Source organism: Salvelinus fontinalis, chromosome 33, assembly GCF_029448725.1.
Source record: "Salvelinus fontinalis isolate EN_2023a chromosome 33, ASM2944872v1, whole genome shotgun sequence".
Lineage (NCBI taxonomy): Eukaryota > Metazoa > Chordata > Actinopteri > Salmoniformes > Salmonidae > Salvelinus > Salvelinus fontinalis.
Genome location: NC_074697.1, coordinates 35,865,984 through 35,938,072, shown reverse-complemented (window position 1 = coordinate 35,938,072; position 72,089 = coordinate 35,865,984). Strand labels below are relative to the sequence as shown.

The 72,089-nt window shown below is 42.3% G+C and overlaps 6 protein-coding genes and 2 pseudogenes across 6 annotated transcripts; all 8 read right to left on the bottom strand.

Moving 5' to 3' along the window:
- Positions 1 to 6,418: 6,418 nt before the first annotated feature.
- Positions 6,419 to 10,389, bottom strand: LOC129831588 (olfactory receptor 52K1-like; annotated as a pseudogene).
- An 86-nt stretch (positions 10,390 to 10,475) lies between these two features.
- Positions 10,476 to 11,426, bottom strand: LOC129831542 (olfactory receptor 11A1-like). The gene is given in 1 exon segment (XM_055894905.1): positions 10,476 to 11,426. A coding segment is annotated over 1 exon segment (951 nt).
- Positions 11,427 to 27,661: 16,235 nt separating this feature from the next.
- On the bottom strand, positions 27,662 to 28,600 carry LOC129831587 (olfactory receptor 1D2-like). Its single transcript, XM_055894939.1, has one exon. The coding sequence runs from the start codon at positions 28,598 to 28,600 to the stop codon at positions 27,662 to 27,664; it is 939 nt and encodes a 312-aa protein (XP_055750914.1).
- A 6,071-nt stretch (positions 28,601 to 34,671) lies between these two features.
- Positions 34,672 to 35,604, bottom strand: LOC129831586 (olfactory receptor 52K2-like). The gene has a single exon (XM_055894938.1). The coding sequence runs from the start codon at positions 35,602 to 35,604 to the stop codon at positions 34,672 to 34,674; it is 933 nt and encodes a 310-aa protein (XP_055750913.1).
- A 13,947-nt stretch (positions 35,605 to 49,551) lies between these two features.
- Positions 49,552 to 50,472, bottom strand: LOC129831585 (olfactory receptor 11A1-like). The gene has a single exon (XM_055894936.1). The coding sequence runs from the start codon at positions 50,470 to 50,472 to the stop codon at positions 49,552 to 49,554; it is 921 nt and encodes a 306-aa protein (XP_055750911.1).
- A 7,660-nt stretch (positions 50,473 to 58,132) lies between these two features.
- LOC129831584 (olfactory receptor 52K1-like) lies at positions 58,133 to 58,697 on the bottom strand (annotated as a pseudogene).
- A 404-nt stretch (positions 58,698 to 59,101) lies between these two features.
- LOC129831541 (olfactory receptor 11A1-like) lies at positions 59,102 to 60,034 on the bottom strand. Its single transcript, XM_055894904.1, has one exon. The coding sequence runs from the start codon at positions 60,032 to 60,034 to the stop codon at positions 59,102 to 59,104; it is 933 nt and encodes a 310-aa protein (XP_055750879.1).
- Positions 60,035 to 69,808: 9,774 nt separating this feature from the next.
- On the bottom strand, positions 69,809 to 71,317 carry LOC129831540 (olfactory receptor 4E1-like). Its single transcript, XM_055894903.1, has one exon. It carries the CDS (start codon positions 70,818 to 70,820, stop codon positions 69,879 to 69,881), a length of 942 nt encoding a protein of 313 aa, XP_055750878.1. The 5' UTR covers positions 70,821 to 71,317; the 3' UTR covers positions 69,809 to 69,878.
- Between the last annotated feature and the right edge of the window lie 772 nt (positions 71,318 to 72,089).

Genomic DNA, 72,089 nt, shown 5'->3' with positions numbered 1-72,089 from the left:
CAAGTAACAGACACATTTCAACATCAACTGTTCAGAGGAGACTGCGAGAATCAGGCCTTCATGGTTGAGTTGCTGCAAAGAAACACTACTAAAGGACACCAATAAGAAGAAGAGACGCCAGAGAAGAAGATCAGGGGAGAGGATGGCTGACATTTTAAGTGCTCCTAACCAACTGTGATATTTTGTTCGTTTTACGTTTGTTTTGTATTTAGTTGGTTTTTAGTGTTCATTTTAAAGAAAAGTAAGATGTTCGCCTACCACGCTGCACCTTGCTCTCATTCCAACAACGGACGTAACAGCGCAAGATTCTTTGGGGTAGGGGGCAGTATTTACACGTCCGGATGAAAAGCGTGCCCAGAGTAAACCGCCTGCTACTCAGGCCCAGATGCTAGGATATGCATATTATTAGTAGATTTGGATAGAAATGGCAGTCAAAAACCTGAGAAAATACCCAACCAGGAAGTGGGAAATCTGAGGTCTGTAGTTTTTCAACTCTTTGCTTATCCAAGATACAGCGGAAATGGGGTCATATTGCACTTCCTAAGGCTTCCACTAGATGTCAACAGTCTTTAGAACCTTGTTTGATGCTTCTACTGTGAAGTGGGGGCGAATGAGAGGGGATTGATTAAGGTCTCTCCCAGAGTGCAACGAGCTGAAAATGCGCGTTCATGTGATAGTTAGTTTGCGTTCCGTTGCATTTCTACAGACAAAGGAATTCTCTGGTTGGAACATTATTGAAGATTTATGTTAAAAACATCCTAAAAATTGATTCTATACTTCATTTGACAAGTTTCTACGGACTGTAACGGAACTTTTGGACTTTGTCTGGATCTTGTGCTCGCGCCTCATGAATTTGGAACACTGGGCTAAACGCGCTAACAAAAAGGAGCTATTTGGATATAAATGATGAACTTTATCGAACAAATCAAACATTTATTGTTGAACTGGGATTCCTGGGAGTGAATTCTGATGAAGATCATCAAAGGTAATTTAATATTTATAATGCTATTTCTGACTTCTGTTGACTCCAACATGGCAGATAGAGAGGATAAACTACCAACAGGACATTAAAAACTGTAATATTTTATGTTTCACCGAGTCGTGGCTGAATGATGACATGAAAAACATACAGCTGGCGGGTTTTACACTGTATCGGCAGGATAGAACAGCAGCCTCTAGTAAGACAAGGGGTGGCGGTCTATGTATATTTGTAAACAACAGCTGGTGCACAATATCTAAGGAAGCATCAATATTTTGTTTGCCTGAGGTAGAATATCTCATGATAAGCTGTAGACCACACTATCTACCTAGAGAGTTTTCATTTGTATTTTTCGTAGCTGTCTACATACCACCACAGACCGATGCTGCCACTTCTAGTGGCCGGGGACTTTAATGCAGGGAAACTTAAATCCGTTTTACCAAATCTCTACCAGCATTTTAAGTGTGCAAACACAGGGGAAAAAACTCTAGACCACCTTTACTCCACACACAGAGACGCATATAAAGCTCTCTCTTGCCCTCCATTTGGAAAATCTGACCATAATTATATCCTCCTGATTCCTGCTTACAAGCTAAAATTGAAAAACAATGGTCAGATGAAGCAGATGCTAAGTTACAGGACTATTTTGCTAGCAGAGACTATATGTTTCGGGATTCTTTCAATGGCCCTCCGAACCATCAAACAGGCAAAGCGTCAATACAGGAATCGTACTACGCTGGCTCAGACGTTCGTCGGATGTGGCAGGGCTTGCAAACTATCACAGACTACAAAGGGAAGCGCAGCCGAGAGCTGCCCAGTGACACGAGCCTACCAGACCAGCTAAATTACTTCTATGCTCGCTTTGAGGCAAGTAACACTGAAACATGCATGAGAGCAACAGCTGTTCCGGACGACTGTGTGATCATGCTCTCCACAGCTGATGTGATTAAGACCTTTAAACAGGTCCACATTCACAGGGCCGTAGGGCCAGACGAATTACCAGGACGTGTACTCTGAGCATCAATCAATCAATCAAGTTTGTTTTATATAGCCCTTCGTACATCAGCTAATATCTCGAAGTGCTGTACAGAAACCCAGCCTAAAACCCCAAACAGCTAGTAATGCAGGTGTAGAAGCACGGTGGCTAGGAAAAACTCCCTAGAAAGGCCAAAACCTAGGAAGAAACCTAGAGAGGAACCAGGCTATGAGGGGTGGCCAGTCCTCTTCTGGCTGTGCCGGGTGGAGATTATAACAGAACTATGCCAAGATGTTCAAAAATGTTCATAAGTGACAAGCATGGTCAAATAATAATCATGAATAATTTTCAGTTGGCTTTTCATAGCTGATCATTAAGAGTTGAAAAACAACAGGTCTGGGACAGGTGGCGGTTCCATAACCGCAGGCAGAACAGCTGAAACTGGAATAGCAGCAAGGCCAGGCGGACTGGGGACAGCAAGGAGTCATCATGCCCGGTAGTCCTGACGTATGGTCCTAGGGCTCAGGTTCTCAGAGAGAGAGAAAGAAAGAGAGAACAAGAGAATTAGAGAAACCATACTTAAATTCACACCGGACACTGGATAAGACAGGATAAGAACTCCAGGTATAACCAACTGACCCTAGCCCCCCGACACAAACTACTGCAGCATAAATACTGGAGGCTGAGACAGGAGCGGTCAGGAGACACTGTGGCCCCATCCGAAGATACCCCCGGACAGGGCCAAATAGGAAGGATATAACCCCACCCACTTTGCCAAAGCACAGCCCCCGCACCACTAGAGGGAAAACTTCAACCACCAACTTATAATCCTGAGACAAGGCCGAGTATAGCCAACAAAGATCTCCACCACAACACAAACCAAGGGGGGGCGCCAACCCAGGCAGGAAGATCACGTCAGTAACTCAACCCACTCAAGTGACGCACCCCTCCCAGGGACGGCATGAAAGAGCACCAGTAAGCCAGTGACTCAGCCCCTTTAATAGGGTAGCATGCTCTGACCAACTGGCAAGTGTCTTCACTGACATTTTCAACCTCTCCCTGTCTGAGTCTGTAATACCAACATGTCTCAAGCAGACCACCATAAACCCTGTGCCCAAGAACACGAAGCTAACCTGCCTAAATGACTACCAACCCGTAGCACACATGTCTGTAGCCATGAAATGCTTTGAAAATGCTGGTCATGGCTCACATCAACACCATCAACACCATTATCCCAGAAACCCTAGACCCACTCCAGTTTTTATACCACCCTAACAGATACACAGATGATGTAATTTATATTGCACTCCACACTGCTCTTTCCCATCTGGACAAAAGGAACACCTATGTGAGAATGCTGTTCATTGACTACAGCTCAACGTTCTACACCATAGTGCCCTCAAAGCCCATCACTAAGCTAAGGACCCTGGGAGTAAACACCTCCCTCTGCAACTGGATCTTCCTGACGGGCCGCCCCCAGGTGGTAAGGGTAGGTAACAACACATCCGCCACACTGATCCTCAACACGGGGGCCCCTCAGGGGTGCTTGCTCAGTCCGTTCCTGTACTCCCTGTTCACTCATGACTGCACGGTCAGGCACGACTCCAACACCGTCATCAAGTCTGCCGATGACGGTAGTAGGCCTGATCACCGACAACGATGAGGCAGCCTATAGGGAGCAGATCAGAGACCTGACCGTGTGGTGCCAGGACAACAACCTCTCACTCAACGTGATCAAGACAAAGGAGATGATTGTGGACTACAAGAAAAGGAGGAGTGAGCATGCCCCCAGTTGAGAGCTTCAAGTACCTCGGTGTCCACATCACCAACAAGTAACATGGTCCTAGCACACGAAGACACTCGTGAAGAGGGCACGACAAAACCTATTCCCCCTCAGGAGACTGAAAAGATTTGGCATGTGTCCTGTCCTCAGATCCTCAAAAGGTTCTACAGCTGCACCATCGAGAGCATCCTGACTGGTTGCATCACTGCCTGGTATGGCAAATGCTTGGCCTCCGACCGCAAGGCACTACAAAGGGTAGTGCGTACGGCCCAGTACATCACTTGGGCCAAGCTTCCTGCCAACCAGGACCTCTGTACCAGGCGGTGTCAGAGGAAGGCCCTAAAAATTGTCAAAGACTCCAGCCACCCTAGTCATAGACTGTTCTATCTGCTACCGCACAGCAAGTGGTATCGGAGCGCCAAGTCTAGGTCCAAAAGGCTTCTTCACTGCTTCTACCCCCAGGCCATAAGACTCCTGAACAGCTTATCATAGGGCTACCCAGCTTATCATAGGGCTACCCCTCTTTTACGCTGCTGCTACTCTCTGTTTTTTATCTATGCAATGAACTTATCTTCTGCAGTAGCGGTAACTCTTGGTCTTCCTTTCCAGTGGCGGTCCTCATGAGAGCCAGTTTCATTATAGAGCTTGATGGTTTTTGCCACAGCACTTGAATAAACTTTCAAAGTTCTTGAAATGTTTCGGATTGACTGACCTTCATATCTTAAACCAATGATGGACTGCCACTTCTCTTCGCTTATTTCAGCTGATCTTGCCATAATATGGACTTGGTCTTTTACCAAATAGAGCAATCTTCTGTATACCACCCCTACCTTGTCACAACACAACACATTAAGATGGAAAGAAATTTCACAAATTAACTTTTAACAAGGCACACCTGTTAATTGAAATGCATTCCAGGTGACTACCTCATGAATCTGGTTGAGAGAATGCCAAGTGTGTGCAAAACTGTCATCAAAGCAAAGGGTGGCTACTTTGAAGAATCTCAAACATAAAATATATTCTGATTTGTTTAACACTTCTTTGGATACTACATGATTCCATATGTATTATTTCATAGTTTTGATGTCTTCACAATTATTCTACAATGTAGAAAATAGTAAAAATGAAGAAAACCCTGGAATGAGTAGGTGTGTCCAAACTTTTGACTGGAACTGTATTTTTAAGAATTAAGCTTTATCAGACCGGCCCAGTAATTAGGGCAAACGCCAGATGGGTCATTCATTTAGCTCAGTGGCCTGTCTAAAAAGTTTGCAAGCGTAGAGATAGATAGAGGACTCGCGTGGCCAAAAGTCACTAGAGTAGTAACTGGGTGGGACTTCATATGGGTTAAGGAAGGATCACATAATTCCATAAAGGTCACAATGAGGGATCAGCCAATTAATTATACTTGTGAGCAAACATTCCATAACTGTTGGTGTCAGTAAATCGCCAACATTGGCTTCATACCTGTTCAAACAACACTCTCCAGGTGGCAGTATGCACCCTTCCAGTATGTTTGAAAACTCATAGAAGTAGTAGAAGAAAATGGACTACTTCAAAATGTAGATGGCCTCAATGGAGCTTCCAGTGATCTTACAGAGTCCTTATAGAGGCTCACAGTGGAGGTGTCATAATACCCATAAAACCTAGCCATCAAACAGAGAAATGGTTCCAATTGTTTAAAAAATCCCCTATGGAACCATTTCCCTATTTGACTGCTAGGTTTCATGGGTATTATGTGGTACTCTATTGGGACAGACTGAGGTGTCTTTAGATTAAATGTAGTTGAGTGGGGAATTGGACTGATCTTCCTCATTGTGCATGAAGCTATTTCAAAAATGCATTGGAATTATTTTCATTGGCAAGAAAAAATGCAACTGCTTGATCAAGAAAATGGATTCATCCTTTTTATTTTACAGGAAATTATTTGTGTTTTTCACTTGCTAATTCAAATTTCTTCAGAATATCTGCTAGATCCGTCATGTCTAGAAGAATACTTTATTGCTCATTTGTGGAAACAGAACTTATTGTATCCTTATATCCTTTTACTCTGTCCCCAACCCCCCTGAAACACACGTACATGTGTTGTTCTTCTAGCAGCATCCCTGATTTGACTTTACTACAGTAAAATACATTTAAAGGAAATGCAGAAGAATTCACAGAAATAGAATGCAATACAAAGGAGAAACAAGCGATTAGTTTCATGATCAAAACAAATGTATAAGCATTCAGTTCTGGCAGATGATCCTGTCAGACCTGGGATTCAAACCGGCAACCCTCCCCTGCTGCTGTAATATCTAAAGTCATAATTGGTACCAGTTTAGGTTCAGATTTTTGATGAGAAAAATCAAGAGAGTTCGTAAAGATTCTTCTTATAATTTTTGTAATACATGTCTGTAACGATTCCAATGGTGATGAAGGAGTCAGGCGCAGAGAGCAGGGTAGTTCCGAGCAAGTGGATTTTAATATTCCAACAAGAATATAAATGAGACGGCTACGCCACACAACAAAAGGGCACGTCAGGTATAGTACAAAAATAACTAGGACAAAATCCACACTATAACAAACACCACAAAACAGAAAAACAAGCCCGCACAAAAGTCGGCGGGCCAACTGGGTTTAAATAGCTCACTAACCCTAAACACAAAACAGGTGCAACCAATTAGACAAAACTAAATGAAAACAGAAAAGGGGATCGGTGGCAGCTAGTAGGCCGGAGACGACGACCGCCGAGCGCCGCCCGAACGGGAAGAGGCACCATCCTCGGCGGGATTCGTAACAATGTCCTGATCTTCTTGGTCCTAATACCATATAAGATAGGGTGTACCAGTGGTGGGAAAAGAATGAGCTGTACTGATATTAATAGATTAACCTCTGCCTGTTGTAAACAACAGAAAAAAGGATGGCTTGCAGAGAAGTTGATGAAATATGATAAAGTGGGGAGCACACACATTAAAAGCCTTCGTTTGTGACTCCTTTGAGGCTTTCAAGCAAATAATATCTTTACATATGAAAGCACAACTAATACCAAAGGTAAAACCACTAGACTTGATATGATACATATATCATACAGGTTACTCAGCGCACTTTCAACACGAGAGAGTTTAACTGCTTAGTCATCACAAAAAAGCTGTTGTACTTGCACAAAGGGAGCCTTGAAGTGATAAACGTTTGAAAAGAGTTATGGGAATAAAATATACCAAGGCTAACAACATATTCACTTTAGAATGAGTCATAATGCTATGATATTGAAATGGCTTAAAAATGGAGACATACCTGTCATAAACTCATTACTGCTAGAATAACGTAAGCAAACGTTACATATATATTGCAGAAATATTTTTGTATGGTGGGCCAAGAGACCAGAGCCAAGAGACCAGAGCCAAGAGACCAGAGCCAAGAGACCAGAGCCAAGAGACCAGAGCCAAGAGACCAGGGCCAAGAGAACAGAAGAGGCAGAACGGGTTAGGGTGTAGGGTCATCCCAAGGATCCCACTTAGCATCTATTTGAGCACAGCTTGAAGGTAGGGAGGGCCACTCCCCTTGATGCTCTGTAGTTATGCAGTTAATTAGCTAATATGACACAAAACATTCAGTTACAATACATTATAAACTTTACAATAATATTTGGGCTACGGAGAAATTATTCCAAAATGACACGTATCTGTACCGTCAATAATAGCAATTATAAGTAATAAAACACATAATTAAATGTTACAAAACAATTACAACCAGGTTATGTTTTAGGGTAACGGCCTAGTACCTTTTTACAAGCCTGCCTGATATTAACCATCCTAACGCCATACATAATAGGATTGAAAAGTGGTGGACATTTCAGAAAATTAACAAATAAAATAGTGTGAAGTATAGGTGGAAGATCTGCAGTTTCATATCTGCCTTGTAGAATCACAAATAACCAGCCAAAGAAGAAGTTCAGCAAAGAGGTTCTATGTGGTGTACAGGTGTTAAATGCTTTCTGTAAAATACTTAACATATTTAGAGAAAATAGCCAAAGAAAGCACAGTTACAAGACCCCATATTATATTTTTGTGTAATATTTGAACAGGCAAGTAGTTTTCACAATACACTCTGTCTATAACATTACCACAAAATTGCAGTCGCAAACTCAGGGAGATAATGATGGCATTGATGAAAAAAAATACACCAAGGACAGGCCGTTTCGGTTGTCGATGTGTTCAGATAGTCGCTGGTTAAAGCCCAGGTTGGGGCAAGGTGAGGGACGGAAGCAACACTGTTACACATGGCCACAGTGACATTCCTAAATAAAAATAGTAGTTTGGAAGGATAGTAAAGCACATCAGAAGAATACACATCCTTAATGTTATGAACAGGCTGTGTTAGTTGTCTAAGATCCTGTTAAAACAATGTATGTGTGGGGACCCTCTAGTCTGGTACTTTACAATGTAGAAGAAGTATGTAACATCACCAATGGGCTGGGCAAGCAATGCTATCAGCTCTCTCATTATCTGTTAAGCAGGTGTTTGGGTGCTATGTATTGTGCACCATGTACAGTAAAGAAAAAGTTAATTGAAACCAATTCTTCTTGTTCCCAACCACTGTCAGGTATATTGGTATTGTTGAGGGACTACCTAGTTAACCTAGTTAGCTTCAGTCTGAATGAGGGAGGGAACACAACAGTCTGAGGAGATGTCATCGTTGGTAGCCTGGCCCCAGATCTATCTGTGCTATCATTCCAACTCCTTGTCATGTAAGGAATGACAAGGGGTGGAATGATAGCACAAACAGACCTGTACCCAGGCTATATGCGTATTAGAGCACTATAGTTTTTCCTGACCATATGATCTAACCAGGGAAAACAGGGAATAACTCAGGACCCTGAGTCCTAGCTATAGTCTAAAACCTAGGCCCAGAGCCTTTCCTGCTCAGGTAAAAATTAGGACTGTTATTGACACTCTGGGCTTCCCTAGGCCCACAGTACAGTTTCAGAGCCTATCAACCCAGAGGCGATGACAGAAGTTGTGTGTCCCAAATGGCACTCTATTCCCTATATAGTGCACTACCTTTGACCAGAGGCCTCTGATCAATATAGGGAATAGGGAATATATATAGGGAATGGAGTACAATTTGGGATGCAATCAAGACCAGCCGTGCCTCTCCTGGAGCCCCTCGGGTCTCTACAGGTTAATAGCTGCATTAATTGGTTCCTAGGGAACGAGGTGATAGAGTGGACTAATGACCTGGTACCTAATGACTCGATAAACATGTTTATTATGCTCTTGATATTGGCTTCTGCTGTCCCCATGGCAAAGTATGGATGGAGTAAAACAAATTACTGGTGTTTCGCACATAATTGTCATTGACAGAACTCCAAAACTTTTGACAGCTTTTTACAGGATGGATAGAGTACATGACAAATGTGTTTTATACATGCACTCCATCATCATTACTCTTGCTGTATTCTTTTATTCTGTGGGTCAAACATATCTCACAGTGACCCTGGAAAAACAAGATGGGTATGTGGTTGTCCCACCTAGCTATCTTAAGGTGAATGCACTAACTGTAAGTCGCTATGGACAAGAGCGTCTGCTAAATGACATAAATGTAAATCTGGTCCTCCGATTTATAAATAAAACCAAAACAGTATATGCAGTATATTTGTTATTATCAATGAATTATCTGGATTTTGTGAGGACAGAATAAGCTATTCAAATTAGGCAACATGTTACTCTTGTGTCCCAGGTAGTTTTCTTTCTGGTACTACTCAACATTTCTGAGGAATACCAAAGGTAGTCATCTGTCAGATAGCTGGCACACAGATATCATGTTACATTGAACAGTTGGCCCTCAGAAAACATGACATGCATCCAGATCTCAGACAGAATGTAGTTTGTTTTCATGCTACAGTATTTCCCTAAATTTCTCTCTCAAAATGTCAAACAATCCCCAAGCTTGTCTGTACTGTACAGGCCTATTTTCCATTAGGGATGGATGTAATGGTGACGTGTGGGCTATAAGGTGGGTTTACCTTATCCACATTTACTGTACATCAGTTTAACCGCTGTTACATACTTAGATACAGCTGTCAATTTAAGAAGAATTCAGTAAGAATTCAGTAAGAAGAATTCAGTAAGAATTCAGTAAGAATTCAAAGTAATGAACTTCCGTTTTTTTGTTCATGTAATAATAATAATATATTACATTTTTTAGGTGCTTTTCATTATACAAGAATAATCTCAAAGTGCATAAAATAAAAGATAAACAAAAAAAGCGTACAATATATATATATATAACCAAACCATGAAAGCAACCGTCAAAATCTAGAAGGAAGGGAAGGCTCATAGAAATGAGTCTTAAGGCCTATTTGAAGGCCCTAACAGTCTGAGCAGCCCTGAGAATGTCAGGAAGGGAGTCCCAAAGGCACAGTGCTTGGGAGCAAAAGAAACGGCCCTCATTGTGTGTATCCAGGTCCTGGTGGCATGGAGCTGTTTGGCATGGCTTTAACTTAATGGAGGTTCATAAGGGGACAGTAGGCCTGACAGGCAGACGAGCCTATCCGAGTCCATTTATTTATACCACCCTAACAGTGGTGAATTAAAGGTAAATTACAATATTTCACAAATTAGCAAATGTTTTACATGTCTGATTGTCACCATCCTCACCCCCATTCATTATGGTAACTATAAGTAACAAAACACACAAGTCAACATCACCTAAATGTAACAATCAGGACAGAAAAGGTCACACTAATGTTTAGCTTATGTTTTAGGGTACAGACCTACAGGTAGTATGTTTTTACAAGCCTGTCTGATTTTAGTCATCCTAACTCCATACACAACAGGATTAAAAAGTGGCTGGCACATCAGAAAGTACACTGATAAAATAGTGTGAAGTACAGTTGGAACATTTCTCATAGGCCTATCAAATCTACTCTGGAGCAGATTTAAGAAACAGCTGAAAGAGAAGTTGAGCAGCGAGGCCAGGTGAGGAGTACAGGTGCTGAAAGCTTTCTGTCTGGTCTCAATGGAAGATTTCAAACAAATAGTCAGAATCTTAATATAAGAAAACAAAATAGTAATTAAAGGGACGGCGACAGACAAAACAACACCGTAGAGTCCATAGATGTTATTAACTGTTGTGTCTGAAGTTGAACAAGCAAGTTTCACTACCAGGTAGTTGTCACAGTACACTTTGTCTATAACGTTCCCACACAATTTCAAACGAATAGTTAAAGACAGTGTTATGATGAATTTTACTAAAGAGTACAACCATATTATACAAACTAAAATACACACCCTGCTGGGTGTCATGAGGACATTATACTGTAGTGGATAACATATAGCAAGGTACCTGTCATAGGACATGGCTGATAAATTGCTGAATTCAATAGATCCATATGTGTATATACAAAACATCTGTAGGTAACAGTTCACAGTGGAAACTGAATGGGCATCTGAAACCAAATGAGTCATAAGAGCAGGAAACAAAGCAGTGCTCCCATACAACTAATTCACAAACAAACTGCACAGAAACAGATACATGGGTTCATGAAGGCTTCTCTCCATACATATAACCACAATAAGCACTGTGTTCGTAAAAACTATGGAGACGTATAACACAGTTATTATAAGGAAATAGAAGTACTTTAAGTGTCCACTGTCACTATATCCAGCTAGTATAAATGACGTGAATCGTGTTGAGTTCTCCATTTTCCTAATAGTACTTATATAAATATTTGTGGATATATTTGGTTCACAAGACAAGGATAACAGTGTCTATCACATGAAACTATCAATCTCTTATTGATGTCTCATAAATCCTTCATTCTTAGATTTGCCATCGATTACCAGGACTCTTTGCATTATTGCCACGTTATTACTCTTCAAAGTGTTTAATCCCATAGGCATCCCCATGGAAAAACATTGTTACCTGTGGCTGCAATGGACATTGAGTAGTCTATACAGCAAACTTCATTCATCCCTAGTGTAGTTCAATAATATGAATATATTGAATAACAAATACAATTGACGCAATGTCTCAGCTACCAGTCTTTACTTCTCTGCTACACGTACAAACACTCCCATCATAGTGTGTGAATCAAACAGGAGGCTAGTCGTGCAGACCCATACGGTGGTAGAACTCCCAGGGATAAGTCATATATACATCTCCCCACCAGACCATGGATCAACCCCTGTGTCCACCCATCTCACTCTTTCTCCCACTTGCCTGTCTCCCCCTCTGATGTCCTTACTGTCTGAATATAAAAAGTACAAAAAACACCTAAAGCAACAAAAACAGGATTTCAGTCTAAAAAAGGATGTAAGTCCAGATCACCTGGTATCTTTCTCCAGACTGCCGTGGTGTAGACATAGGCATATTGTATGTTCTGTGTCAGTGGGGTATTCCACATAAACTACTGTCACATCACTGACCTTTTATACCTTAAAAAAACAGATACATTATGCAGCAGTTTGTTTACTCAAACTCTAATGACACCCAGAATAAAATTGTCATTGTGTGGCTCAGCCTCCTGTGGGTGGTTAGGTTAGTGCTCAGGCAATAAGTGCATAAGTGGCTGCTAAATGTTCTCTCTGCCGACATGACAATTTTTTTTCAAGAATTGCAGAAAATGTTCTTTAAAACTGCAATATTTTCTCTCGGCCCCAAAATGTGTAGAATTACGAAATATTACATTTAAAGCTGAGCATTTTTCTCTCCAACACCAAATCCCCCCAAAAAGGCTAGAGCCTGCCCTGGATTGGTGTCACCAACAATGCACTCATGGTCGATCCCCATTTTCATTAGATCTGTTCATGTTCAAGTTTGTTCATTATATACACATGATGTATGTGGAATACTCAGTGCAAGGAAATGCTTACTTGCATGTTTACCTCTCGACAATGCAACAACAATAGGAAAGTAGTTATTAACTGAATAAAAGAGTACAATTTTTTTTCTTCTCAATGTTAAAAAAACAGGATACAAATTTTGCTAAAATATCTACAAAAAGACACTCAATTTATTTAAAGTAGGATATTTACACATGTGTAGGGGACATTGTGCAGTATTATAAATACAGTAGGAGTACAGTAGCAGCATTCATGGAGTGTGTGTGTGTGCGTGTGTGCATGTGTTTGAGCCTTTGTGTGAGTGAGTGCACGTGTGTTAAGGTACAGGGAGTCAGTGCAAAAAACTGTTGTTGTGCCGGGGATCAGTCCCAGTTCAAGAGTTCAGTAGTCTGATGGCTTGCGGGGAAAAACTGTCTATGAGCCTGGAGGTCCGGGACCCGATGCTCCGGTACCTGCAGAAGGGCTTTGAGGTCGTAAACGGAGCAATTTCCGTAACAGGCCGTGATGCATTGGGTCAGGACGCTCTCGATGGTGCTGTGATAGAATTTGAAGAGGACCCGAGGGGGAATGCCTAAATTCTTCAGCCACCTGAGAAAGTATAGGCGCTGTTGCACCTTCTGGACCAGGGCGATGGTGTTGTTGGTCCATGTTAGGTTCTCGGTGATGTGGATGCTGAGGAACCTGAAGCTGCTGACTTTTTACACTTCAGTCCTGTCGATGTGGATCGGGGTGTGTCCTCCTCCCTAAAGTCGACAATCAAATCAATTAGTTTTGCTGACGTTGAAGGAGAGGTTGTTGTTTTTGTACCACACGGCCAGAACTCTGACATCCTCCCTCTAGGCTGACTCGTCATTGTTAGTGATCGGGCCTTCTACTTAGGCTGGTCACTAGAAACAGATTTTGGTTTTGGACATTTGAAAAGGTCCTGAGGACGTCAATATATGCCTTCCTCGGGGCTCACCAACAAAAACAATGGCACAACACTGGGCTTGAACTCACAAAGCCCAAAACCAGAGCATTCTGGTAAGACCACTATGCCACAGCAGTTCACAATTCCCTAGCAAGCAGGAAGATTACTTGATTGTAACGGATTTCCTCTTCGTCTGAAGAGGAGTAGCAAGGATCGGACCAATGTGCAGCGTGGTAAGTGTCCATAATGAGATATTTAATCAATCAACAGAACACTGAACAAAATAACTAAAAAAACAAACAAACAACCCAAACAGTCCCGTATGGTACTAACACAGGAAACAACCACCCACAAAACGCAATAGAAAACAGGCTACCTAAATATGGCTCCCAATCAGAGACAACAACTGACACCTGCCTCTGATTGAGAACCATACTAGGCCAAACACATAGAAATATAACAACAGAACAAATCATAGAAAAACAACATAGAATGCCCACCCCAACTCACGCCCTGACCAACTAAAATAAAGACATAAAAAAGGAACTAAGGTCAGAACGTGACATTGATGACTAAATGGAAATGTCCATTTATATTTAATGCTTTCCCCAAACCATAGCTTTGACCTTAACCACTGTGAATGAATACCTAAACTAACCCTTTGAGTTGTTTCTGTTTTAAACATGTAACCACACAGAATTAACCCTGTAACCACGTGGAATTAATGAGTAAAAAAATAGACATTCATCCAATTACTGCATATCCCGAAGTGAAACTATGAGATATGGTTGTACAGGGTTGGCGTCAGCAAACTTGATGATGGAGCTGGTGTTGTGCTTTGCCATGCATTCATGGGCGAACAAGGAGTACAGCAGTGGGCTGAGGACACATCCCTGGAGGTCCCGTGTAGAGAGTCAGAGTGAACGAGGTGTTGTTGCCAATCCTCACAAACTGTGGCCTGACAGTAAGGAAGTCCAGTATCCAGTTGCAGAGGGTGGTTTCGAGACCCAGGGCCCTAAGCTTTGTGACAAGCTTGGAGGGAACAATGGTGTTGAATGCTGAACGAGCATCTGCTAAATGATTAAAATGTAATCTAATGTATTATAGTCAATGAACAGCATTCTTACATAGGTGTTCCACTTGTCCAGGGGTGATAAGGCTGTGTGAATAGCAATGGAGATGGCATCTTCCTTGGATCTGTTGTCATGGCAGGTAAATTGGAATGGGTCCAGTGTGTCTGGCTACTGGCCTTGATGTGGACCATGACCAGCTTCTGAGAACGTGGCCAGGGATGTCATCTGAGTCGGAGACTTTGTGAGTATTCACTCACAAAGCGTTTTCCTCAGGTCAGCCTCGGAGTGCAGAAGCACCTGGTTGTCCGGAGTAGAGAGAGACCTCTTGGATTGCTCGGTGTTGGTGGCCTCAAAGCGACCATAGAATGTGTTGAGCTTGTCTGGTAGGGAGGACTCAGTGGGCATCTCACAGCTGGATTTGCCTTTGTAGTCCGGGATGGCCTGTTGTCCTTGCCGCATGCGTTGTGTGTCTGAGCTGTCATATTTTGATTCCAATGAGTCTATATTGTCTTTTTGCATCCTTAATGGATTTCCAGAGCTCATACATGCTCGCCTTGTACACATCATGCGCAGCAGTGTCATCAGACTTTGCTTTGCTGAAGTTGAATGCTGCAGTACTGGCTCTCAGCATTGCACGGGTTCCTCTGTTCATCCAGGGTTTTTGTTTGGGGTATGTCTGGATTTTTTTCTGTGGGTACAACATCATCAACACATTTTTTTATGAAACTTGTGACTGATGATGTGTATTGATATTATTTTAAATATTTTGTTATATTTAACTTTTATTTAACTAGGCAAGTCAGTTAAGTCTTATTTACAATGACGGCCTACACCGGCCAAACCCTGATGACGCTGGGCCCGTTGTGCGCCACCCTATGGGACTCCCAATCTCGGCCTGTTGTGATAAAGCCTGGATTTAACATGTATTGATGTGTAAGATGGTCAGGTTTGGCTTAGTTGGTAGAGAATGACACTTGCAATGTGTTGTGGGTTGTGGGTTTGTTCCCATGGGGGACCAGTACGAAAATGTATGTGCGCACTACTTACTGTAAGTTGCTCTGGATATGAGTGTCTGTAAAATGTCAAATGTATTCCACAATGTTAGCGGATGATTCATGTGTAGACTAGTCCTTGAACGTGTCATGACTGTCCTGATCAGGTCAGGTTACAGGAGACCACAACCCCACAGATTATCTCTCAACCCCAACAGATGAGAAGAGATCTGGGGTCTGAAGATGTGGGGGTTTTATGACCCCTCACACCCATGGTAATTCTGAGTCCACAGGAAACATTCCCTCCCACTATGGAGAACCAGCCTCAGAACTGTAAACATGCAATAAAGGGACTTTGGAACAATGGTTTCCGTCAACTACAATGGTGGTCATGACGATAGATGGAATATGAAAATGTATGTCATTTTTGTTTTGTTATTAAAGGTTAATAGATTACGTTATTATGAAAACATTGTAACGTTAAGAGTTTTCCTCGTATATGCTTGATGTTTATACATTGTACGTTGTCTGGGAAATGTCCAAATCAAAGAGAATGTTTCGGTAGAGATGAAATGTGAAGTTAGTTGTCTAAAATTGGATTAGAGTAAAATCTATACCTTGCCCCTCAAACTTGGTACACCCAGAGAATTGCCCTGAAGGCGGATACGCCCACTTCTGACCCGAGGGTATAAAACCTGTGAGTGCAGAATTAACATAGTAGACTAAGTGACCCGAGCTGCAGCCAAAGGTCTAAAAGGTCAACGAACCCAAAACGCAACAAGTTTGAAGACAAATAAATATTTTTCTACCCAAGCTAAGGATGAGTAGCGGTCTAAGCGGGTGTATTCAAGCCAAACCACCTAGCCTCCACTCCCCATCGAATCGTGGTATCTACACTCTTTCATCTTTACACTGTGAGCTCTGAGCTACAGAGCTATCTGTCCTCCGAAGACCCCTTCCAGAGCGAGGACAAAGGAACAGGCCAGTAAAGCCAAAGGGACACGGACATAGTGTCGTGAGGACACCTAGAGAGGTGCGCAGGAGAAGTGCGTCATTGAGCAGCTTGAACGGTCCACGCGGGAAAATCCACAGAGACCTTCCACAAGTAATAACATCATTATATTCTGACTCATAACAGCGGCAGTTTGGGGCAAGGCTAGGGTTAGAATGAGCATAGTTGACAATTTCACCCAAATGTATATTCCTCTCGTGTAATCTCTCTCTTTCTCTCTCTTTTAAATCCCCATTTTGGGTAACACGCGCCCTAGTGTGTTGGCCCGTTATACTAAGTTCTAATCAATAGCCTAGAATGTGTTTTTGTGTATGTGTATCTTTTATCATCATTTTAGCTTTTTAGTAAATAAACATTCAACTAAGATTGGTGTGGTGCGAATTCATTAGTGAGACCCGGGTCCGTGCAGAATCCCAGGCTATACGACGTTCAGAACGAGACTGTTAGAGGCAACTGGTTAATTAGCGGCTGTGGTAAAATCGATATTCTGATATTCTTTGAGTTAATTTGGGAAATAGAAACTCAATAAAAACTAGTTTTCCCATGGTGCCCCAGGTTAATGAGTTAATAATTGCTTGATTCAGTTAATCACGTAATTAGAAACGTGTAATCATTCGATGAGCAACAGTCGCCACATTAACTAATACAACGTCACGACAAACGTATTCTCAAAACAGTCCTGGAGTATTGAATCCGCTCACAGCATCTCACTATTCTTTCTGTTGGTGGCTCCCCCTTCGGGGAGTAGAAACAGAGAGACGTGATCTGACTGGCCCGAAATGGGGGCGGGGGATGGCTCTCTAAAAGTCCCGGATGTTGGGCCTCCCGGGTGACGCAGTGGTCAAGGGCACTGCATCGCAGCGCTAGCTGCGCCACCAGAGTCTCTGGGTTCGCGCCCAGGCTCTGTCGCAGCCGGCCGCGACCGGGAGGTCCGTGGGGCGACGCACAATTGGCCTAGCGTCGTCCGGGTTAGGGAGGGTTTGGACGGTAGAGATATCCTTGTCTCATCGCACTCCAGCGACTCGGGCAGGGCGCAGTGCGCGCTAACCAAGGGGGCCAGGTGCACGGTGTTTCCTCCGACACATTGGTGCGGCTGGCTTCCGGGTTGGAGGTGCGCTGTGTTAAGAAGCAGTGCGGCTTGGTTGGGTTGTGCTTCGGAGGACGCATGGCTTTCGGCCTTCGTCTCTCCCGAGCCCGTACGGAAGTTGTAGCGATGAGACAAGATAGTAATTACTAGCGATTGGATACCACGAAAATTGGGGAGAAAGGGGGGTTAAAAAAAAAATCCCGGATGTTTGTGTAAGAATGGTCCAGCATGTTCCGTTGTCTCGTACAGGGCATAAAATGAACACCCACCACCTGCCAAATGCAGGTTGATTTAGGTATTGGCGGGTAAGACTGTTTATTTCACCAGCCACTTAGGCGGGTGGTCAATTTGCAGGCCTCTACAGTGCTAGCATTACATTTGCAAGAAGAAAAAAGGTGAAGTATGAGCACATGTGCGAGTTATATAGCATTTATAGCAGGAAAATGTTGCAGTAACTGTGTTCAAAGTATTTTTGCCGTTTTGTTTTATAGCTGCTAATCACAAAAATAAATATGAATCTATATCTCGTGCAGCAACACAGCCTGGCTGGGAAGCTTTGTGCACTGCACTGTGCACAGGCATAAACGTTTATCTAATTTACTCAAAAGTCTACAAAGAGAGACTTTGTCATTGTGTTTATTGGCTATTTACATTGTTTTGTTCACAAGGTCAGTTTTTCAATTTTTGAGTCTGCTGCTTCACCTGACACAAAAGAGTATTCTACTCGTCAGATCCAAAATCACATACACATGAGTGTCACCATTACCACGGTAACCTCCCGCCCTTTAAGTGGCAGATTAACATTTTGTCTCATCTGATATTTTGTTTAAAAGAGGTCGATTTTTCCATCTACCTGCCACAGTGGCTGGTGGACCAAACATTTAATTGTAGGCCCTGCTCTCGTAGGACAGGAGACATGTTTGTGATATTTTCATTTTTTCTCATTAAATACAGTTGTGCCAAGCTTGTAGTGTCATACCCAAGAAGACTTCAGGCTCTAATCGCTGCCAAAGGTGCTTCAATTTATGTAAAAGTGATATTTCAGATATTATTTATTTTATACATTTCCTCAAATTTCTAAAAAACTTTTTTTGCTTTGTCAATATGGGTTATTATGTGTAGATTGATGAGGGGGGGAAAACAATCTTAGACATTTTAGAATAAAGCTGTAACAAAACAAATTTTTAAAAAAGTGAAGTGGTCTGAATACTTTCCGATTGCACTGCACATCCTGACAAAAGCAAAGCTCATTGCTTGTAAGCAGAGATGGTTTGCCGGGCTGGCACCGTACGAGTTTGACATCAAGTACATCGCTGCTCCCACAAATGTCATTGCAGATGCTCTGAGCAGAGAGCATTTCATATGACCCAGTGCACTCTACCGCCTGACGAGGTTTCCGTACGAGACATTACTAGCCGAAGCTAATGCTGTGCGCACAGACCGAATGCAAGATGTGTTTCACTGGTCCACTCATCCCTTTGACAAAGCCTCTAACACCAATGAGTTAGTCATTAGCTGCCAGTCTGCTGTTGCCACCCCATCTGTTGCTTTATAAAGACAGGAAGTTGCTGCTGTTCTTCACTCAAACAGGCGCTGGGTGGGGGATGTGTGTTCCCGTGCACTGCTGTTGCCACAGCTTCCACAGGCTGTGATGCCATCAGAGCATTCCGATGTCGATGTCCTGATCTTCTTTGTGAAGCGGAGACAGCGTCCTCACGTGTTTGTCGAGATTCTGCGTCTTCTCAGAAGTCGGGACAAGTTGACCAAAAAGATGGGTGTATTGTATCGCGTTTCAAAGAACATGGTTACAAAGAGGAAAACATACATGTATGTGGTCCCAGTCGCCATGAGAGACATAGTGTTAAAGCGTGTCCATGATGAAGCTGGTCACCAGGGACAACAGAGGACGATGTACCTGACAAGACATGGTCTGGAGAGGGATGTCAAGGAGTATGTGTGGTGCTGCAGGAGATGCGTCATGAGGAAGACTCCTGATCTGGTGGCCAAAGCTCCACTGGAGAGTATAATCACAACTGAGCCTCTCAAACTATTGTGCATAGACTTTTGGTCTGCAGAAGATTCCACTAACAAGTCCCTGGATGTGCTCGTTGTTACTGACCAATTCACCAAATTGGCTCATGCCTTCTTGTGTCCAAACCAGTCTGCTAAGTCTGTGGCTCATCAGTTGTGTAACAACTACTTCTGTGTCTACGGGTTACCTCGTCGTATACACTCAGATCAGGGAGAGAACTTGGAGAATACTCTAATCGCCGATCTATTGCGTACAGAAGTCCCACACCACACCATACCATCTGATGGGCAATGGGTCCTGTGAAATGATGAATAGGATGTTGGGAAACATAACCTGGGCTCTGCCGGCGGGAGAAAAGCACAGATGGCCTCAGGCTCTGAAGTCTCTCACATTTGCATTAGGGATGCACCGATATTACATTTTTGGCTTATACCGATATCCGATATTTTCCTTGCCAAAAAAAGCAGATACCGATAACCGATATTTAAACATTTTGCTGCCTTGTATGCATTCTAGTACAGTTAAATAGTTTACACAAACACATGGACGCAGCGGTCTAAGGCACTGCATCTCAGTGCAAAAGGCGTCACTACAGTCCCTGGTTGGAATCCAGGCTGTATCTCATCCGGCCGTGATTGGGTCCCATAGGGCGGCGCACAATTGACCCAGCGTTGTCCGGGTTTGGCCGGGGTAGGCTGTCATTGTAAATAAGAATTTGTTCTTAACTTAACATAGCAAGTAGCTCATGGGTGCGAGTTTAAACAATACTGTGTAGCTCCAGTACGGCAACATCTGAAAAATAGTGTGTATCAGGGCTCGACCAGTCGGCGAAAGCCATCATCATCCACGACAGAGAACGGTTGATGGTGACATGAGCCTGGAGGATGATGTGTGATCCTGGGATGCTCAGGACATTTCACATCTTGATTCTGTTCAAGCTGTATCGCAGCCGAGGTCCTGCCTCAACCAGAGTCCTCAAGACTCTGGCTCAGAATTTAACAGTGTAGTGAGTGAGCACACTGACCAGTCTTCTTCTGACCATCCCCATAGTGACCTACCAAACTCTGACCATTCCTTACCTGACCAGTTACACACTGACTGTGTTGACACACCCACCATCAACACAGCACACGACACTGTCACCCCTTGTGTAGTTAAACCAGTGTTGAGATTTATTGAGATTATGAATCAGCAGAGAGTTAGAGTCTGAAAGGTTTTTATAGCTATGTGGCAGTATCTCTCCACATGAGTATTTTGTTTTCCTAAAGGCCAATATCTTCATACAGGGGGTCAAAGGTATTTACATATTATATTTGTTGTTGTTTTTTTACGTCCCTGTGGACGATGTCACAGGACAAGAATGAGACGAGGATATGTTGAAGTCCCTTATTGTGGTTTTCTTTTTATTTGAGGTCCTTTCAAGTCACTGGGTGTTATTAACATGTGACAGGCATGTTTACATATGAGGGCTATGGGGATTGATCAACCTCTCTTCACTCAATATATCATGGATTATAGTCTGACGACTGGAATATTTAGTGACTGTTTAAGAAGCAGGGTCTGCACCCTCAATACACAGCTCTTCCTTTGTTTTCTCTTCTAAATGTTTTTTTCTGCATAATTTTGTACATACAGTATGTTGAGTGTTCATGGTATGTTTGCATAGGGCAGTTGTGTATTTTCTGTCTAGTTAGCAAGTGGAATTCAGTAGTGGGGAGTGTAACACGGTTATTCTTTTTTTGTTTTTTTGTTTTGTATTAACCCATCCACCATTTATTTTTTACAGCTTTTTATATATACATTTTAAATATACATTTTGCATACAGATTTTACATATATGGTACTTTTATATACAGCAATCACATAACAATAATACATTACTGAACATAAACTCCTTAATCCCGCCACTCTCAGCCCATCCCACCTATCACCATAGACCACCCTCGTGGTTTCCGTTTTTCAATTGTGCTGTGATGTTTTACATTCATTTTGAACCTTTCTTATCATATAGTATCCACAGATGAAAACCTTTCCTATAAGTATTATTATATTATTTATTGACTGTCACACCCTGATCTGTTTCACCTGTCTTGTGATTGTCTCCACCCCCTCCAGGTGTTGCTTATTTTCCCTGGTGTATATATCCTTGTGTTTCCTGTCTCTCTGTGCCAGTTTGTCTTGTAAGTTTTTCAAGTCAACCAGCGTTTTTCCCGTACTCCTGCTTCTATTCTCTTTTGCTAGTCCTCCCAGCTTTTGACCCTTGCTTATTTTCTGGACTCCGTACCCGCCTGCCTGACCATTCTGCCTGCCCTGACCTCGAGCCTGCCTGCCACTCTGTACCTCCTGGACTCTGTTTAATAAATATCAAGACTCAAACCATCTGCCTCCCACGTCTGCATCTGGGTCTTGCCTTGTGCCCTTATATTGACTAACTATTGCTTTCCAAATCACCCAACACTGCTATTTGTATGGATATAGTTAGTATGCCAAAAGTTCCCAGATGTCGTACTGAATTCAGCAAAATATGAAGTATACACACAGAGGACACTATTTCCATACTTTAGGGCCCATAATGCAATTATTCAGGAAATGGGTGTGGCTTCATATTTGAAGAAAATGGCGGAAAATATTTAGCCGAAGTACTTCGAGAGATACAAACTCATCGCTTTAACTAATTATGACAAATGTTTAGCAATGTAACAAAGTAATTACTTTTCAAATAAGTTACTTTACACGTTATGTTGGCTGACAATTTGTTAGCTACGCTGTCCTTACAAACCACATAGCATATCATTACAGCAGTATGAACCGGTATGTTAGCTAGCTACCTAATGTTAGTTGGCTACTTATACATCAAACTTGCCAGTATATTAACTATAGGCTAACTACCCAACGTTTATTGACTTGATTATTCCTGTCATGCTTAGCTAAATGGTATAGTTGTTGTGCGTTCTCAATGGACATTCGGGTGCTTTCGTAAATTCGCTCTGGCTATCTACTCCGATTTCAGAGCACTCTCGTCTGAGTGTACCAGAGCGCAGAATAATGAATTTACCCCGTTGAATATGGCCGGTGTCAGTAAACGGCGGCAAAAAAGTGTAATTAAATTGTTGCCAGCAGCACAGTTACAGTCAACAACTATCTGGATAACATAACTGCCTAACCAGCTCTGCTAGGGTGAGTAAAATGGTCAGAGTGGTCTCATATGTGTCTAGTAGCTAGCAAGCTAGCCAACGTTAGCTTGGGTGCTTGACTGCCGTTGTAAGGTCAGAACTCTCAAATCAACCCTACTCTTCGGCCCAAACGTCCAGTGTGCAGTCCGAGAGTTAAACGCTCTGAATTTACGAGCACACTCTGGCACTCCAGATTGAATTTAAGAACAACTAGTAATTTGTTATGCTAACTAGCTAGCAAATTGGTTGCATAGCAACATCAACTTCCCGTAGACAGGTGAAGAGCTAGTACGCTCAACTGAAAGGATACTGTTTGTTTACAGTATACTAAAATTAACTGATAGTATATAGTATGTAGTATATACAGTATGTTAGTATGAAATTCGAACACAGCTCTAGTGATTCTCTCTTCATAGTTAAATCTACAGAGCTGATTATCTACAGGTATCAGATATGAAGGTAAGACCCAGATGCAGACCACGTCGGATAACCAATAGTTTAATAATCCCAAAGGGGCAGGCAAATAGACAGGTCAAGACAGGCAGGGTTAAATAGTCCAGAGAAGTGAGGGAAAGGTACAGGACGGCAGGCAGGCTCAGGCAGAGGTCGGTAATCCAGAGGTTGGGCAAAGGTACAGGATGGCAGGCAGAGTGGTCAGGCAGGTGGGCTCAGAGACAGGACAGGCAAGGGTCAAAACCAGGAGGACAAGATAGAGACTGGGGAAGAGCAGGCGCTGAGACAAAATGCTGGTAGGCTTGAACAAACAAGACGAACTGGCACACAGACAGAAAACACACTTATAAATACACAGGGGATAATGGGGAAGATGGGCGACACCTGGAGGGGGGTGGAGACAATCACAAAGACAGTTGAAACAGATCAGGGTGTGACAACAGGGTTATTATTGGTGATTCCCCTAGCCCAGGGGTGTCAAACTCATTTCGCATCGTGGGCCACATACGGCCTAGGGAGATGTCAAGTGGGCCGGACCATTAAAATTATACCATACTCTGCTATAAATAACCAAAATATCATGTCTTTCCTTTGTTTTGGTGTAAAGAAGCACAAGAACATTAGGAAAATATTGAAATTTAATGAACTATCCTTTTACAAAACATTTCATGAAACACCTCATATTTCCTTAGACAAATGTGCAATTTACTTTTATCATTCACAAATATGCATTGCAACTGATCCCACTGATTGTACAAAGGCACAAAACTTTAATTGGTACTGAAAAATATAGTAATGCACTTTAAGATTAAATGAGACTTTTAAAGAAAGGAATTTTTAAACCACTTACACATACGCATATAAAATCTAAATGTAATCCCTGCGTACACCTTACAAACTAAGGAGAGTGATTTTAAATGTGTAATGAAGAAAGTGTTCGCCTGTCCTGTAAATCTGTAAACTTCATACATGAAACATACATACACATACAATACATACTGAAAATTTATGGAGTTGTATGAACAGTAGAATTCCATCACACAACTTTTGTTTTGAAGCTGCTGACTAACATTAAAGTGCACATTTTTTAAATCACCACAGTAAGGATTCATCTTCACAGAGCTGTATTCTTTCAATGCAAACAGTATCTAAGGCAGCATTTTAAAGGTGTTAGTCTAGTCTGGACTTGTATTTGTTCCTGAAACTTGGCATCTTTTGGCCTGTACAAGTGCATCAACACCAGGTGTCATGTCCTGACTAGCTGTCACTTTAAGAATGTCATTTAAGTGCTTGTTTGTGAGCCTTGAACGCATTTTTGTTTTATTGATATTCATCACTGAGAAAATTTGTTCACTAAGGTAGGTTGTCCCAAACATGCACAAAATTTTAGCAGCCAGGGCTGTTAATTTGGGGTACCCTGGTAGTAGATACTGATAAAATCTGTCCAGACCTACAGAGGCAAATTTGCCCTTCAAATCTGCATCACACTGCAAATCAATTATCTCTAGCTGAATTTTGACCGGCAGATCAGAAGCTTTAACTGTGAAAGGTGAGCGAAAAACTGAAAATTCTGTCTCAAGTTCACCAAATACCTGAAAACGTTTCTCAAACTCCCGCAGTAGTCCTGCAATTTTGTCTTTGTACCGTTTCATGTCCGCATCAGGTCTGGTCACACACACAACAAAATTCTACACTCCTTATCTACTTTTCTCCGTTTGGATAACGACATTTTGGCTAATGAGGGTGTAGCGGAGAGGTAGAGACCAAGGTATTAACAACGTCGTAACAAGCAGCAGATGGCGCATTGATACCGTCTGCTGTTTTCAGTCTGTCTCAGTGATGCGGCTTGTCTTCTACTCTGATGGAAAGAGTGCGCCCCTTAGCGGATAATCCATGAATTGCAGCGAATTAAAAATATTAATTCCATGTCTTTTATGCATTTTTTCCACTTTCAAATTATCCTGCGGGCCTGATCGAACCTCCTTGGGGGCCGGTTCTGGCCCGCGGGCCGTATGTTTGACACCCCTGCCCTAGCCACTCTATTGTAAGCCAATGGGTTTATTGTTTTTCATTTTTAGCTTGCCTTCAACCAATCAACATGGAATCTTACTGGCGTAGCTTGCTTACGAGGGGCGGTGTGTGAGTTAGAATCGTCCCTGTCAACAAGCGCCAAACCAGCGATAAGTTAACTGCTGCAAAGCACTGTACATCAAAAGCGCAGATCGGAATGTACAAGTTATATCAATTTGTTTATAAACATTTCTGGAATACTGTACATGAGATGTGGTGTTTTGTTTGTGAATATTTGTGGTACATTTGTTGAATATAATTTCAGCAAATGCTAGCTGGTTATTCATGGTGTCTGGGGGTGTTTTATGTATTTTGTACAGCGCGGGTGCAGAAAGTAGAATGATCTATGGAGGCTGCATTGCATGACGTACTATCCATGCTGTTTTTCTATCAGATAATAAATCTGTGCCTGGTGCTACATGCTGGAGTCCTTGTCGATGATTGATTGTTTACAGTGCAAGAAGAGCACTGTTACACTTGAATATAGATAATATCCCCATAATCTAAAATAGACATAAACACGGCCTGGCCAATTTCCTTCCTGTTAATAAAAGTCAGACCAATCAACATGGAAGACCATGTTTGTTTCTGTAAAAAAAATCTTTGTTTCTGTAAAATAACTTCAACTTCTCCCCCAGCTCAGTGACATGTTTATTAAATGACAGTTTGTCATCAAGTCAGATACCAAGATATGTGTAGGAAGGAAGGAACTCAATTTCTGTACCATTAGTAATAACTAGTTATTACAAATTCATTTAAATTTGGCTTATGGGACCGAGAAAAAAAAGTGCATTTTGCTGTGTTTGCATTTAGCACAAACTTTAGATCTGTCACGCCCTGGCCTTAGTATTCTTTGTTTTCTTAATTATTTTAGTTAGGTCAGGGTGTGACATGGGGAATGTATGTGGTTTTTGTAGTGTCTAGGGTGGTTGTAAAGTTTAGGGGGTTTATTAGAGTAGTTGGGTTTATGTTTAGTATAGTAGTCTAGCTGTGTCTATGGTTGAGTGTAGGTTCTAGGAAAGTCTATGGTTGCCTGAATTGGGTCTCAATTAGAGACAGCTGGTTATTGTTGTCTCTAATTGGGAGCCATATTTAAGGCAACCATAGGCTTTAGCTGTTTGTGGGGAATTGTCTATGTTGAACGTAAGTAGCTTGTGTGTGCACTTTCGTTTGTAGCTTCACTGTTGTTTTGTATAGTTTGTATAAGTGTTTCGTTTCATGTTCATCTTCAAAATAAAGAGAAGATGTATTTTGCACACGCTGCGCCTTGGTCCACTCTCTTTAAAGAAGACAATCGTGACAAGATCCAATAGTGACTTCTGTATAGTAGGATATTTTTCATCCTGTTATCCCAATAGAAAATATCATAACACTACCACTACATAATAAGAGAGGGAAGGTAAGGCAAAGCTACAATCAATGGTTGGCTAGTCAATATGTCATCCAAATCAAGATGCAAGGTTTGTCCAATAACAAGTGTAAATTGTTTGATTTACAGCCTGAAGCTATACATAGCCTACGTGTTGTCATTGCTAAAACAACAATTCATACCATCATAAGACAGTAAAAATACGAGTATTGAATATACAGTATGTTCAACTTGGATAAAAAATACAAATGTAGTGTTTAAATTAAATGGAAATTCAGAATTTGATATTTCTGTTCAGTATTTCTTGTTTATTGAATTTATATCACTCCAAATGTGTAGCCTACATTCAACCATACTTTCTAGTTACATGCATATTATTGTTATTGCACCAATCAAACAATGAATTGCCTTCCAAAGTGGTCGTGAATATACATTTCTTTTGAGAGATGCAGTGAGGAAGAGGCCTGGCTATAAACACATAGATGCGTTATCACAACTCAATAACATTTTTAAAAAACACTTTTTTACAGAACTGTAACCACAAGAATTATTGACATATATTTATTTTTTTACTGTGTTGACAATTAACCACCCGGTGGGGAAAATATGTATTTAAGAGTAACTGCATAAGAAGTAATATATTTGTGCTACCAATTGCACCCTATTCCCTTCATATTGCACTACTTTGCCTCTGGTCAAAAGTAGTGCACTCTAAAGGAAATGTGGTGTCATTTGGGACGTGTGCAGGCATTTTCCTGCTCAGGAAGTGTGCTACAAATACTCTATTCTTGGAATATTTGTAAATCACTGCCAGACGAGGGCGATAGATACCAAGAAATTACGGGCCCATTTAACCTTGCAACAGTTTTGGCAGATTTTACCTTCTGATATAAGGAAGTCTCCCTGTTGTGTAAGATCATGTAACTAATGTCTCATATCAAAGATTTTATGTGTATTACACATTTTAAAAACTGCACTTCGAATCTGCTGGAGATTAAGTCCATATATGACAGGGTTTAAGACAGGTGGTATAACAAGGAATTGTACACCCATTGCGTTACGCATATTTAGTGTAATATTAACATCACTATTCCACCCTTGCAAAATGTCAAACAGGGTCACTGTGATGAAAATTACCATTGTTATTAAATGTGGCACACATGTCTGTGTGAACTTAATCCTTCCCTCAGCTGACTTTATACAAGTCCTTACAATCTGACAGTAAGAAAAGGCAATGAAAAGTATCTGTAAAACATGAAGCACTATTATACAATAGCTCCAAATATGATTGATGGTAATGGGTAAACATGAATGCTTCAATATAGACGGATTGTCACAGAATATTTTATCAATGCGAGATCCACACAAAGGAATCCTGACGGTTAAAATAACTGTTATGAGTGCTATAAATAAAGGATAACACCAAGACAATAAGAGTAACTTTCTAACAGTTAAAGATGTCACAATGGTATGGTATAGTAATGGTCTGGATATTGCCACATACCTGTCGTAAGACATCACTGTTAGAGTAGAAACTTCACACATGATAGATGTGTATATTACATAGGCCTGAGTCAAACATCCACCATAAGATATCACCTGAACATCTGACTGAAGGTCCAGTAAGAACTTGGGGTAGAAACCAGTGGTTCCGTACAATCCATTGACACATAGACTACACAGAAAGATATACATGGGCTCGTGGAGGCCTTTCACCTGAATGATTGTTATGATCAGAGTCAGATTCCCAGTGATGATGAGAAGGTATGTGATAAGAGACAAGATAAAATAGACTGATTTGTTGTTAAATGTCTCTTGTAAGCCACATAGATAAAAGAACTCAACTTGCGTTGAGTTCTTCATAGCTTTTGTTAATTTTCTTTCTTTGGTCAATACAGCAATTCTTAGTCCTTACAAGGCTTGAGTGTGTATTGGTGTGAATGAATGCATGTGAATTGTTGGATTCTGTTTAGGCTCAGACTAAAGAATAATTTTAAAATACATTCACATCCTCCCTCAAACTCTTACTCTTAAAAATTAAAGATCACGATTTATATCTGGAAATTAGACATCTGCGTGGAAGAAAGAAATTAGCTTTGGTCCATGAAATGTCTTCTTGCTTGACAGAGGGATACTGCTCCAATAACTTGTCCTGTTAGCCTCTAAATAGATCTTAGTGTATGCTCACATGGGATTGTAGTTTGTGTCAACATGTAACCACTCCATAGAGATGGATCTGTAATGAGTTTATGACAAGCAACTAATTTGGTTAAATTTACTCAGTCTATTTATGTATTAACCAATCCAAACGTCTGCCAGCAGAATATGATTTTCCACCCAAATACTGGAAACTGTAGAATACCAGAACAGTCCAAGAACAGAACCATTTTTATTTGGTGAATTATAAAGACTGTGTACCTAAAATGAAATAAAACATTCTCAGTGTCAATACATGATAAACTTGATGCAATGTTTTAAATCATCTCTGGGATACAGAGAAATGATGTGTCACTGGTGTAGAGAGGAGTAGGCAGTCACAGGTTTAGAACTACAGAATACATTTTAGCACCGTAGATCAAAGCGGCACGAAACCCAAAAGCTGTTGTGCTCAAAATATATCTTCATAAACAAAAAGGCACAGGGCGAACCCAAAGTGCAAAATAAAAAGTACTCAAGGAAATAGTAGGAGAGCTTCTTCTCAGGAAAACAAGTAACATTTACAATGACCGACAAAGACAAATGGCAGAGGGAGTATATACAGTTGAAGTCGGAAGATTATACACCTTAGCCAACTACATTTAAACTCAGTTTTTCACTATTCATGACATTTAATCCTAGTAAGAATTCCCTGTTTTTGGTGAGTTAGGATCACCACTTTATTTTAAGAATGTGAAATGTCAGAATAACAGTAGGGTCAGAAGTTTACATACACTCAATTAGTATTTGATAGCAATGCCTTTAAATTGTTTAACTTGGGTCAAACGTTTCAGGTAGCCTTCCACAAGCCTCCCATAATAAGTTGGATGAATTTTGTTCTATTCCTCCTGACAGAGCTGGTGTAACTGAGTCAGGTTTGTAGGCCTTCTTGCTCACACACGCTTTTTCAGTTCTGCCCACAGGGCTTCGTGATGGCCACTCCAATACCTTGACTTTGTTGTTCTTAAGCCATTTTGCCACAACTTTGGAAGTATGCTTGGGGTCATTGTCCATTTGGAAGACCCAAGCTTTAACTTCCTGACTGATGTTTTGAAAAGTTGTTTCAATTATATCCCCATCATTAACCTTCCTCATGATGCCATCTATTTTGGGAAGTGCACCAGTCCCTCCTGCAGCAAAGCACCCCCACAACATGATGCTGCTACCCCCGTGCTTCACGGTTGGGATGGTGTTCTTCGGCTTGCAAGGCTCCCCCTTTTTCCTCCAAACATAACGATGGTCATTATGGCCAAACAGTTCTATTTCTGTTTCATCAGACCAGAGGACATTTCTCCAAAAAGTATGATCTTTGTGTCCATGTGCAGTTGCAAACCGTAGTCTGGCTTTTTTATGGTGGTTTTGGAGCAGTGGCTTCTTCCTTGCTGAGCGGCCTTTCAGGTTATGTCGATATAGGACTCGTTTGACTGTGGATATAGATACTTTTGTACCTGTTTCCTCCAGCATCTTCACAAAGTTCTTTGCAGTTGTTCTGGGATTATTTGCACTTTTCGCACCAAAGTACGTTCCTCTCTAGGAGACAGAACGCGTCTCCTTCCTGAGCGGTATGACGGCTGCGTGGTCCCAGGGTATTTATACTTGCGTACTATTGTTTGTACAGATGAACATGGTACCTTCAGGAATTTGGAAATTGCTCCAAAGGATGAACCAGACTTGTGGAGGTCTACAATTTGTTTTTTACGAGGTCTTTGTTGATTTCTTTTTATTTTCCTATGATGTCAAGCAAAGAGGCACTGAGTTTGAAGGTAGGCCTTGAAATACATCCACAGGTATACCTCCAATTGACTCAAATGGTGTCAATTAGCCTATCAGAAGCTTCTAAAGCCATGACATAATTTTCTGGAATATTCCAAGCTGTTTGAAGGCACAGTGAACTTAGTGTATGTAATCTTCTGACTACTGTAATTGTGATACAGTGAAATAATCTGTAAACAATTGTTGGAAAAAATGACTTGTGTCATGCACAAAGTAGATGTCCTTACCGACTTGCCAAAACTATAGTTTGTTAACAAGAAATTTGTGGAGTGGGTGACAAATTAGTTTTAATAACTCCAACCTAAGTGTATGTAAACTTCCAACTTCAACTGGGTTCACAGGATGACAGGAAGTGCACCAGATCAGTTGGATAACAAAGCAGTCTGGAGTTAATCAGACATATGTTTCATGAGGTGAAGATTATTGCAGATGATTTTGAGCATTAGCGTTATATCTGTAAAGAATGTTGTCAATAGTTTCCTTGTTTTAGATGTCAGTACCAAATTCAGGGTGGTTAATCTTAAGGACATCCATGATAGCGACAACACGTTTCAAGTTGATAAGCGACTATTTACAGTGGTTTAAATGGACTCGTAAAATCTGATATTTGATTTGTCAATAACTCAGCCTATCCCTTAGTTTTTCTCAAACTAAGTATAGACATGGTGTCATTTGGTCCTGTATTTTTTTTGTTTTTAAGCATATTAGCATAGCCGCGGGAAGTAGGGGTACTGAGGGTGCTGCAGCGCCCCCTGAAAAGCAAAAAAATATATACTGTACTAGTCAAAGTACCAGTCAAACCTACTCATTCAAGGGTTTTTCTTTATTTTTACAATTTTCTACATTGTAGAATAATAGTGAAGACATCAAAACTATGGAATAACACATTTGGAATTATGTAGTAACTAAATCAAAATATATTTTATATTCTTCAAAGTAGTCACCCTTTTTCTTGATTGCAGCTTTGCACACTCTTGCCATTCTCTCAACCAGCTTAATGAGGAATGCTTTTCCAACAGTCTTGAAGGAGTTCCTACATACAGTATGCTGAGCACTTGTTGGCTGTTTTTCCTCCACTCTGTGGTCTAACTCATCCCAAACCATCTCAATTAGGTTGAGGTCGGGTGATTGTGGAGGCCAGGTCATCTGATAGAGCACTCCATCACTCTACTTCTTTGTCAAATAGCTCTTACACAGCCTGGAGGTGTGTTGGGTAATTGTCCTGTTGAAAAACAAATTATAGTCCCAAAAAGTGCAAACCAGATGAGATGGCATACCGCTGCAGAATGCTGCGGCAGCCATGCTGGTTAAATGTGCTTTGAATTCTAAATAAATCACAGACCGTGTCACCAGCAAAGCACCCCAATCACCAACACACCTCCTCCCCCATGCTTCACAGTGGGAACCACATTTGGAGATTAAACGTCCACCTACTCTGCGTCTCACAGAGAAAAATATCAGAAATGGGCTTCCTGCTTGTCATCTTGTTACCCTGACCAATTAATGTCCCACTGCAGTCAAAAAAGTCATTTTCCTGTATTTTATATATATTTCCCCACCATGAGGTTGGAATAATACTGTTAAATTGTACAAATTATGATAATGCCCTTTTAGAATAAGAGCTGTTTGAAAGTGCTAGAGGCGTCAATACAGACACCCTGGTTCGAATCCAGGCTGTATCACAACCGGCTGTGATTGGGAGTCCCATAGAGCGGCGCACAATTGGCACAGTATCGTCCGGGTTTGGCCGGTGTAGGCCGTCATTGTAAATAAGAATTTGTTCTGAAGTGAAAATAGATGTTTATAGGCCTACTGTATATATCCTGTTCTTATATTTGACTTAAGAAGACATTTCCAGTTATGTGGATAATTGTTATCTTAGGCCTACTATTGATTCAAGTTCATTTCCACCTATTGTTGAAGCACTAACTTTAACATTGATCTTGTGTCTAATCCTCTGACTGATAAAAAGTCATGTTTGTCTTTGGGGAGAATTACTACAAACATCAAGCCACCATAAAACACTGCCTTCCTCTCTCATAGGCCTGAAAGTTCAAACACACAGTACATTTTTCCCATTGACGTAACTGCACGATTGAGGCAAAAAATGGCGAAGTTCCAAATGTATTTTTCAAGTTAGAGTTCTATCCATACTCCCTTGATCAAAGCATCCGGCCCATACACAATACTAAGGACTTAATATGTGACACAGTAAGGCCCAATCAATATAATGATCATAAACAAGCCTATCCAAGTTACAATTTAATTATGAACTTTTCCCAAAACAGGGGAATTAGCTTTCCTTTGTGCTCCTTACTGTTTGCACTAGAGACATATGTACCACCTATGCTTCACTATTTTCTAATATGCCCACCAATTTTCAATCCTATTATATGGAGAGAGGCTGGCCAAAATAAGACAGACTTGTAAAAACATACTAGGTCTGTACCTTAAAATAAGAATCGTCCTGATTGTTTCATTGTGCCATTGAATTAAGTGGCTATTTGCTTATAGATGTAACCACTGACTGTACACATGGCAATGGACTTTCACTGTTGCTCAAAGACTATTAAACGTTTGCATCAGTTTGCATTGTATTTAACCTTTACATGTCTCTTGCCATATCATCTTCATATTCAGACCCAGTAACAGCACAAAGGCAGTAATTCCATCAATTTCAGATAAAGTAGAATCACACTGTGGTTCACTTAGAATGTTATGCTGTACCAGAGGTGTTCTCCATGTTAACACTGACACACCCCACAAACTTTTCCTCTCAGGGACATTATCATGGGATATTGGTGTGAAACAACACCTGTGCTTAAATTACAGTGTGAACATATCTTGAAGAATTAAGCAGAAACAGACTGGCCAGGCAGTTAGGGCAAATGCCAGATGGGCTGGATAATCTTTAGCTCAGTGGCCGGTCTAAAAAGTTTGTAAGCATAGAGATAAAGAACTCTTTTGGCCGAAAGCCATTTGAGTAGTAACTGGTTTGGACTTCCTATGGGTTAAGGAAGGATCACATCATTCCATAAAGGTTACCATGAGGGATCAGTCAATTAATCATACTTGTGGGCAAACTGCAGGTGGCAGTAAATCACCAACTTTATACCTGTTCAAACAACACTCTCTGAGTGGCATTATGCAGCCTATCAGATTGTGTGCCAACTCATAGAAGTATTAGAAGAAGAAAATTGACAACTTCAAAATGGAGATGGCCTCAATGGTGCTGCCTGTACTCTCACAGACGCCGTATTGGGACAGATACACTGATGCGATGTCTATGTTTGTAACACAGACTGAGGTGTCTTTAGATTAAGTGTATTTGAGTGGGGAATTGGGCTGATCTTCCTCATTTTACATGAAGCTATTTAAAAAATGCATTGGAATTATTTTCAATTACATAAACAATAAATAATGCAATAATAGTTGTATTTATTTTAGGATGACTAAATGAATAAAATGTTTGATCAAGAAAATGCATACATCCCTTTTTTACAGGAAATTATTTGTTTATTTCACTTGCTAATTTACATTTCTTCAGAATATCTACTAGATCCGTCATGTCTAGAAGAATACTTTACTGTCCATTTGTGGAAACAGACCTTATTGTATCCTTACATCCTTTTTCTCTTTCTCCAACCCCCCAGAAACACACATACATGCCCACTGACATGCTAAAGTAGAAGGACTTCGGGTCAGCGACACAGCAGCATCCCTTATTTGACTTTCCTACAGTAAATAGACTTAACAAAATGCTTAATAATTCACAAAAATAAAATGCAATTCAAAGGAGAAACAAGCGATGAGGTTGATAATAAAAACATTCAGTTCTGGCGGCTCACATTCTGTCATAAGTTCTTGTGAGACCTGGGAATCAAACCAGCAACCCTTGCCCTGCTGCTGTACCATCTAAAGTCATAATTGGTACCAGTTTACGTTCAGATTTTAGATGAGGAAAGTCAAGAGTTAGGAAAGATTCTTGTTCTTATAATTTTTGTAATACATGTTCTGATCTCCTTGGTCCTAATACCATATATGATAGGGTTTATCAGTGGTGGGAAAAGAATGAACTGTACTGATATTAATACATTAACCTCCTTGCTGACTGTACTGTGCCTGTTGTAAACAACAGAAAAAAGGATGGCTGTAGAGAAGTTGATGAATGTGATCAAGTGGGGAGCACACGTATTAAAAGCCTTATTTCGTGACTCCTTTGAGACTTTCAAGCAAACAAGTAATATTTTGATGTATGAAAGCACAACTAACACAAAAGGTAAAACCACTAGACTTGCTATTATACATATACCATACAGGTTACTCAGTGCACTTTCAACACAGGAGAGTTTAACAACTGCTAAGTTATCACAAAAAAGCTTATTGATGTTGTAGCTGCACACAGGGAGCCTAGAAGTGATAAATATTTGAAAAGCAAGCATAGTTATGGGAATAAAATATACCAAGGCTACCAACATCTTCACTTTAGAAGGAGTCATAATGCTATGATATTTCAATGGCTTACAAATTGAGACATACCTGTCATATGCCATCACTGCTAGAATAACGTAAGCACACAATGCATATACACTGCTGAAAAACACCTGCAATAAACAACCTTTGTGAGAGATGTCCTTTATGTCATTAACAAGATTGTCGATGATCTTCGGACAGACGGATAAACACCCAATCAGTCCATTCACCGCCAAGTTGAACAGAAATATGTACATGGGCTTGTGTAAGTGTGATTCTAAGTAGATGACAAGCATGAGACTGATGTTGGTAAATATTGTAATGAAGAAAAGCAAAAATGTTAAGAATAAAGCTGCGTAGTTGAGTGGGCCTGGAGGTCCATACGCAGTGAAGAATACAGTGCTATGTAAGACAGTCTGGTTCATATTTCCTGAGTAAAAGACAATTATAATCAGAAGTTATCAGACATCATTTTACATATAATATAATGCATTAATAAAATAAACGTTTCGAAAATGTGCACATGTGAAAATAGTTACCATCAGGTTAGTACACTAGAGTTGGTGTGAGGGGTTGACAGAAGGAATTTGATGAAGATGAGAACATTCTAAAATGAACAGTCTTCCAAGTAAGATGTTGGCTGGCATGATACATTTTAGACTTTTTTATACCTTCACCATATCATAATTGACATGAGTATTTTTAGTATTTTCCAAATTAAACCAATGTCTTAGAGAGATGTCACCCAATGGCATTAATTAAGGATGTATTTGTATCACTTCATTTGAGCTCAGGGAGGTGTTGTGTTTGTTTGACTGTATTCACATTATTTTGGTTCACTTAAATGGGCAATCTTGCTAATACATTTTCAAACTTTTAAAAGAATGATATACACCCATTGATTCTTGAAAAATATAACTTATGAATGCCTCATGGGCTTAGTCAACTGTCTTACCCCATAAGAACCCAAAATATAAGCTTGTTTCACGCCATTGTTTATAAGCAATATAACTGAAAACAAACACTGTATAGCCTCAAAACATGGTTAAAACTATGATTTTGATATCATGGATGGTCAGACCTTGCTTCTATGAATTTGGACGATATATACCACCGCCAACAACAGGTTGACTTTATTAGGGGTCATGATGGTGTGGTACTGCAAGGGCTTACAAATAGAGTAAAACAGGTCACAGGCCATCACTGTTAGAATCAGATATGAATAGACTCTACTGAAAGAGATTGGATTAAACAGCCAAGCTAGGCATCTTGGATTCCCACGAGGAGGTATCTCATGATCTTTGGACAGACTGAAGAACTTTCAATTTTAGACAAGTGGAACAAAAACATGTACTCTTGTTTCAATGTAGATGACCATGAGAAACAGGTTAAGAGACAAAGTTTAGACATACAGTGGGGCAAAAAAAGTATTTAGTCAGCCACCAATTGTGCAAGTTGTCCCACTTAAAAAGATGAGAGAGGCCTGTAATTTTCATCATAGGTACACTTCAACTATTACAGACAAAATGAAGAAAAAAAAATCCAGAAAATCACATTGTAGGATTTTTAATGATTTTATTTGCAAATTATGGTGGAAAATAAGTATTTGGTCAATAACAAAAGTTTATCTCAATACTTTGTTATATACCCTTTGTTGGCAATGACAGAGGTCAAACGTTTTCTGTAAGTCTTCACAAGGTTTTCACACACTGTTGCTGGTATTTTGGCCCATTCCTCCATGCAGATCTCCTCTAGAGCAGTGATGTTTTGGGGCTGTTGCTGGGCAACACGGACTTTCAACTCCCTCCAAAGATTTTCTATGGGGTTGAGATCTGGAGACTGGCTAGGCCACTCCAGGACCTTGAAATGCTTCTTACGAACAACGAAGAAATGCTTCTTCGTTGCCCGGGCGGTGTGTTTGGGATCATTGTCATGCTGAAAGACCCAGCCACGTTTCATCTTCAATGCCCTTGCTGATAGAAGGAGGTTTTCACTCAAAATCTTACGATACATGGCCCCATTCATTCTTTCCTTTACACGGATCAGTCGTCCTGGTCCCTTTGCAGAAAAACAGCCCCAAAGCATGATGTTTCCACCCCCATGCTTCACAGTAGGTATGGTGTTCTTTGGATGTAACTCAGCATTCTTTGTTCTCCAAACACGACGAGTTGAGTTTTTACCAAAAAGTTCTATTTTGGTTTCATCTGACCATATGACATTCTCCCAATCTTCTTCTGGATCATCCAAATGCTCTCTAGCAAACTTCAGACGGGCCTGGACATGTACTGGCTTAAGCAGGGGACACGTCTGGCACTGCAGGATTTGAGTCCCTGGCGGCGTAGTGTGTTACTGATGGTAGGCTTTGTTACTTTGGTCCCAGCTCTCTGCAGGTCATTCACTAGGTCCCCCCGTGTGGTTCTGGAATTTTTGCTCACCGTTCTTGTGATCATTTTGACCCCACGGGGTGAGATCTTGCGTGGAGCCCCAGATCGAGGGAGATTATCAGTGGTCTTGTATGTCTTCCATTTCCTAATAATTGCTCCCACAGTTGATTTCTTCAAACTAAGCTGCTTACCTATTGCAGATTCAGTCTTCCCCTTTGACAGCTCTGGTCTTGGCCATAGTGGAGTTTGGAGTGTGCCTGTTTGAGGTTGTGGACAGGTGTCTTTTATACTGATAACAAGTTCAAACAGGTGCCATTAATACAGGTAACAAGTGGAGGACAGAGGAGCCTCTTAAAGAAGAAGTTACAGGTCTGTGAGAGCCAGAAATCTTGCTTGTTTGTAGGTGACCAAATACTTATTTTCCACCATAATTTGCAAATAAATTATTTAAAAATCCTTCAATGTGATTTTCTGGATTTTTTTTTCTCATTTTGTCTGTCATAGTTGAAGTGTACCTATGATGAAAATTACAGGCCTCTCTCATCTTTATAAGTGGGAGAAGTTGCACAATTGGTGGCTGACTAAATACTTTTTTGCACCACTGGGTTCTTGAAGGCTTTTTTCAATGCAGATAACTCCAATAAGTAAAGTATTGGCAAGAATGATGACATAATATATTACAGTCACTATAGTAAAGTAGAAATACTTCAATTGTCCGATATCACCGTATGCAGCAAGCCTGAAGACCTCGTAGTGAGTAGAGTTTTCCATGGTCCTGGTAGATGTTAAAGATGTGCTGTCAATGCTTGAAGAGGAACAAATCCTCTATAGTACTGTAACTTCAATATAAGTTAAAACAATGAAATCACAAAGACCAGACAACCTAAATTGATAACCTTGACCTGTTAGACTGACCATTTCTAATCCATGATGAACTCCTGAAACTCAGCTCCTCACTTGATTCGTATACTTGTGGGATGAAATAAAATGTGCCTGCCTTGGTGTCATATGCAAATAGTCCCCAATACCTGGGGGAAATGTGATATTCTTGGTCAAGGAAACATATAGAAAAAAACAGATACCATTTTGTAACACAGGCCCTCCATGGGGCCGGTAGCCTAGTGATTTAGAGCGTTGGGCCAGTAACGGAAAGGTTGCTGGTTTAAATCCCCAAGCCAATTCGGTGAAAAATCTGTTGATGTGCCCTTCAGCAAGGCCCTTAATCCTAATTGCTCACTCTGGATAGGAGCTTCTGCTAAATGACTAAAATGTAAATGTTCAAAACCTTGATTCAATTCTCTAGAAATACAGTAATTCATGGCTAGCTAGTTGGCGTTGCACACTAACGTTCAATCGGAGACGTTACCCTCTCTGAGACCAAGAAGTAGTTGTTTCCCTTGCTTTGCAAGGGCTATGGCTTTTGTGGTAACAATGCTTCATGGGTGACGATTGTCGATGTGTTCAGAGGGTCCAAAACTGTTGCACTTGGTCAGAGGGACATTCTTAAATAAAGAGAGAAGTTTGGTAGGATAATGCAGCACATCAGAAGACACATCTTTAAACTTATTTTATTGAACCAGCTGTGTTAGTAGCCTCTGATCCCGTTAAAACAATATATGTGTTTGGACCCTCTAGCCTGGTAGTCTACACTAATCAGGGAAAACCGAGAATAACTCCAGACCATGATTTGTAGTTATGGTCTTAAACCTAGGCCCAGAGCTTTCCTGCTCAAGTAAATGCGAGGACCTTTATTGTCACTCTGGGCTTCCCTGGGCCTGCAGTACACTTTCAGGGCCTATCATCCCAGAGGAGATGACAGAAGGTGTCCCAAATGGCACACTACAACTGTTTTTCATCCTTTTTACAGGATGGATGGAATACATTGTCCAATGTGTATTATAAATACATCATGACCGTTCTTGGATTATTTTGGTCAAACATGTCTCACAGTGACCCTGGACAAACAAGATTCCGGACAAACACGATTCCTTATTTCAAGAACCGTATCTGGCCATCTGTCAGATAGCTGACACACAGACAGGCTGTTATAGCAGCAAAGGAGGGACCAACTCCCTATTAATGCCCATGGTTTTGGAATGAGATGTTCAAGCAGGTATCTACATGCCTTTGGTCATGTAGTGTATGTACTGTATATACAGTGGTTCCTCGTTTAAAAGTTGCTAGCTTACACCGCAGGGACTAAGAGGTACCAAGCGTCACAGCTTCATTGCTCAAAACCACCACAAGGGGGAGTTAGAGCACTCATTGTGCATTTGGGTCCCAAGGTTTTTATATGATCAATCATATCGAGTGGTTCCAATGACAAATTGGACGCGAGCCACTCGTCCTTGGTGGCTTTCTTCAATGAAGATGGATGACAAAACATTACGGGGGAAGCAGATGTAAGTAGTTATAATGTCATAACGAGTCAAGCTAAAAATGTACAATTGAGAGGAATATGTTAATGTAGTTAATGTAGAGACAAATGATTGTGCATATATTTCTGTCATAAAGTTAATTTACGAAAATCGCGATTTCGGAAGTTAATAACTGACAAACTAACATTAGCCAGCTAGCTAGCTGGTGTTATGACATGAGTACAGTATGACATTGTAATTCGTGTTGTTTAATGTTTTAGGAACTCCTGAGAAAACTAGCAAACCAGGCTGTCGTCTTGGAAAACTGTGGATGTAAAGAATCTAGCTAGCTAAATCATTAGCTGCAAATTGAATGTGCAATTGTGTAAGTTTGCCTTGCCGTGCAATGCATCTGATGTAACATAGCTAACGTTAGCTAACTATTTACTTGCTTATTGTGTAGTGGAGGATACAAATAACTGTATGCCTATGGATGTGTAGCTAGCTACAGTGAATAGCCGATCTGTGTATGGACCCCAAAACGTTAGGTTCCGAACTAATATTCATACCAATCTATGAACCTTACCTACCATAGTTGTTGTATCAACTTCAAGTCTGAATGGCATTAATGAAGCCTATGGATTGAATAGAATATAATAACCTTATTGTGTCAAGGATGCAAGTCCTATATGCATGTACTGTAGTTATTACCACACATGAGAGCCCCACATTGTAGCCTGTACATTGAATAGATTCACTGATCACATACTCTTCCTTGGCAAATAAAGGTGTGGTTCAGGTATGAATCTCTGAGACATTCTTTTTCCGTCATATCCAATACCAGGTGTATCAAACTCCATTCTTTGAATGATGCTAACATAATTTAAGTAAAGGGTGATTTGTAAATTATATAAACAGAAAGAAAAAAAACGATGCATATCTAACTCCCTTCATCTGCATTAATCTGAGGACACAGGATAGTATTTCAATGAGATACTTAATTTCAACCAGTGGAGAATATGAAACACTTTATTGAAAGAAGTTCATTTCCAGGTGTTATGATAATTATAATGCATGTATTATGTATTTATAATTGTAATATTATAAATACAAGTTCAATCTGTACTTCAATGCACATATGGTGTGCATTATAAAACGAGGAAGAAAGACGAGGTGGGGAGAGAGGTGTAGAAGACAGAAAGGGAAAGAGGTAAAAACAAAGGCAGACAGCATATGATTAATGAATTACAGTGCTACCCTAATATTCTCTCAGTTCACCACAATTACAGTGTCTCTAGCGGTGTCTCCTAACCAGCCTTGGGCCCCCAGGTAGCCCGAAGGTTATCTTAACTTCTTATGGCTGGGGGCAGTATTGAGTAGCTTGGATGAATAAGGTGCTCAGAGTAAACTTACTGCTACTCAGTCCCAGAAGCTAAGATATGCATATTATTAGTAGATTTGGATGGGAAACACTCTGAAGTTTCTAAAACTGTTTGAATGATGTCTGTGAGTATAACAGAACTCATATGGCAGGCAAAAATCTGAGAAACAATCCAACCAGGAAGTGGGACATCTGAGGTTTGTAGTTTTTCAACTCATTGCCTATCGAATACACCGTGTCTATGGGGTCATATTGCACTGCCTAAGGCTTCCACTAGATGTCAACAGTCTTTAGAACCTTGTTTGAGGCTTCTACTATGAAGCGGGGGCGAATGAGAGGGGATTGAGTAAGGTCTCTCCCAGAGTGCCATGAGCTGACCATGCGCGTTCACGTGAGAGGTAGCTTGCGTTCCATTGCAATTCTAAAGACAAAGGAATTCTCCAGTTGGAACATTATTGAAGATTTATGTTAAAAACATCCTAAAGATTGATTCTATACATCGTTTGACATGTTTCTACGGACTGTAACGGAACTTTTTGACTTTTCGTCTGCACCTAGTGATCGCGCCTCATGAATTTTAATTACTGGGCTAAACGCGCAAACAAAAAGGAGGTATTTGGACATAAATTATGGACTTTATCGAACAAACCAAACATTTATTGTGGAACTGGGATTCCTGGGAGTGCATTCTGATGAAGATCATCAAAGGTAAGTGAATATTTATAATGCTATTTCTGACTTCTGTTGACTACACAACATGGCGGATATCTGTATGGCTTGGTTTTGTGTCTGAGCACTGTACTCAGATTATTGCATGGTGTGCTTTTTCCGTGAAGTTTTTTGAAATCTGACACAGCGGTTGCATTAAGGACAAGTGGATCTAAAATTCCATGCATAACAGTTGTATCTTTTAGCAATGTTTATTAAGAGTATTTCTGTAAATTGATGTGTCTCTGCAAAATCACCGGATGTTTTGGAACTACTGAACATAACGCGCCAATGTAAACTCAGATTTTTGGATATAAATATGAACTTTACCGAACAAAACATACATGTATTGTGTAACATGAAGTCCTATGAGTGTCATCTGATGAAGATCATCAAAGGTTAGGGATTAATTTTATCTCTATTTCTGCTTATTGTGACTCCTTTCTTTGGCTGGAAAAGTGGCTGTGTTTTTCTGTGACTTGGCTCTGACCTAACATAATCGTTTGGTGTGCTTTCGTCGTAAAGCCTTTTTGAAATCGGACACTGTGGCTGGATTTACAAAAGTGTATCTTTAAAATGGTGTAAAATACTTGTATGTTATGGGATTTCTGTTGTTTTGAATTTGGCGCCTTGCAGTTTCACTGGCTGTTGACGAGGTGGGACGCTAGCGTCTCTCATACCCTAGTGAAGTTAAAGTGGCCTTTTATTGTCCCCAGCACAAGGTGCACCTGTGTAATGATCATGCTGTTTAATCTTGAAATGCCACACGCCAGGTGGATGGATTATATTGGCAAAGGAGAAATGCTCACTAACAGGGATGTAAACAAATTTGTGCACAACATTTGAGATAAATACGCTTTTGTGCATATGGAACATTTCTTTGATATTCGATTTCAGCTCATGAAATATGGGACAAACACTTTACATGTTGCATTTATATTTTTGTTCGGTATATTTTATAGTGAAAAATCTGTGTCTCAGCATCACTCTGTTATCGTGGAATTACCCTGTACCAATCCACCATACCTGTCAGTAAGCATGGCTCAGTATTGAACAGCCTGCTGTAATTTCATGCCCAACCCACCTTGTGGAGAGCAATCCTCCAATAGGTTTTCACTTAATCTTTTACCTACACTACTCATATTGTTAAGCAATGACTATCACATACATTCAGTCTAGAACCATCTTTCTAACCAATAGATAGCAGCTGGTCATCATTCTCTCTATGTGACAAATGTCCTATGCACAATAAGCTGACATTAGGAATTGATTTAAGATGGTCATACCATGGATCATTTAGATATTTGATTTAGAATTTTACCAAAAGTCATAGAAACGCTGTCACGTTCGTAATAATGAGCGGACCAAGGCGCAGCGTGAGTATAGTTCCACATAATTTTAATCTCTGTGAAACAAACAAAACAATAAAGAAACAACGAAACGTGAAGTCATGACGTGCACACAGGCAACTAAACACAAACAATATTCCACAAAACACAGGTGGGAAAATGGCTACCTAAATATGATCCCCAATCAGAGGCAATGATAAACAGCTGTCTCTAATTGGGAACCATATTAGCACCAACATAGAAATAGACAGACTAGAACACCCCCTAGTCACGCCCTGACCTACTACACCATAGAGAACCAAGGGCTCTCCATGGTCAGGGCGTGACAGTACCCCCCCTAAAGGTGCAGACACCGGCCGCAAAACCTGAAACCAAATGGGGGGGTTAGGTGGGGTGACTAGTGTCGGTGGCGGCTCCGGTGTAGGTCGTAGCCCGCGCCCAGACTCCGGATCCGGCCATGACGCCGGGCTGAACGCCGTGCCTGGACTGGGCACCGGCGCAGAGGAGGGCTCCGGCCCTGGAGTGGGACGACACCGTGCCTGGACTTGGCATTGGTGCAGAGGAAGTCTCCGGCCTAGGAGCGGGACTGGGGAGGCGCACTGGAGGCCTGGTGCGTGTAGCTGGCACAGGTGGCACCGGACTGGTGACACACACTTCAGGGCGGGTGCGGGAAGCTGGCACCAGACGTACCGGGCTGGGGAGACGCACTGGAGGCCAGGTGCATGGAGCCGGCACAGGTGGTACCGGACTGGTGACACGCATTTCAGGGAGAGTGCGGGGAGCTGGCATAAGACGTACCGGACTGGGTAGGTGAACTTGAGACCTGGTGCGTGGAGCCGGCGCAGGTGGTACCGGACTGGTGACACGCATTTCAGGAAGGGTACGGAGAGCTGGTACAGGACTCACCAGACTGCTGACAGGCTCTTCAGGTCGGATGCCGTGCAGAACACAGCTACATAACATTTCTCTCATCTCTCTCCCAACTTCTCCATCGCCTTCCTGACGGTCTCTGGCTCTTCCCGCGGCCCAGCCGCCAGCTCCATGTGCCCTCCCCCCCAAAAAAAAATTCTTGGGGTTTCTTTGGCAGCGGACTGATGACACGCTCCTCGTGGCGAGTGCGAGGAACTGGCACAGGACATACCGAGCTGGGAAGGCGCACTGGAGATCTGGTGCGTGAAGCCAGCACAGATGGCACTGGACTGATGACCCGCTCTTCAGCACGCCTGCGCTGAAGCCTACTCCTTGCTAACCCCTCTCTCCGGTATCCTTCCTCACATTGTTCCATCGACTCCCAGGCAGGCTCTGGCACTCTCCTCGGCTCGACCGGCCACCCCTCGTGCCCCCCCCCCCCCGCCAAGGAAGGGTCTCGTGTCCTCCCATGATTTCCTCCCATGTCCAAACACCTTCTCCTCCATGGCACGCTGCTTGGTCATTGGGTGGTGGGATATTCTGTCACGTTCGTAATAATGAGCGGTCCAAGGCGCAGCGTGAGTATGGTTCGACATATTTTTAATCTCCGTGAAACAAACAAAACAATAAAGAAACAACGAAACGTGAAGGATTGACGTGCTCACAGGCAACTAAACACAAACAATATCCCAGAAGACAAAGGTGGGGAAATGGTTACCTAAATATGATCCCCAATCAGAGGCAACAATAAACAGCTGCCTTTAATTGGAAAACATATTAGCGCCAACATAGAAATAGATATACTATAACACCCCCTAGTCACGCACTGACCTACTACACCATAGAGAACCAAGGGCTCTCTATGGTCAGGGCGTGACAAACGCATTGAATAACACATTCAGAAATGGCAAAAAAGACTGTAAAAAAATGTATAATAAGGAATACGGTTTTGAAGTGTCTGTCCTATATCCAGGAGATAAGAAAGCTCAGAAAATATTTATCTATTTTTTTACACATACAGTAGCATCTTTGTTGAACGTCTCCTCTGGCTGGTTATTTGTGATACCACAAGACATATGACACTGCACATCTTCCACCTATACTTTGCACTATTTAATTATTTTAATTTGTTTCCAATATGGCCACCACTTTTCAATCCTTTTATGTATGGTGTTAGGATGGCTTGAACCAGACAAGCTTCTAAAAAGGTCCAGAGAGATGGAGGGAAAGGACTGCCAAGGTTGCTGTACTGTACGTGTCGCTTCAGCCGCTGTGACCACTGCAGACGTGGATCAATGGAAGGAGAACATGCGCGCTGAGCTACGGCAGAAAGTTTTGCATCTGGGGAGATCAGATGCACATGCAGCGAGTTGGCTAATCAGACAGATAGCTCGGGATTGGCTGTTATTTCCTTTAAAAGCCCCTTGATGTGTGTTGTTCGGCCACTGGGAGTTGAGCGGAGAATGTTTATCAGAAGGGATCGGTCCCCTATGCATGTGTCCATGTCTTGTCTCTTTCCATGTTTGCTGTGATTGCACTGGACCAGCGTCTGCGGGACAATAAGTCTTACCGGCAAATTTGAGTGAGGAAGTGGGCGACGAACTGGGTGGTGATCCGAGAGCGGCATTGGTACAACACACATCTAGGCCCTTTAGCTCCACCAAGTAAGGGACGTGATTCTTCCTGTGTTCCCTTTACACTGCTCTTTGATTTCTCTGTGCCATTTTTGGCACACTATTTTTGCCACTATTGTTGGTAGGTTTTCCTGCCGTCTGTCTCCCTCTAGTTCAGCACCAGAGGCAGGGCCATCGGTGACATCACCAAGCAGAGTCTCAGACAGGGCGCTTTCCTGGACAGTGTGGGTCTGGGGATAAGGTTCTCGTCTGGTCCTAGAAATCGAGAACCTATGCTGTGGAAAAATTCTTACACAGGGACACTCAAAGTCAATCTTATTGTCAGCGCACTGGAGAGGTTCCAACCAACTCAATGTACCATAGTACACATTTCACCTTTATTTAACCAGGTAGGCCAGTTGAGAACAAGTTCTCATTTACAACTGCGATCTGGCCAAGTGTGACACAAACAACAACACAAAGTTACACATGGGATAAACAAACGTACAGTCAATAACACAATAGAAACGTCTATATACAGTGTGTGCAAATGTAGTAAGATTAGACACGTAAGGCAATAAATAGGCCATAGTGGTGAAATAATTACAATTCAGCAATTAAACACTGGAGTGATTGATGTGCAGAAGATGAATGTGCAAGTAGAGATACTGGGGTGCAAAGGAGCAAAAAAACAAAAACAATATGGGGATGAGGTAGTTGGGTGTGCTATTTACAGATGAGCTATGTACAGGTGCAATGATCTGTAAGCTGCTCTGACAGCTGATGCTTGAAGTTAGTGAGGGAGATATGAGTCTTCAGCTTCAGTGATTTTTGCAATTCGTTCCAGTCATTGGCAGCAGAGAACTGTAAGGAAAGGCAGCCAAAGGAAGAATTGGCTTTGGGGGTGACCAGTGAGATATACCTGCTGGAGCGCGTGCTGCAGGTGGGTGCTGCTACGGTGACCAGTGAGCTGAGGGAGGGCTTTACAAATCACACCTATGTGTGTCACACACGAGCTCTCCTGTGGTAGTCCCAACAGTTGTCTTATATACGGCTATACACAGACAAGTTATATTTGCATGATTTAACGTAATTAATTCATCTTTACCGTGTTGTTTAATTTGTGTGACCGACCAATACTATTTCATAATGTGACAGACCAACACCTCACGAGGCTTCTCGTCTTGAATCTGAGATATCTTTAGTTTGTTCTCAAAACAACATCTGGGCGTACTGCCAAATTGCAGCTACTGATAGGTGTGATTTGTACAGTGAGCCACTTCCATGAACACAGAAATTGATTATTAGAACAGTACATGAATAGAACACAGAAATGGTTTATCACAAACCTTACAACTCCCATTACACCTATCCCCACCCTCTCTATGTTCTCATGCCTGTCTTTACCCCTCCCTATTTTGACCAATAGCAGTAGAGAGTCCTTTAGAGGGGTTGACATAGTACAGCAGGGCCAAGGGTGTGTCCATATTGTGTGCAGAACCAGAGTGACGTTTATACAAGCACCAGTTTTGTTTGATCTCAAAAATATTTCAGAGTGCAGTTTACAATTGAAATGTTTTTCATTAAATCAAATAAAATCATCCATCCATGCAAAAACTGTCTACTTCCAAAGTTCAGCTATCATCTGTTTCACTTCCTGGAACTTAACAATATCAAAATTGGACAGATGTAAGCTAAACTTTGCTGAGATCTGTGTAACGTTGTCTTGTGGTGAATGAGCGGACCAAGGCGCAGCGGGTGATGAAGACATGATGATTTATTTCAAGACGAAGGCAAAGACGAAAAACACTTTGCAAATTCAAAACAACAAAAACGAACGTAGACAGACCTGAACTAGAGAACTTACATAAACACGAAGAACGCACAAACAGGTACAGACTACACAAACGAACGAACAAACGAAACAGTCCCGTGTGTTGCACATACACGGAAGACAATCACCCACAAACAAACAGTGAGAACAGCCTACCTGTAACGACTGTCGTACTCCTCTTCCTCAGACGAGGAGAGGAGAGAGGGATCGGAAGACCAATTTGCAGCGAGCGATGATGACATAATGAATTTTATTTACAAGACGAAACTAAAACACACGAAGAACACTTGATAATTACAAAACAACAAACGACGTAGACAAACCTGAACATACGAACTTACAATATAACACAAAGAACGCACGAACAGGGAAAATAGACTACACAAAAAGAACGATGTACAAACAAACCGAACAGTCCCATATGGTGCGACAAACACTGACACAGGAGACAAGCACCCACAACAAACAGTGTGAAAACACCTACCTTAATATGACTCTCAATCAGAGGAAATGAAAAACACCTGCCTCTAATTGAGAGCCATATCAGGTACCCATTAACCAACATAGAAACAGAAAACATAGACTGCCCACCCAAACTCACGTCCTGACCAACTAACAAATACAAAAACTAACAGAAAACAGGTCAGGAACGTGACACTACCTTAATATGGTTCTCAATCAGAGGAAACGTCAAACACCTGCCTCTAATTGAGAACCATATCAGGCAACACAATAAACCCAACATAGAAACACAATACATAGAATGCCCACCCCAACTCACGCCCTGACCAACTAAACACATACAAAAACAAGAGAAAACAGGTCAGGAACGTGACAATCTGTGCATTTTGCGGACAGTGTTTAGAGTCCAAATACTAATTAGGAGTTTGCCTATTGGTAGGCCGTCATTGACAATATGAATGTGTTCTTAATTGACTTGCCTAGTTAAATAAAGGTAAAAAAAATTAAATAAGTAAAACAAAAGAGAAGATCTAAACAAGTTATGTTCAAAATATAGCAAGGTGGCAAATTAACTGGAACAATGTTACCTTGAAAAACATGTTTTTGCACGGATGTGAGCTAATCTTTACATTTTGTAGAGAGAGTGAATATGATCTTGAACAATATTATTTTGCTACTGTTTAGGAAACTATCTCATTATAGTTGTCTTATTGACATGGTCTCATTAGGAATGTGACCTACCGGGTGAGCAGTGTGTGTCTGAGGGGTTCACCTGTCAGTCACTCCACACATCTCACACGTTGCTATGGCAGTTCAGCAGTGGTTGAAAAAGTACCCAATTCTCATACTTGAGAAAAAATAAAGATACCTTAATAAAAAATTACTCAAGTCAAATTGAAAGTCACCCAGTAAAATACAACTTGAGAAAAAGTCTAAAAGTGTTTGGTTTTAAATATACTTAAGAATCAAAAGTAAATGTGATTGCTAAAATAAAAGTAAAAGTAGAAATCATTTCAAATTCTTATATTAAGCAAACCACACGGCACAATTTTCTTTTTTTCTTTTTTATTTACGGATAAACAGGGGCACACTCCAACACTCAGACATAATTTACAAAAGAAGCATTTGTGTTTAGTTACTCTGTCAGATCAAAGGCAGTAGGAATGACCAGGGATGTTCCCTTGATAAGTGTGCTAATTGGATAATTATCCTCTCCTGCTAAAATGTATTCAAACTGTAACGAGTAAGATACGATTTCTTGAGTAATTATGCCAAAACTACAATGTATTTGTACAGTCAAAAGAAGCAAAAAGAAGCAGCAACACACATTATTAATTATTTCCCCAAAAAATAACAATCAGGTTATGTTTTTAGGTCAAAGCCTCAATACCTTTTTACAAGCCTGCCTGATTTTAGCCATCCTAACACCATACATAATAGGATTGAAAAGTGGTGGACATATTAGAAAATAAACGAATAAAATAGAGCGAAGTATAGGTGGAAGATCTGCAGTTTCATATCTGCCTTGTAGAATCACAAATAACCAGCCAAAGAAGAAGTTCAGCATAGAGGCTATATGTGGTGTACAGGTATTAAATGCTTTCTGTTTCGTCTCTTTAGAAGACTTCAAACATATTCGTAGAATACTTACATATGAGTATATGGTAGGACATATAGTACAAGAAATATAAAGCACAGTGGCAACAAGACCCCATATGTTATTCAGCATAGTATTTGAACAGGCAAGCTTGACTACTGAGTAGTTGTCACAATACAGTCTGTCTAGAACGTTACCACAAAATTGCAGTCGCAAACTCAGGGAGATAACGATGGCATTGAGGAAAAAAGAATACAACCAGGACAGTAGAATTAAGCTACAAACTCTTTCAGGTGTCATAATATTGTTATACTGTAGAGGATAACAAATACAAATGTACCTGTCATAGGACATAACTGCTAAATTACAAAATTCTGTTAAACCGTATGTGTACAACACATAAATCTGAAGGTAACAATAAAGAAGGGAAATATCATGTGTGTCAGACAGTAAGTAAAACATGAGAGCAGGAAACAAACCAGTGCTCCCATACAACTGATTAACAAACAAAGCACATAGAAACAGATACATGGGTTCATGAAGGCTTCTTTCAATGCAGATAACTCCAATAAGTAAAGTATTGGCAAGAATGATGACAAAATATAATACAGTTACTACAGTAAAGTAGAAGTACTTCAATTGTCCGATATCACCGTATGCAGCAAGCCTGAAGACCTCGTAGTGAGTAGAGTTTTCCATGGTCCTGGTAGATGGTAAAGGTGTGCTGTCAAATTTTGATGAAGAGTAGATAACCCTCTATAGTACTGTAGCTTAAATATAAATTGAAACAATGAAATCACAAAGACCAGACAACCTAAATGGATCATTCATTGACCTGTTCTTCTTACAGTGATAGATTTTCCCACATCTGTACTCACCAATATAGATTGTTTTTCATTCTCCTGATAACATAATTCATAGCCTAAATCAAACAATATTATACTTTGTATCCTGCACTCATATTATTGATTACATCTAAAGTATGCTAAGTCCTACATTTATACCTACCCTTTCTAATCCATGTTGAACTGCTTAAACTCAGCTCCTCACTTGATTATTATACTTGTGAGAAGAAAAAAAGTACGTCAAGGTGTGATATGCAAATAAGCACCAATACCTGGGGAAAATTTGATATTTTCAGAGTCAAGGAAACCATATTGAGAAAAACAAACAGATACAATTTTGTAACACAGGCCCTCCAAGGGGTTCAAAACCTTTCTTAAATTCTATAGAAATACAACAATTCATAGAGAACAGTAGATTAAACAGGGCATGTCCAGCCAATGTGAAATGGCTAGCTGGTTGGCGTTGCATTTGGGAGAATATATACAGGGGGTACTGGTATAGAGTCAATGTGCGGGGGCACCGGTTAGCCGAGGTAATTGAGGTAAAATGTACATGTAGGTAGAGTTACATTGACTATGTATAGATAATAAACAGAGAGTAGCAGCAGCGTAAAAGAGGGGTCTGGGTAGCCCTTTGATAAGCTGTTCAGGAGTATTATGGCTTGTGGGGTAGAAGCAGTGAAGAAGCCTTTTGGACCGAGACTTGGCGCTCCGGTACCACTTGCTGTGCGGTAGCAGAGAGAACAGTCTATGACTAGGTTGGCTGGAGTCTTTGACAATTTGTAGGGCCTTCCTCTTACACCGCCTGGTATAGAGGTCCTGGATGGCAGGAAGCTTGGCCCAAGTGATGTACTGGGCCGTACGCAGTACCCACTGTAGCGCCTGGCGGTCGGAGGCCGAGCAGTTGCCATACCAGGCAGTGATGCAACCAGTCGGGATGCTCTCGATGGTGCAGCTGTAGAACCTTTTGAGGATCTGAGGACACATGCCAAATCTTTTCAGTCTTCTGATGGGGAATAGGTTTTGTCGTGCCCTCTTCACGAGTGTCTTGGTGTGCTAGGACCATGTTACTTGTTGGTGATATGGACACCAAGGTACTTGAAGCTCTCAAACTTCTCCACTACACCCCCGTCGATGAGAATGGGGGCATGCTCGGTCCTCCTTTTCATGTAGTCCACAATCATCTCCATTGTCTTGATCACGTTGAGTGAGAGGTTGTTGTCCTAGCACCACACGGCCAGGTCTCTGACCTCCTCCCTATAGGCTGCCTCATCGTTGTCGGTGATCAGGCCTACTACCGTCATCGGCAAACTTGATGATGGTGTTGGAGTCGTGCCTGGCTATGCAGTCATGAGGGAACAGGGAGTACAGGAACGGACTGAGCAAGCACCCCTGAGGGGCCCCCGTGTTGAGGATCAGCGGCGGATGTGTTGTTACCTACCCTTACCACCTGGGGGCGGCCCGTCAGGAAGATCCAGTTGCAGCAGGAGGTCTTTAGTCCCAGGGTCCTTAGCTTAGTGATGGGCTTTGAGGGCACTATGGTGTTGAACGTTGAGCTGTAGTCAATGAACAGCATTCTCACATAGGTGTTCCTTTTGTCCAGATGGGAAAGGGCAGTGTGGAGTGCAATAGAGATTACATCATCTGTGTATCTGTTAGGGTGGTATAAAAATTGGAGTGGGTCTAGGGTTTCTAGGATAATGGTGTTGATGTGAGCCGTGACCAGCCTTTCAAAGCATTTCATGGCTACAGACGTGAGTGCTACAGGTCGGTAGTCATTTAGGCAGGTTAGCTTAGTGTTCTTGGGCACAGTGACTATGGTGGTCTGCTTGAGATATGTTGGTATTACAGACTCAGACAGGGAGAGGTTGAAAATGTCAGTGAAGACACTTGCCAGTTGGTCAGCGCATGCTCGGAGTACACGTCCTGGTAATTCATCTGGCCCTACGGCCCTGTGAATGCGGACCTGTTTAAAGGTCTTAATCACATCGGCTGTGGAGAGCATGATCACATAGTCGTCCGGAACAGCTGTTGCTCTCATGCATGTTTCAGTGTTACTTGCCTCAAAGTGAGCATAGAAGTAATTTAGCTGGTCTGGTAGGCTCGTGTCACTGGGCAGCTCTCGGCTGTGCTTCCCTTTGTAGTCTGAGTAATAGTTTGCAAGCCCTGCCACATCCGACGAACGTCTGAGCCAGCGTAGTACGATTCGATCTTAATCCTGTATTGACGCTTTGCCTGTTTGATGGTTCGTCGGAGGCCATAGCGGGATTTCTTATAAGCTTCCGGGTTAGAGTCCCGCTCCTTGAAAGCTGCAGCTCTACCCTTTAGCTCAGTGCGGATGTTGCCTGTAATCCATGGCTTCTGGTTGGGGTATGTACGTACAGTCACTATGGGGACAACGTCATCGATGCATTTATTGATGAAGCCAGTGACTGATGTGGTGTACTCCTCAATGCCATCGGAAGAATCCCGGAACATATATTCTCTGCTAGCAAAATTGTCCTGTAGCTTAGCATCTGCTTCATCTGACCATTTTTTTATTGACCGAGTCACTGGTGCTTCCTGCTTTAATTTTTGCTTGTAAGCAGGAATCAGGAGGACATAATTATGGTCAGATTTGCCAAATGGAGGGCAAGGGAGAGCTTTATACACATCTCTGTGTGTGGAGTAAAGGTGGTCTAGAGTTTTTTCCCCTGTGTTTGCACACTTAACATGCTGGTAGAGATTTGGTAAAACGGATTTAAGTTTCCCTGCATTAAAGTCCCCGGCCACTTGAAGTGGCAGCATCAGTCTGTGGTGGTATGTAGACAGCTACGAAAAATACAAATGAAAACTCTCTAGGTAGATAGTGTGGTCTACAGCTTATCATGAGATATTCTACCTCAGGCAAACAAAACCTTGAGACTTCCTTAGATATTGTGCACCAGCTGTTGTTTACAAATATACATAGACCACCACCCCTTGTCTTACTAGATGCTGCTGTTATATCCTGCCGATACAGTGTAAAACCCGCCAGCTGTATGTTCTTCATGTCGTCGTTCAGCCACGACTCGGTGAAACATAAGATATTACAGTTTTTAATGTCCTGTTGGTAGTTTAATCTTGCTCTGTTACGTCCGTTGTTGGAATGAGACCAAGGTGCAGCGTGTTAGGCGAACATCTTACTTTAATTTAAAATGAACGCTAAAAACCAACTAAATACAAAACGAATGTTAAGTTCTGCAGGCTATACAGCAACTAACAAAATCAAGATCCCACAAACTAAGGTGGAAAACAGGCTGCCTAAGTATGATCCCCAATCAGAGACAACGATAGACAGCTGCCTCTGATTGGGAACCATACCCGTCCAACAAAGAAATAGAACACATAGATTGCCCACCCTAGTCACACCCTGACCAAACAAAAATAGAGAATAAAAAGGATCTCTAAGGTCAGGGCATGACAGTACCCCCCCCAAAGGTGCAGACTCCGGCCGCTAAACCTGACTCTATAGAGGAGGATACGGGTGGGCATCTAGCCTCGGTGGCGGCTCCGGTGCGGGACATAGACCCCGCTCCGCTCGCGGATCCGCCACCTTCGGTGGCGACTCTGGTGCGGGGATCGACGCCGGAGGAACCGGACCATGGATCGTCGCCGGAGGCTCCGGACCGTGGATCTTCGCCGGATGCTCCGGAACGTGGATCATCACCGGGGACACAGGACTGGGAACCCTCGCTGAAGGCTCTGGACTGGGAACCCTCGCAGGAGGCTCTGGACTGCGAACCGTCGCTGGACGCTCCGGACTGCGGACCGTCTCAGGAGGTTCCGGACTGCGGACCGTCTCAGGAGGTTCCGGACTGCGGACCGTCTCAGGAGGTTCCGGACTGCGAAACGTCGCCGGAAGCTCCGGACTGGGAACGTCGCCGGAAGCTCCGGACTGGGAACTATCGCCGGAAGCTCCGGACTGGAAACTGTCGCCGGAAGCTCCGGACTGGGAACTGCTCTGGACTGGAAACTGTCGCCGGAAGCTCTGGACTGGGGACTGTCGCCGGAAGCTCTGGACTGGTGACTGTTGCCGGATGCTCTGGACTGGGGACTGTCACTAGAAGTTCTGGACTGGGGGGGGGGGTGCGCACTGGAGGCCTGATGCGTGGGGCCAGTACAGGTGGCACCGGGCTGGTGATACGCACCTCAGGGCGAGTGCGGGGATGAGGCACAGGACGTACTGGACTGTGAAGGTGCGCTGGGGACACAGTGCGTAGAGCCGGTGCAGGATATCCTGGACCGAGGAGACGTACTGGAGACCAGGAGTGCTGAGCCGGCACAACACGTCCTGGCTGGGTGCTCACTTTCGCACAGTAAGTGCGAGGAGCTGGCACAGAACGTACCGGGCTGTGGATGCGCACTGGAGACACATTGCATATCTCCGCAAAACATGGTGCCTGACTGGTCCCACGCTCCTCACGGTGACTGTCTTGATCCAGACACGAAACCATCCACTCTACATCATCACTCCCCTCAACTATCTCACAATACTCCTCGCTCAGTCTATCCCAATACTCCTCTTCGCTCTCAAACTCGCCCCTCGGCTTCGCCGACCAACCCGTGTGCCAACCCCCCCCCCCCCCCCCCCCCCCCCCCGCCACCCAAAAAAAACATTTTGGGGTCTGCCTCACGGGCTTCCGTCGTGGTCGTGAACTTCGGAGTCGCCGTTGGTCCTCCTTCGGTGCCTCTGCCTGCTTCCATGGCAGGGTCTTGTCCCCTGCCATAACCTCCTCCCATGTCCATGATGTCCTCCACTCACTTTTCTCCCGGGCCCAGGATCCCTGCTCCTCCTGGCCACGCTGCTTGGTCCTTTGGTGGTGGGATCTTCTTTTACGTCCGTTGTTGGAATGAGACCAAGGTGCAGCGTGTTAGGCAAACATCTTACTTTTATTTAAAATGAACACCAAAAACCAACAAAATACAAAACGAACGTAAAGTTCTGCAGGCTATACAGCAACTAACAAAATCAAAATCCCACAAACTAAGGTGGAAAACAGGCTGCCTAAGTATGATCCCCAATCAGAGACAACGATAGACAGCTGCCTCTGATTGGGAACCATACCTGGCCAACAAAGAAATAGAACACAAAGATTGTCCACCCTAATCACAGGGCGTGACATGCTCATAGGTCATCGATTTTGTTTTCCAATGATTGCACGTTGTCCAATAGGAGGAATGGTAGTAGGGGTTTACTCGCTCGCCTACAAATTCTCAGAAGGCAACCTGACCTCCGCCCCCTTTTTCTCAGAAAGCAAAAGATAGTGATTTGGGCCTGTTCCCGGGAAAGCAGTATATCCTTCACGTCGGACTCGTCGGACTCGTTAGAGGAAAAAGTTTCTTCCAACTCGTGGTGAGTAATCGCTGTTCTGATGTCCAGAAGTTATTTTCGGTCATTAGAGCCAATAGCAGGAACGGTATGTACAAAATAAGTTTTTTTTAAAGTTCAAAACTACGCTAAAAAAATGAACAAAATATCACATTTGGTTAGGAGCACTTAAAATGTCAGCCATCCTCTCCGGCATCTCTTCTTCTTTTTGGTGTCCTTTAGTAATGGTTTCTTTGCAGCAACTCAACCATGAAGGCCTGATTCTCGCAGTCTCCTCTGAACAGTTGATGTTGAAATGTGTCTTTTACTTGAACTCTGTGAAGCATTTATTTGGGCTGCAATTTCTGAGGCTGGTAACTCTAATGAACTTATCTTCTGCAGTAGCGGTAACTCTTGGTCTTCCTTTCCAGTGGCGGTCCTCGTGAGAGCCAGTTTCATCATAGCGCTTGATGGTGTTTGCCACAGCACTTGTATAAACTTTCAAAGTTCTTGAAATGTTTCGGATTGACTGACCTTCATATCTTAAACTAATGATGGACTGCCCTTTCTCTTCGCTTATTTGAGCTGTTCTTTCCATAATATGGACTTGGTCTTTTACCAAATAAGGTAATCTTCTGTATACCACCGCTACCTTGTCACAACACAACTGATTGGGTCAAACGCATTAAGAAGGAAAGACATTTCACAAATTAACTTTTAACAAGGCACACCTGTTAATTGAAATGCATTCCAGGTGACTACCTCATGAATCTGGTTGAGAGAATGCCAAGTGTGTGCAAAGCTGTCATCAAAGCAAAGGGTGGCTACTTTGAAGAATCTCAAACATAAAATATATTCTGATTTTGTTTAACATTTCTTTGGATACTACATGTTTCCATATGTATTCTTTCATAGTTTTGATGTCTTCACAATTATTTTACAATGTAGAAAATAGTGAAAATAAAGAAAAACCCTGGAAGGATTAGGTGTGTCCAAACTTTTGACTGGAACTGTATTTTTAAGAATTAAGCTTTATCAGACCGGCCCAGTAATTAGGGCAAACGCCAGATGGGTCATTCCTTTAGCTCAGTGGCCAGTCTAAAAAGTTTGCAAGCGTAGAGATAGATAGAGGACTCGCATGGCCAAAAGTCACTAGAGTAGTAACGGGGTGGGACTTCATATGGGTTAAGGAAGGATCACATAATTCCATGAAGGTCACAATGAGGGATCAGCCAATGAATTATACTTGTGAACAAACATTCCATAACTGCAGATGGCAGTAAATCGCCAACATTGGCTTCACACCTGTTCTAACAACACTCTCCAGGTGGCAGTATGCACCCTTCCAGTATGTTTGAAAACTCATAGAAGTAGTAGAAGAAAATGGACTACTTCAAAATGGAGATGGCCTCAATGGAGCTTCCAGTGATCTTACAGACTCCGAATAGAGACCCACAGTGGAGGTGTCATAATACCCATAAAACCTAGCCGTCAAACAGAGAAATGGTTCCAATTGTTTAAAAAATCCCCTATGGAACCATTTCCCTATTTGACTGCTAGGTTTCATGGGTATTATGTGGTACTCTATTGGGACAGACTGAGGTGTCTTTAGATTAAATGTAGCTGAGTGGGGAATTGGACTGATCTTCCTCATTGTGCATGAAGCTATTTCAAAAATACATTGGAATTATTTTCATTGGCAAGAAAAAATGCAACTGTTTGATCAAGAAAATGTATTCATTCTTTTTATTTTACAGGAAATTATTTGTGTTTTTCACTTGCTAATTCAAATTTCTTCAGAATATCTGCTAGATCCGTCATGTCTAGAAGAATACTTTATTGCTCATTTGTGGAAACAGAACTTATTGTATCCTTATATCCTTTTACTCTGTCCCCAACCCCCCTGAAACACACGTACATGTGTTGTTCTTCTAGCAGCATCCCTGATTTGACTTTACTACAGTAAAATACATTTAAAGGAAATGCAGAAGAATTCACAGAAATAGAATGCAATACAAAGGAGAAACAAGCGATTAGTTTCATGATCAAAACAAATGTATAAGCATTCAGTTCTGGCAGATGATCCTGTCAGACCTGGGATTCAAACCGGCAACCCTCCCCTGCTGCTGTAATATCTAAAGTCATAATTGGTACCAGTTTAGGTTCAGATTTTTGATGAGAAAAATCAAGAGAGTTTGGAAAGATTTTTCTCTAATATTTTTGTAATACATGTCCTGATAATCTTGGTCCCAATACCATATAAGATAGGGTGTACCAGTGGTGGGAAAAGAATGAGCTGTACTGATATTAATAGATTAAGCTCTGTGCCTGTTGTAAACAGCAGAAAAAATGGTTTGCAGAGAAGTTGATGAATATGATCAAGTGGGGAGCACACACATTAAAAGCCTTCGTTCGTGACTCCAAACAATATCTTTACATATGAGAGCACAACTAATACCAAAGGTAAAACCACTAGACTTGATATGATACATATATCATACAGGTTGATCAGCGCACTTTCAACACGAGAGAGTTTAACAACTGCTTAGTCATCACAAAAAAGCTGTTGTACTTGCACAAAGGGAGCCTTGAAGTGATAAACGTTTGAAAAGAGTTATGGGAATAAAATATACCAAGGCTAACAACATATTCACTTTAGAAGGAGTCATAATGCTATGATATTGAAATGGCTTAAAAATGGAGACATACCTGTCATAAGCCATTACTGCTAGAATAACGTAAGCAAACATTACATATATATTGCAGAAATATTTTTTGTACGGTGGGCCAAGAGACCAGAGCCAAGAGACCAGAGCCAAGAGACCAGAGCCAAGAGCCCAGAGCCAAGAGACCAGAGCCAAGAGACCAGGGCCAAGAGAACAGAAGAGGCAGAACGGGTTAGGGTGTAGGGTCATCCCAAGGATCCCACTTAGCATCTATTTGAGCACAGCTTGAAGGTAGGGAGGGCCTCTCCCCTTGATGCTCTGTAGTTATGCAGTTAAATAGCTAATATATTACAATACATTATAAACTTTACAATAATATTTGGGCTACGGAGAAATTATTCCAAAATGACACGTATCTGTACCGTCAATAATAGCAATTATAAGTAATAAAACACATAATTAAATGTTACAAAACAATTACAACCAGGTTATGTTTTAGGGTAACGGCCTAGTACCTTTTTACAAGCCTGCCTGATATTAACCATCCTAACGCCATACATAATAGGATTGAAAAGTGGTGGACATATTGGAAAATAAACTAATAAAATAGTGCGAAGTATAGGTGGAAGATCTGCAGTTTCATATCTGCTTTGTAGAATCAAAAATAAACAGCCAAAGGAGAAGTTCAGCAAAGAGGCTATATGTGGTGTACAGGTATTAAATGCTTTCTGTTTCGTCTCTTTAGAAGACTTCAAACATATTCGTAGAATTCTTACATATGAGTATATGGTAGGAAGTATAGTACAAGAAAAAGAGAGCACAGTGGCAACAAGACCCCATATGTTATTCAGCATAGTATTTGAACAGGCAAGCTTGACTACTGAGTAGTTGTCACAATACACTCTGTCTAGAACGTTACCACAAAATTGCAGTCGCAAACTCAGGGAGATAATGATTGCATTGATTAAAAAAGAATACACTTGGGGCAGTAGAATTAAGCCACAAATGGTTTTAGGTGTCATAATATTGTTATACTGTAGAGGATAACAAATAGACATGTACCTGTCATAGGACATAACTGCTAAATTACTATATTCTGTTAAACCATATGTGTACAACACATAAATCTGAAGGTAACAATAAAGAAGGGAAATATCATGTGTGTCAGAGAGTAAGTAAAACATGAGAGCAGGAAACAAACCAGTGCTCCCATACAACTGATTAACAAACAAAGCACATAGAAACAGATACATGGGTTCATGAAGGCTTCTTTCAATGCAGATAACTCCAATAAGCAAAGCATTGGCAAGAATGATGACAAAATATATTACAGTCACTAGAGCAAAGTAGAAATACTTCAATTGTCCGATATCACCGTATGCAGCAAGCCTGAAGACCTCGTAGTGAGTAGAGTTTTCCATGGTCCTGGGAGTTGTTAAAGATGTGCTGTCAATGCTTGAAGAAGAGGAGCAAATCCTCTATAGTACTGTAACTTCAATATAAGTTAAAACAATGAAATCACAAAGACCAGACAACCTAAATTGATAACCTTGACCTGTTCATGTTACAGTGATACATTTTCCCATAGCTGTACTCACCAATAAAGATGGCTTTTCATTCTCCGGATAACATAATTCATAGCCTAAATTAAACAATATTATACTTTCTATCCTGCACTCATTATTTATTGCATTAAAATGCTAAATATATTGATAAAATTGATATACTGTTTAGACTGACCATTTCTAATCCATGTTGAACTCCTGAAACTCAGCTCCTCACTTGATTCTTATACTTGTGGGATGTAAAAAAAAAACGCCTGCCTTGGCGTGATAGTCCCCAATACCTGGGGGAAATTTGATATTCTTGGTCAAGGAAACATATAGAAAAAAACAGATACCATTTTGTAACACAGGCCCTCCATGGGGCCGGTAGCCTAGTGATTTAGAGCGTTGGGCCAGTAACAGAAAGGTTGCTGGTTTAAATCCCCAAGCCAATTAGGTGAAAAATCTGTTGATGTGCCCTTCAGCAAGGCCCTTAATCCTAATTGCTCACTCTGGATAGGAGCTTCTGCTAAATGACTAAAATGTAAATGTTCAAAACCTTTCTTAAATTCTCTAGAAATACAGTAGTTCATAAAGAATAGTAGATTAAACAGGGCATGTCTAGCCGATGTGAAATGGCTTGCTAGTTTTGTCACACCCTGGCCTCTGTTATATTGATTTTCTTTATTTAGTTTAGTTAGGTCAGGGTGTGACATGGGGGATGTTTGTGTGTTTGGTCTAGTTTAGGGTATGTGTATTGTTTAAGGTGTTTTTAGTATGTATGGGGTTGTGTTCAGTGTAGGTGTTTAGGAAAGTCTATGGTTGCCTGATTTGGTTCTCAATCAGAGACAGCTGTTTATTGTTGTCTCTGATTGGGAGCCATATTTAAGGCAGCCATAGGCTTTAGGTGTTTGTGGGTAATTGTCAATGTTGAACGTTTGTAGCTTGTGTATGCACTTACGTTTGCAGCTTCACGGTCGTTTGTTGTTTTTGTTTTGTAAAAGTGTTCGTTTCGTGTTTCGTCATCTTTAATAAAAGAAGATGTCTACATATCCCGCTGCACCTTGGTCCGCTTATTATGACGGTCGTGACAGAATTACCCACCAACAAAGGATCAAGCAGCGGTGTAACGGGAGAAAGCAACAGGACCCACCTACACAGGATTTCTGGACATGGGAGGAAATACTGGACGGTAAAGGGCCATGGGCTCAACCTGGAGAATATCGCCGCCCTCGTGAAGAGCTGGAGGCAGCTAAAGCCGAGAGGCGGCGGTATGAGGAGGCAGCACGGAAACAGGAGAAGGATCTGGGCTACACTACGTGGGAAGAGATCGACAGATGGGCGATCGACCCTAAGAGAGTGCCAGAGCCCGCCTGGGATTCTCTGGCGCAGTGCGAGGAGGGATACCGGCGAATGGAGGCAGCACGGCGAAACAGTAGGAAGCCCTCGAGGAAATGCCAAAAATTTCTTGGGGAGGGGCTCATGGGGAGTGTGGCGAGTTCAGATAGGAGATCTGCGTTAACTTCCCGTGCTACCCGTGAGGACCCTAAGAAAGCACCTGAGCCAGTCGGGCTGATATTGGAGGTGAGCAATGGGAATGATACAGAGACTGTTAAGGATTTATTGGGGAGGTTGGAGGAGAGTGAAATGATGGAGCTGCTATGTTGGTGCGTGAGGCACAAAATCCACCCGACAGAGCGTGTGCGGGATGTGATGTTACCTGAGTCAGCTCTCCATGCTCGTCCTGAGGTGCGTGCTAACCGTCTGGGAATGACAGTCCCACGAACCAGGCCTCCTGTAAGCCTCCCTAGTCCTGCACCTCCTGTAGCAGCCCCACGTACTAACTCCCCTGTGGCAGCCACTCGTACCAGTCCTCCAGTTCCGGCACCACGTACCAAGCCTCCTGTGCGTCTCCAGAGCCCTGTGTGTCCTGTTGCTTCTCCCCGCACTCGCCCTGAGGTGCGTGCCCTCAGCCCTGTACCACCAGTCCCGGTACCACGCACCAGTCCTATAGTGCGCCTCGAGAACTCAGTGTGCCCTGTTCCTGCTCCCCGCAATAGCCTTGAGGTGCGTGTCTCCAGTCCGGTACCACCAGTTCCGGCACCACGCACCAGGCCTACAGTGCGTCTCAGCCGGCCAGAGTCTGCCGTCTGCCCAGCGGCGCCTGAACTGCCCGTCTGCCCAGCGGCGCCTGAACTGCCCGTCTGCCCAGCGTGGTCTGAACTGCCCGTCTGCCCAGCGGCGCCTGAACTGCCCGTCTGCCCAGCGGCGTCTGAACTGCCCGTCTGCCCAGCGGCGCCTGAACTGCCCGTCTGCCCAGCGGCGCCTGAACTGCCCGTCTGCCCAGCGGCGCCTGAACTGCCCGTCTGCCCAACGGCGCCTGAACTGCCCGTCTGCCCAACGGCGCCTGAACTACCCGTCTGCCCAACGCCGTCTGAACTGTCCGTCTGCCAAGCGCCGCATGAACTGCCCGTCTGTACTGAGCCTTCAAAGCCGCCCGTCTGTACTGAGCCTGCAAAGCCGCCCGTCTGCCATGAGCCTTCAGAGCCGTCCGCCAGACAGGAGCCGCTAGAGCCGTCCGCCAGACAGGAGCCGCTAGAGCCTTCCGCCAGACAGGATCAGCCAGAGCCTTCCGCCAGACAGGATCAGCCAGAGCCTTCCGCCAGACAGGATCAGCCAGAGCCGTCAGCGAGCCATGACCAGCCAGAGCCGTCAGCGAGCCATGACCAGCCAGAGCCGTCAGCGAGCCATGACCAGCCAGAACCGTCAGCGAGCCATGACCAGCCAGAGCCGTCAGCGAGCCATGACCAGCCAGAGCCGTCAGCGAGCCATGACCAGCCAGAGCCGTCAGCGAGCCATGACCAGCCAGAGCCGTCAGCGAGCCATGACCAGCCAGAGCCGTCAGCGAGCCATGACCAGCCAGAACCGTCAGCGAGCCATGACCAGCCAGAGGCGTCAGCGAGCCATGACCAGCCAGAACCGTCAGCGAGCCATGACCAGCCAGAGCCGTCAGCGAGCCATGACCAGCCAGAGCCGTCAGCGAGCCATGACCAGCCAGAGCCGTCAGCGAGCCATGACCAGCCAGAGCCAGCCAGCCAGGATCCGCCAGAGCCAGCCAGCCAGGATCCGCCAGAGCCAGCCAGCCAGGATCCGCCAGAGCCAGCCAGCCAGGATCCGCCAGAGCCAGCCAGCCAGCCAGGAACCGCCAGAGCCAGCCAGCCAGCCAGGATCCGCCAGAGCCGTCAGTCAGCCAGGATCCGCCAGAGCCGTCATTCAGCCAGAATCCGCCAGAGCCGTCAGTCAGCCAGGATCCGCCAGAGCCGTCAGTCAGCCAGGATCCGCCAGAGCCAGCCAGCCAGGATCCGCCAGAGCCGTCAGTCAGCCAGGATCCGCCAGAGCCATCTGCCAGTCCGGAGCTTCCCCTCAGTCCGGAGCTGCCCCTCAGTCCGGAGCTGCCCCTCCGTCCAGTGGCGCCCTCTGGGATGGTATTCAGTCCGGGACTCGCCGTTCCAAAGGCGCCACCAAAGCGGTTAGTGACTATGGTGGAGGGGGGTCCACGTCCCACACCCGAGCCGCCACCATAGGAAGGCCCACCCGGACCCTCCCCTTCTGTGTCAGGTTTTGCGGCCGGAGTCCGCACCTTTGGGGGGGGGGGGGGGTACTGTCACACCCTGGCCTCTGTTATATTGATTTTCTTTATTTAGTTTAGTTAGGTCAGGGTGTGACATGGGAGATGTTTGTGTGTTTGGTCTAGTTTAGGGTGTGTGTATTGTTTAAGGGGTTTTTAGTATGTATGGGGTTGTGTAGGTGTTTAGGAAAGTCTATGGTTGCCTGATTTGGTTCTCAATCAGAGACAGCTGTTTATTGTTGTCTCTGATTGGGAGCCATATTTAAGGCAGCCATAGGCTTTAGGTGTTTGTGGGTAATTGTCTATGTTGAACGTTTGTAGCTTGTGTATGCACTTACGTTTGTAGCTTCACGGTCGTTTTTTGTTTTGTAAAAGTGTTTGTTTCGTGTTTCGTCATCTTTAATAAAAGAAGATGTCTTCATATCCCGCTGCGCCTTGGTCCGCTTATTATGACGGTCGTGACAAGTTTGCGTTTCACACTTGCGTTCAATCGGAGACGTTACCCTCTCTGAGACCAAGAAGTAGTTGTTTCCCTTGCTATGCAAGGGCTGTGGCTTTTGTTAAAACAATGTAGCCTGGTACTCTACACTGTAGAAGTATGTGACATAATTTTCACACTTTAGTCATTTAGCAATCGGGATTAAGTGCTCAAGGGAACATCGACAGAATTCTCACCTAGGTGGCTCAGGGATTCAAACCAGCAACCTTTTGGTTACTGGCCCGATGCTCTTGACCGCTAGGCTACCTACCACCCCATCACCAATGGACTGGGCAGGCTACACTCTCTAACATTTTAGCAGGAGTTTGTTTTCCATGTATTGTGCACCATGTACAATAAATAAATTGTTCCGTGAAACCAATCCAAGTCTCTGACAAAGAGTTGGTTTCCCGGACCCAGAGTCTACTCCTGAACTAAACCACACTGTCAATGGAGATTCTCCATTGAGAATATATTTTATTCTAGGACCAGTCTTAATCTGGGTCTTGTTTTCCAGCCCTTAGTCTTGTTCCCAACTGCTGTTAGGAGCCAGGTCCTCGGGGCATGGAGCAGTTTGGCATTGCTGGAACTTCGGGTGCGTGGAGGTTCATAGGGGAGAGTAGGTCTGACAGGTAGGCTGGTTCGATGCCGTTAAGAGCCTAGTAAATGAGGAGAATTTAAAACTAATTTATTTGAGAGACAGGTAGCCAATGGAGATCAGCAAGTGAATAAAAGGTATGACAATATTTCACAAATTAGCAAATGTTTTACATGTCTGATTTTCACCATCCTCACCCCCATTCATGATTATACTGAACTAAGTACACAAAACAAAAATATAAACGCAACATGTAAAGTGTTGGTCCCATGTTTCATTAGCTGAAATGAAAAATATCCATACACACAAAAAGCTTAATTCTCTAAAAATGTTGGACAAATGTGTTTACATCCCTGTTAGTAAGCATTTCTCCTTTGCCAAGATAACCCATCCATCTGACAGATGTGGCAAAAAGCTGATTATACAACATGCTCATTACACAGGTGCACCTTATGCTGGGGACAAGAAAAGGCCGCTCAAAAATGTGAAGTTTTGTCACACAATGCAATGCCACAGATGTCTCATGTTTTGGACCCGGCTCTCTAGTGGGATGGCCTATGCCCTCCCAGGCACACCCATGACTACTCCCCTGCCCAGTCATGTGAAGTCCATAGATTAGGGTCTAATGAATTGATTTCAATTGACTGATGTCCTTATCTGAACTGCAACTCAGTAAAATCTTTGAAATTATTGCATGTTGCGTTTATATTTTTGTTCAGCTTACGTATTAACCCAGCAAACAAGGGATGTCCTAAGGACATTTGGAAATGTTCTCATTAGGTCCCTTTTAGGTAGTGTTTCCCAAAGTTGGTCCTTTGCACGTTTAGTTTTTTGCCCTAACACTCCATAGCAGATTCAAATAATCAAAGCTTGATGATTAATTAGTTCATTATTTGAATCAACTGTGTAGTGCTAGGGCAAATACCAAAACGTGCACCCCTTGGGGTCCACAGGACCACGTTTGGGAAACATTGCTTTAAGGGTTTGAGCGAGACGTTATCCCACTGACATTCTGAGAAAATCTTAGGAACTTTAAAACATGACGTTAACCTCGGTAAGAGGACATTCAGTACAGATCCCGGTTTGGACGCAGTATAATGTTATAATCATTTATTTTTAAGTCCATTAGGGAACATTATGAAAAGGTTCCTATTTGTGTCTGACATGACGTTATACGTGGGACATTCAATGACCACAAGGACACGTTTCATGATGGTCAATGGGACGTCATATGATGGTCCCAAGGGAACGTTTTTTTGGGGACCTTTATCTAGTTCCCTGTAAGTTACCAGGATGTCACTGAGGACCATATCATGACCTTTTTAGGACGTTCTCAGTACTTTAATTTTAGTAGTCATTAGGATGCCCTGTGATGGTCTCAAGGGAATATTCTCTGGGGGGCTTTTGTGTAGTTCCCTGGAAGTCACCAGGACGTCTCAGAGGATCATGTCAGGACCTTTTTAGGATGTTCTCAGGACTTTAATTTTACTAGTCAGTAGGACGTCGCGTGATAGACCCAAGGGAATGTCTCTGGGGGACTATTGTCTAGTTCCCTTTAAGTTACCAGAACGTCACTGAGGACCATATCATTATTTTTTTAAGACGTTCTCAAGACTTTCATTTTACTAGTCATTACGACGTTGCGGGATGGTCTCAAGGGAACGTCCCTGCAAACAAAAATTTGTCTTTAGAACGTCCCCAGAACGTCACAAAATGGTCATCTAAAGAGGTCAGGATGTTGTGTCATGGTCCCCTGAAGGTTTTTGTCACAAGATGGTCCCAGGAGTCCCAAGGTAACTAAATAATTAAATGGTATGGAGGTTTTAAGGTAAGTGGTACGCTGTTCAGCTAAAACAATCTTTATTCAGCGACAATATGATCACATTTGACATGAACTGAAATTTCATTATTTCATACCTGGGATATCAAACTCACAACCTTTGGATTTGGGGGTATATAGATAATTTTTTTGCTGCACCACAATATGTAGAATTTCTGAAGTCCCATACATGTTCATTACCTATAATACATCTCTGCACTTAGCAAAATAGTGCCATCTGCACTGTTATTTTAGTTATCAGTTAATCTGACTATTCTCTCATCATTGAGTTCATTTACTTATTTCAGCTATTTGAGTTTGGGTTTTCACTATAGTTGTCTGTTTTAATCGTACTCCTGAATCACTATGATAAGGATAATAGTTTTTCTTGAGTGCATTTTTAACAGACCTGATATTTACTTTGAAGTGCAAAGTGTAGGAATACAAGTGAAATCAGTCATTGACATAGACAAGGTGGCATAGCATGAAGATCGGAATGTTGTGAGTTCAAATCCCAGGTGAGGACATGTTTGAATAATAATTACTGTATAAATGAACATGCACAATGTAATCATGTATGTCAAATATGTGAGTTGAAAACAGTGTATGGTAAAAGCACTGTGTATGGTGGGGATGCCCCTAACATTGTCAAAAGACAAAGGGCTGTGACTGGACCAGTGGTTTACAAATCAGGAACTTGATGGGCTTGGCAACAATAACAAGTGATGTGTAATGAAACTAGGATATGCATGCCCTTCGTAAACATGGATAAAGTTTCTTTGCTACCATCAAGTGAACGGTGACTATCGAACCAAGGCCTTCAGAGGGAACAAAAATCTTTCAATAGCCTACGTTGAATCAAACTTTAAAAATCTAGAAATTAACAGACAACATAGCATCACTAAATGCGCTGAAATCCGAAGGGGATGGCCAGCAGAGATAGGTGGGATGGGATGAGGGAAACCGAAATCTGGAATCTGGAGATGAGTGAGAGTGAAGTTGCTGAGTGAGTGGTAAAGTGACGGCAAAAATATAAAAATGAAGAAAGACACTAAAAAGGAAGGTTATTGGTTGGGAGCGAAGGGTGCTGGACCGGTGGCTGTGAGGTTGCTGGTTCAGTTCCTCGAGTTAGCTGGCAGGGGGATCTGTCGATGTGCCCTTGAGCTGGGCGCTTGACCGTGGTCGCTCTGGATGGGAGCATCTGCTAGATGACTTAAATGTAATGCAAATGTGGAGCAGCTTCTCTGCAGGTGGATTGTATATTTTAAAAGTCAATGAAAATACGGAAAATGAAAACACCTGCTGCTGCAGCAGCCGTCGTTGCCAATGTCACACTACTGCAACAACTAGCGTGGTAAGATTACAGCTTGCTATCGCCGGTTAACGCTTGATCTGATTGCATCTAGGCCTTCATTTCACCCCATTGTTGAAGCACTGACTTTAACATTGATCTTGTGTCTAATCCTCTCACTGATAAACAGGCATTTTCATATCTGTTGATGGTCCTTTAGGTGCCTTTTGGCAAACTCCAAGTGGGCTATCATGTGCCTTTTACTGAGTAGCTTTTGTCTGGCCGCTCTACAATATAGGCCTGATTGGTGGAGTGCTGCAGAGATGGTTGTCCTTCTGGAAGGTTCTCCCATCTCCACAGAGGAACTCTGGAGCTCTGCGGAGTGACCATCGGGTTCTTGGTCACCTCCCTGACCAAGGCCCTTCTCCCCCGATTGCTTAGTTTGGCCGGGTGGCCAGCTCTAGGAAGAGTCTTGGTGGTTCCAAACTTCTTCCATTTAGGAATAATGGAGGCCACTGTAATGTTGGGGACAATGCTTCAGAAATGTTTTGGGTACCCTTCCCCAGATCTGTGCCTCGACACAATCCTGTCTCAGAGCTTTATGGACAATTCCTTCAACCTCATGACTTGGTTTTTGCTCCGACATGCACTGTCAACTGTGGGACCTTATATAGACCGGTGCAGTTGTGTAAAGTACTTAAGTAGTATTTTAAAGTATTTTTACTCAAGTAGTTTTTGGGGGATATCTATGCTTTACTTTTTATATTTTTGACAACTTCTGCATTTACTCCACTACATTCATAAAGCAAATAATGTACTTCTTACTCCATATATTTTCCCTGACACCCAAAAGTACTCATTACATTTTGAATGCTTAACAGGACAGGAAAATGGTCCAATACACGCACTTATCAAGAGAACATCCCTGCTCATCCCAATTGCCTCTAATTTGGCAGACTTACTAAACACAAATGCTTCATGTGTAAATTATGTCTGAGTGTTGTAGTGTGCCATTGACTATCCATAAATTTTCAAAACAAAAAAGGTTTGCCAAATTTAAAGAATTTGAAATGATTTATACTTTTACTTTTGATACTTAAGTATATTTAAAATCAAATACTTTTAGTATTTTACTCAAGTAGTATTTTACTGGGTGACTTTCACTTTAGCTTGAGTCATTTTCTGTTAAGGTATCTTTACCTTTACTCATGTATGACAATTGGGTACTTTTTCCACCACTGGACAGGTGTGTGCCTTTCCAAATCATTTCCAAGTCATGTCCAATCAATAGACTCCAATCAAGTTGTAGAAAAATCTCAAGGATGATCAATGGAAACAGGATGCACATGTGCTCAATTTCGAGTCTCATAGCAAAGGGATTGAATACTTAAAAAAAAATGTTTATACATTTGCAAAAATGTCTAAAAAACGTTTTTTTACATTATGGGGTATTGTGTGTAGATTGATGAGGGAAAAAAATGTAATCGATTTTAGAATAAGGCTGTAACCTAACAAAATGTGGAAAAAGTCGAGCGGTCTGAATACTTTCCAAATGAACTGTATATAAAGTTGGCTATATACAGTTATTTTGAGTTTGTTGGTCAAGGTAACAAGATGACTCCATGAAGCCAAACACCTGAATCTCAGTCATTGACAACAAATAAGAGGGGCAAAGTTATTCCACACGACATCCATGAAAAATAATTCTGACAAAGGCCATTGACTGCTAGAACATCATTATTTTAATATTTAGATAAAATAAAGCACCAAGATTTTAATTGTGAGCGAGAGTTGCACATTTTCCTTCCTAATGTCTATGAAAAATTACAAATGGAAATTGTCAATATAGCTTTATAGACCAACAAGAAAGATATGTTGATACACACAAGCGCATAACCACAATACATTTAGATTAGGGCAGCAACTTTCCGGTTGAACATCTGTACAACTCTATTCCGAACCCGAGTGAGTTTCATCCCGTATATGATAGGGTTCACCAGAGGAGGCACAACTAGGAACTCCACCGCCATGATATTCCTCAGGGCCAGCAGGCTGGTGTTGCTGCCGTAGCGAGCGTACATCACATCGAAGGTGAGGGATATGGTGAAGTTAGTCAGGGTGATCAGATGAGGCAGACAGGTCTGCATGAACTTCTTTCTCTGCACACGGGAATGCAAAGACGCTTTGATGATGTTCATGTAGGATATCAGGATGAGTATTGTTTGAGAAACATGAGAAAACGTGAGAATTAAGCCGTAGAGGTTGTTCAGAGTGGTGTCAACGCATGAGAGCTTCACGACCGCCCAGTTTGAGCAGTAGAGTTTATCGATGTCGACGCCACAGAGGGGTAACCTAGCTGTTAGTCCCATCCCAATGCTACTTTCTAGCCATGAGAAAATCCACGTAAGAAGAAGCAGTGTCCACACTTTTCGAGTAGTCATGATAGAGTGGTATTGTAACGGCTTACAGATGGCAACATACCTGTCATATGCCATCACTGTCAAGCTGGTGAATTCACAGAAAGCATAGGAGTAGATTACCAATATCTGGGTCATGCACCCAGGGTATGATATCACATGAGAGTCAAATAAAAGGTCATAAAGTATCTTTGGGTAGAAAGCTGAAGCGCCATAGATACCATTAATACACAGATTACAGAGAAATAAATACATAGGGTCATGCAACATTTTCTCCAGAAAAATGGTAACGATCAGTATCAGATTCACAAAAATGGTGAAGATGTATAGGATGAGAGTAAATGAGAAGTAGATGTGTTTGTTTGTCTGTGTCACGTTCAGTCCATGCAGCACAAACACTATCTCCTGGGAGGAGTTGAAATCCATTGTCATTGATAGCAGGCACACATGGCTGGTGTACACAGGACCTGAGAATGTTCAGTTTATCCAAGTTTTGATGGTTGGTCTATTTAAAAACAATTTGATTACATGTTAACAGTAACTGCCACCCATACAGCAGTCTGTCAGCCTCTCAACGACGATAGCTCTCCTTCAAACAATGGTGTTGGTATTCAGATCTCAAACAAGTCAACCCAAAACCACCCAGCTTCAGCAGCCACCTACATTACAATGCAGTGAGCACACAGACCAGTATTCAACCCGTATCACATTCTGGTGAGCATGAAGCATTATATATATATTGTTTTATGATCTTCACAGATCTTCACTTAATTTAATTCAAAGTTAGAGAGAAATCCTAAACAATATTAAACTGAATTAGTTAGATGATTAATCGAAACAAAGTAAGTATTTTCAAAGTCTTAAAAGTAGGTTCTCCTTGAAGATGATCATTCGTATGGTTTGTGTATTTGTATGGTCTCTGTAGCTCTGTACTGAGGGCCAGAGCAGAACACCTCCACCTGAGCAGACCAGATCATACCTACAGTAGGTATGACACTTCTCCACTCTCCGCACCACAACCTTTATGGGGCAGTATCTGAGTATCTCAACTGCCATAGCAACGTGTGGGATGTATGGAGTGACAGACAGGTGAACCCCTCAGACACACACTGCTTACTCTGGAGGTTACCTTCCTAATGAGACCATGTCTATAGGACTGACTATGAGATGAGGTATGCAATAGAATAGGATGTTGTTTATGTAGCAAGGTAATATTGTGGAAGTTCATATTCACACTTTCCATAAAATGCAAAGATCTCAGCAAAGCTTAGCTCACTTCTGTGCAATTTTTATATTTTCAAGTTAATGTTCAAGTTTTTTGGGCTATATTTTAAACAGACCTTGTTAGAGCATGGCCAAATTCCTATTTAGTAATTGGACCACAAGGGTTAATTTTTCTTTGTCTCTAAAGGCTTTCCACAAAATGCACAGATTTCAGCAAAGTTTAGCTCACACCTGTGCACATTTTTTGCACCATTGCTCAGCTCCAGGAAGTGAATCAGAGAAGGGCTAGACTAGTAGTAGCCAGTTTTTGCATTAATTAATGATAAAAATGTATGTAATGAAAAACATTTCAATTGCAAAATTCACTCTAAAATATTGTCAGAGCGTATAAAAATTGTTCTTTGTACAAAGTACTATAACCTTCATAAAGTTCATATTGAAGTGGTCCATATCATCTATCTACCCCCAGCGGACTGC

Excerpts from the sequence above, each read along its gene's own strand:
- LOC129831587 (XM_055894939.1), bottom strand. The coding sequence starts at position 28,600 with ATGAAGAACTCAACGCAAGTTGAGTTCTTTTATCTATGTGGCTTACAA.
- LOC129831586 (XM_055894938.1), bottom strand. The coding sequence starts at position 35,604 with ATGAACCAGACTGTCTTACATAGCACTGTATTCTTCACTGCGTATGGA.
- LOC129831585 (XM_055894936.1), bottom strand. The coding sequence starts at position 50,472 with ATGGAAAACTCTACTCACTACGAGGTCTTCAGGCTTGCTGCATACGGT.
- LOC129831541 (XM_055894904.1), bottom strand. The coding sequence starts at position 60,034 with ATGGAAAACTCTACTCACTACGAGGTCTTCAGGCTTGCTGCATACGGT.
- LOC129831540 (XM_055894903.1), bottom strand. The coding sequence starts at position 70,820 with ATGACAATGGATTTCAACTCCTCCCAGGAGATAGTGTTTGTGCTGCAT.